The 72,089-nt window shown below is 37.3% G+C and overlaps 3 protein-coding genes and 1 long non-coding RNA gene across 7 annotated transcripts; 2 read left to right on the plus strand and 2 right to left on the minus strand.

Annotated features, from left to right (window-relative positions):
* The first annotated feature begins 33,945 nt into the window (after positions 1 to 33,945).
* Positions 33,946 to 35,478, plus strand: LOC122275073. Its single transcript, XR_006228483.1, has 3 exons — positions 33,946 to 34,360; positions 34,451 to 34,655; positions 35,446 to 35,478. It is a non-coding gene; the product is annotated as an uncharacterized LOC122275073 (long non-coding RNA).
* A 710-nt stretch (positions 35,479 to 36,188) lies between these two features.
* Positions 36,189 to 38,829, minus strand: LOC122277017 (probable serine/threonine-protein kinase PIX13). Its single transcript, XM_043086901.1, has 6 exons — positions 38,782 to 38,829; positions 38,531 to 38,584; positions 38,404 to 38,428; positions 37,788 to 37,933; positions 36,957 to 37,080; positions 36,189 to 36,755 (listed from the first exon to the last, which is right to left on the minus strand). Exons 1-6 carry the CDS (start codon positions 38,827 to 38,829, stop codon positions 36,352 to 36,354), a joined length of 801 nt encoding a protein of 266 aa, XP_042942835.1. The 3' UTR covers positions 36,189 to 36,351.
* Positions 38,830 to 39,650: 821 nt separating this feature from the next.
* LOC122275072 (transcription factor TCP11-like) lies at positions 39,651 to 40,683 on the plus strand. Its single transcript, XM_043084014.1, has one exon. The coding sequence runs from the start codon at positions 39,865 to 39,867 to the stop codon at positions 40,444 to 40,446; it is 582 nt and encodes a 193-aa protein (XP_042939948.1). The 5' UTR covers positions 39,651 to 39,864; the 3' UTR covers positions 40,447 to 40,683.
* A 791-nt stretch (positions 40,684 to 41,474) lies between these two features.
* LOC122276086 (OVARIAN TUMOR DOMAIN-containing deubiquitinating enzyme 12-like) lies at positions 41,475 to 53,515 on the minus strand. Of its 4 annotated transcripts, none has more exons than XM_043085544.1 (11): positions 53,208 to 53,514; positions 49,451 to 49,790; positions 49,202 to 49,362; positions 47,906 to 47,979; positions 43,883 to 43,937; positions 43,694 to 43,768; positions 43,524 to 43,597; positions 43,380 to 43,428; positions 42,972 to 43,056; positions 42,373 to 42,429; positions 41,475 to 42,027 (listed from the first exon to the last, which is right to left on the minus strand). In XM_043085544.1, exons 2-11 carry the CDS (start codon positions 49,767 to 49,769, stop codon positions 41,966 to 41,968), a joined length of 1,011 nt encoding a protein of 336 aa, XP_042941478.1. In that variant the 5' UTR covers positions 49,770 to 49,790; positions 53,208 to 53,514; the 3' UTR covers positions 41,475 to 41,965. The 4 variants fall into 4 exon arrangements, with proteins under 4 accessions (XP_042941478.1, XP_042941476.1, XP_042941475.1 ...); XM_043085542.1 differs by having other exon boundaries at positions 49,451 to 49,802; positions 53,208 to 53,513; XM_043085541.1 differs by having other exon boundaries at positions 49,451 to 49,787; positions 53,208 to 53,512.
* Positions 53,516 to 72,089: the final 18,574 nt, after the last annotated feature.

Below are 72,089 nucleotides of genomic sequence, written 5' to 3' on the forward strand. Positions count from 1 at the left end.
AAGAGAAAACAATTCTATTTTTGGACTAAGTGTGGAGCCGAGTACTTCAAGTCATGTTTTTTAATTTTTGGTGACTTTTGTGTGATGATTCAAAATATGTTAGTTCTTAGGAATGTGTTATGAATATGTTAGAAGAAAAATTTGAATTTTTTTGGAGTTCTTAGAGATGCTTTGAAAAAGGTCAAACCTTGAGATTCAAGGATTTACATTTTAAATTAAAAAGTTTGAATCTTTTTACTAAAAATCTTTGTGTTGATGATTAGTATATTTTTGTTTGATGTTTTAAATATGTTTTTAAACTTAGGATAGGAAGATATTTGTTGCAATGTTTTAGTTTGATCATGATTCTTGAAGTTGGAAGAATTGCAACAAAAATAAGAGTTTTGGCCTTGAGAAGTTTCAGCCCTTTAAGGTTTTCCATAATTGTGATTTGTTTTAGTTTTTTCTAAATTGATGTTTGAGTTTAGGATAAAATTTATATGAAATATGTAAATTTATGTAAATTTTGGAGTTAGGGCTAAAATAGGAATTTTACTCTAAGTTAGGGCTAAAATATGAATTTTACTCAGTTAGCATTTTTCCATATTTCTTATTGTTAGTGATAAAATTTCTAACTTTTAAAATCCCTACTTACAATTTCTTGTGTTTCGTGCTTGATTTCACGTAAATGTGACGATTGAGGTAAATTAGCTTTTAACTTACTATTAATTTATTATGAATGTGTGATGGATAAGGAAATTATAAATTATGTGTATATGCTATCATATATGTCATGATATACTATGTCATTACATTTTTATCTATTACACATGATTTATTTTATCATGAAATACTTATCTATTACACAATCATTCTGTCACATATTGCTATCTATTGCAAGTATGTCATATTACGTTACATCATCTGTTATACATATGTCATCACATAATATTTTCTATTACATATTATGCCATGTAACAAAATATTGTTTGTTACATATTATGCCATGTTATAAATTTTTTCCTAATACATGTTATGCTATGCTATAAAATATTTTCTATCTCAAAGTACATCATGTTTTTTGACTTACGTTCATATCATGTTACACTACATTAGAACTTTTGTTCTTTCGTTTCGCTTGGAGTATAGTTTGTGTATCTCTAAAACAATATTTTCTTAGTCAATCATGCCTAGGATACTCGTGATGTAATCACTATAATTGTTCAAATATCTCTCTTTGTAATTCACGCAAGGTATTTTCAGCTTAATCACTTTGATTGGTAGAATACATCTACTCATATACTCCTGGCGTAATCACTCTGATTGTTAGAGTATCTCATTTAATATAGTCATGAAAAAATCATTCTGATTGTCAAAATATTACTAGGTACTCATGGCGTAATCATTTTGATTGTTAGGGTATCTCATTTAAAATACATATGGTATAATCATTTTAATTGTCTGAATATCTCTAACAAAATATGTTGGGTGGGATCATTCTGATTATTCACTACTCATAAGAAAACCATTGGCGAAATCATTTTGATTGTCAGAATTCACTTCACATTCATTTTATATTGAAGTTTACGTTCATGCTATGTTCAAGTTCACATTCATGCTATATTCAAGTTCACGTTCATGCTATGTATCAAGTTCATGTTCATGTCATGTTTCAAGTTATGTTCATGCTATATTTCAAATTCATAGCCTCAATGCTCATAGCCTCAATGTCAAATGCCATAGGCAATTACAAAGTACATGGTACATAAAAAGGTTTTATCCAAACCTTGTCCCAATCATTGACATCCATACACGAGAATTTCAAAATATAGTAAAAGTTAGCATTTCCCAAAACATAGGACCAAAATTTTTTTTTTATAAGTAATCACATAGCATACCAAAGTTAACACAAGCATACAAGAGGTATATTATGCAATGCATGCATGGACATGTACTTAACTTATAACTGAGGCTGAGCTGAGACTCATGCTTTGACAATTCTTAACACATGTAACAGAGACTTAGCTTTTTCGAAAAAACATACTTTCATCATCATTCATATCTTAGTTAATCACGTGATTTGGAACATATCATATCCTATCGCATGATTCACCTCATGTGATTCATAACATATCATGTAGGCACGTGGCCTTGTTCTTATAACACTTGTAGACACATCATGGCTCCCCTATGCACCGCATGTTCCTGCTAGTTACCGCACCATCACCGGTCTGTGCACCATGATGTCTACCTCTTAACATAACTTAACTTATTAACTCGACAATACTTGTCGGGTTACATGCCTTATGCACCCACTAGCGTTAGGAGCTACCCAGCTCTGGAATTCTTTTAAAAGAATCCATCTGAGGCACATCGGCTGTTCTTTGTTGACCAGGGGTTACTACTCCATAATGGACAGAGGAGTTACACTAAGACATTCCCCCACCCTCGCATTTGGGGTCGTGATAAAAAATTTTAAAATATTACTTTATTTCCAAAAACCCTTTTTGTTCTTGAAAACGTTTCTCTTTAAAATCATTTATCTCAAATGCACGTGACATGAGACTTAAGGCATGTGTGCTAGTACTTCGCATATGCCATATGAGAGATACCATGCATGAAATAACCAAGCATAATATGTTCAATTCATGGCATGATAACATAGAACACATGAGATATCAAAATACATACATGGAACTATGAGCTTAAACCTTGGTCAAAACATACATGCACCAGAACATGGAAGATCATCATTTAAACATGCTTCAAACTTCATCCAAGGTACTTATAATTCATGGCATAATAAAACAAGACATGAAATCATGGTATTTGAACAAGATCCGAGTCACTCAAGGTATGGTAAAACCAAATCATCACAAATCTTAAAACATCAATATCCTTTTTGTCAAAACCGAAATATGTAAGGAATCTTACCACAATTTTTTATCACGATTCATATTAGTCATTTCATATTTATATTCCAAGTTCATGTAAGAGTGTTCCATCAAGCAAACAAGAATAGCAACAAAAGTCATAGAAACAAATCAAGGATTTACACACAAGTATACATGGATTAACAAGATGTAAGTTAAGTGTATACTTACAAAAATCCACGGAGATTAACAAATTGCAAGCTGTAAATCAAAGTGTAACTAGTTAGAATGAGGGTTCTAAAAACCCTAATCCATGATTCTTGAGTGTGTGTGATTTCTAGGGTTACCACTAGGGCTCAAACAAAACTAAACCATTCAGCCTCTAGGGTTTTGAGTCAAGAAATCCCTTGTTTCACTCATAGAATTGAACCAAACTTAAAATGAGACAAGAACATATGATGGGGATCAAAAATAGGAAGGATAGACACCTTTCATCAATCAGCTTCAAGGGTTTCGAAGAAACCCTAATTCGATTTTTTGAGAAAATGTGAGGGATACATGTGTGCTTCATCACTTTTGAACTCTCTTGAGATTTGGATCTCATCTTTGAGTTAGAATGATGAAGAGTGAGTGTAAAGAGCTAAGAAAAACTGAGTCTTACCTTGGTCTATCTTGAAGATATCGAAACCCTCTTCTCGAATGAACTTTCCTTGTTTGGTTGAAAAGAAAATGTAAGAAAGTGTAAGGATCTTCAAGTGGATGTGTGGATTTTGTTTGGAGAGGATGAGGATACATACAAGTTCTGAAAATGGAAAAAAGAAAATCCCTTAAGCGTGTTCTCATCCCCTCTTATATACTTGGTCCCTTGATCTCCTTTTTGTATACCTCCATTACTAAAATAGTCTCTTAGAATTCCCTCATAGGGGTGCATTGGGAATGGGCATGCATAGGTGGAGTGTTAGGGTTTCCTTACCTTAGCCGAAGATCCTCTTTTCCCTCTTTTGCCCTTCCTCCTTCATAAGTAGGTGAACTTCCTTCAAGTGTACTGATTGAGTTGAATTATTGCATTTTTAATGCTTTTGGAACCAATATATATTAATTCTTTCATTACTTTATCATTGGTTTTATATGGAAAAATGAATAAATCAAAATTGTGATTTTAATTGATTAAAAGCATGAATTTCTGCTCTAATTTTATCAACTGCCAATTAATATGGGTTATGGTACATTTCGCTCGAGCGGCGGCTTCTGGCCGCTCGAGCGAAGTCAGGCAGATTCAAACGCTCGACTTCCGCTCGACAGTGGGCTCGAGCGAGATGCGGGAAAAGAGATCGCTCTAGCGGAGGTATTTGGCTGCTCGAGCGAATTCAGGCAGAGTCGAACGCTCGATGTTCGCTCGACAGGCCGCTCGAGCGGGTTCCTGAAAAACAAAGATCGCTCGAGCGGAGACATTGGCCGCTCGAGCGAAATCAGGCAGAGTCGAACGCTCGACACCCCGCTCGAGCGAACATCGTATTTTGACAGATTTTAGGTTTTCCGCCGTGAGACCATATAAAAGTAATTTTTCACTCTAGAGCCACGACTCTTGGGCTGGAAAACTCGGTTTTTGAGTAGAGAAACACTTAGAATTCATTTTTCCTTTGATTTTCGTTCAGATTCGAAGAGGAAGATTCATTCAATCGATCATTCACGCAGCCACACAATTTCCACTGGATCATTCACTCACACTGCAGCAGATTGAAGAACTCCTTGAGGGGTCCAATTGCCATTGCAGCTCAGCCTCCTCCACCACTTCGAATCTTCATCTCCATTCAACTGGCTTGATCTTTTCAATTCCCTACTAGCTATTTCATTTCAGTTTTGAGTTTCTGAATGATTTTAGAGAACTTTGATTTAGACGTTTGAGAAATTTATTTGTTATTCATTCAATTCATGTTATTTATTTTTATCGTTTTGTTAAACTTTCATTTTAGTATTGATTACAATTACGGTGGTTAATTTGAGAATTTGTGATTTGAACATAATGATGAACCCTAGAACTTGATTTTGGGGCTTTTCAATTTCAGTGCATGGTTTGTCAATTACTTCATAATTTAGTTTAATTCTTAATTTAGTTTTATCAATTTCTGAGTTTAATCTATTAGTCCTTTACATTCCGATCCGACAATCAAAATCCAAAAATATGAATCTAGTCCAAGACTAGTGTCCTCTCCCATCCATTGCACATACCATCATTTTATTTTCTCTTTGTGAAGTTTTTCACATTTTTTCAACGAGTTTGATTTCTAAGTAACTTTCCCTGAGGAGACGATCTAGGAATTTATTCCTAATTATTACACGACATCCTCCTGCACTTGGGATAGCTTTAGTGCTACTCATTTTTGAGTGAGTCATGTACTTGGGTAAAATAGCTTATGCCTATTCCTTTTTCCAACAAGCAAATTATTGGCATGAATGACAAGTGGCTTAGGCATGTGCCTTGCCTATGGCTGTCCACCATCTTTTCTTTTCCCTCCATTTTGTTGCTCCATCTTCCCAATATGACATTTCATGTGCCATTGGTTCATTTTTGAAATAAAATTACAAGTGGCAAGCAAGGGACTTGGGCTATTGGTGGCTGAAAATTCAAGGGTAAATTAGTCCATTGTATTAATGTCCCTTCGTCAAATCTTCTAGAAACCCATGGCATGTTTGACACTTGACAAAATCTGAAAATATTTTGAGTGTAAGCCAAGAAATTCGTAATCCCCTTGTGTCCCTTTAGTTTCCCTATGTAAATCTCTTTGGAACTCTATTTTTATCTTCCTTAAGCTCCATTTTCTAGAAGCATCAATATGGGAAATTGGATTTGGTCCAAATGGGTGGTTCTAGACGTGTGGGGAAGGCAAATCCAAAAATCCCTTGGTCTTCCCTAGGTCATCTTGTTACTTAGTTCTTCTAGAAGCTCCATGCATGTAAGAAAAGCGTCAATCCCACTAAGGTAGGCGTGCAAGCCATCCCTTGGCTTTCCCTACACTTCTCTCCCCCCTTAGTCCACTATCGAGTCTAGATACATAGTGCCTTGCATGTACGACACATAGCACCATTGACAAAGGCTTGGGTCATGGGCTTGGATTTCTTGTAGGGGCCAAAATTCACTAAAGATTTTAGGGCTAGCTCTCTCTCTTGGGCTCAAGTTTCTTTACTAAACTTGTAAGGCTCATCTTTACCCAAAACACTATGGCTTTTAAAAATAAAGCTATGACCCATGCTCTACTAGGTTTGGGTTATCACATCCTCCCCCCCTTAGAAAAGATTTCATCCTCGAAATCAATACCGCAACAGTAATTATAACAGTTACAGTTAGATCTAGGGTTACTACCTCCTCTTGTTGCTGTCGTGGATTCTTTTGAAGATGAGGATGAGGGTGGTATTTGATCCGATTCTTCTGTTACTAAATCTTGAGAAAAATAGAACACCGCATCCAAGTCATAGTCAAAATACATGTTCACCCGCATTTCATTTAATTTGTGCTCTATCTCTAGCTTCATGTCCTTGATAGGTTGACCTTCTTCACAAAAATGAATGCGATCTATAGATGTGTCTGAGGTCTCATAGGGCATAGACCTAATCAAGCGTTCTTCCTCTATCAAACTAGTCATAACTATAAGATAAGCGACAGCTTTTTCCTTCATACTTTTCTTTACTTGTCTTGCTATTAATACTAACGGAATAGACCTAACTATTTCCCCCATATAATAGATGCTGTCCTTTGAGGGTAAATCAAAAATCACCTTCCTCCTTTGGCAATCTATCTATCTTAGCATAATGCCTTGATAGCTAATCCATTCCTAAGATCAAATCTATGGTTAGGAATAGTCCTGTGATTTCCAACGGATAATCCCTAACTATACGAGTGCATCCAATTGTCTTTCCAATCGGAATAGCTACTGAAACTTTAAGAGACAAGGATTCCACGTTCAACTTACACATTCTCACGCAATCATAAGACACACAAGATCTCGATGCTCCAGAGTTAAACAAAGTACAAGCCATATATTGCATCAATTTAAGCTTACATGAAAGGGTAACTAAGATTACTCAAGAATTCTTAACAAACACAAGCTACCAACTAAACTAGGGTTGGAATGTTACCATGTAACACCCCCTTCCCGTAGGCTACGAGTGTCACATAATTTCTATAAAAAATAGCCCAGCAAGAGATTTCATGTTTGAGAAAATTAACATTTACTTCATAAAAAGATTCATTTAATAAAATCATGTCTCCAACAATAATAAATAAAATAACTTAATAAAATTTCTAGTCATAAAAACAATTTATTCTAAAAGGTCTGGGATTTAATTGATTGCTCTATCTAATCCTGGCCGGTTGCTCATGGTCATCATCCTCACCTGGGTGATTAAGAACATGAGAAAAAACTAAAATGAGTCGAAAATTCAGTAAGAAATCTATCACAACATAAACATAATAAACATAGGATTTTTCCTAAACATGTTCATACAAAAGCTTAAATCATGACTATTCATGCTGGTGTTTATGCTATACATAATTGACTTATCTGAATTAACTGATTGACCTAATTAGCCAACACACTTAACATTGTGTACGAGATTTTGCACTAGCTCCATGTCCTACGGCTGCAAGGGGAGCTGCTAATAGTATTCTGACCTACAATGGTGGACCATGCTTGAGTCCATGGCTTGCACATCTATCCTGAAACTACATTGGTACCATACATTTGAATGGCCATCTGATCTAATCTTATCTTGCACTTAAACTTAAGATAGTTTACGTGTCTTATGCATATGAAATACATGACCATATGCTATGCTGGATGACATAGTTTAGGCCTTCCATTGTGGTGTTACATACTAGTAATTACTCTGGTATCCATGGCTTTCTCAGTTTCCAAATCTACTTCTCCTTGCATGATAGCGTAAACTTTATCCTAGAAAAGAAGGGTTTTCCCTTTGCTTCCTAGCATTGCTGCTCCTCCAAACGTATTGCGTGGACAATCTCGAATCATATGACCAATTTGACCACATTTAAAACAGGATCCCATAGCAAATCGACATTCACCACTATGTCTTTGTCCAAAACTTTAACAAGGTGGTGTTGTAATGGTTATCACATTTCTGACTACTTTCCCCTTTCCTTTGTCCATGGTGTAGGGAACCTTCTTCTTTCCCATTTTCCTTCCCGAAGAGCAAGGCATTCCCCTTTTTTGATCATTATGGACTTGAGAAATTAGACTTCGCTGCCTTACCTCTGCTATCGAAGTAATGTTAACTAACTCTTGGAAATTCTCGATCCACAAGCAAGTGACTTGGTTTTGGATCCTTGGTTGTAGTCCGTCTTGAGATTTTCTAGCTTGCATTTTCTCTGTGCCAATCAAGTGAGAGGAAAATATTCCTAATTCCATAAATCGAGTTGCATACTGCTCTACCGTCATGTTGCCTTGCATCAAGTTCACAAACTCTAATGCCTTCTATTGCTTGGCCATCTCTGGAAAGAAACGACTATCGAACTCTCTTTTAAATCATTCCCAAGTGAGAGTAGCTACGTCTCCCAACTCTCACACTAAAAAATGTCTTTTCATGTCCCACCATATGCCAGCCTCTTTTTGAAGTAGGTGCCCAGCATACTAGACCTTTTGTTCCTCTGTGCATCCAGTGATATCAAATGTTTTATCCAAGTCGATGAACCACTTCTTGGCTCTTAGTGCTCCCTCCATACCCATAAAATTTGGATATCTATACACCATAAATCGCTTAAATGGACACCCTTGATTCTCACCTCTAGGCGGCTCTTGCCTAGTTTTTTGTCCTTGTTCCATTTGATATCTTACTACCTCAGTCATCTAGCGGATAGCTTCTGCTATTACTTGTCCTCCTTCTAGTGGAGGCTTCCTAGCCTCCTTCCAATGTCTGTGCACCATTAGGTATTTTCCTCTGGGAATGCACAAAACCAATGCTTGTCAGCCTCTCCTCAATGAACGTGCCTCCTTAAGGATTCAAAACCAAAGTTTTGAATACCATTCATGTGACCGTTTTAGTTAAGGTACTAGAACGAAATATTTCAGGATTAATTATATATTATATATATGTATATATAAACTAACAACTAATAGAATAAACACACACACACACACACACACACACACACATATAAGTGTGTGTCATTTATATGTGTATATATATGGAAGAATTGAAGATTTATAAAATGAATATATGTTAAAAAAATCACAAACTTGAGTTAGGACATAAAAACAAATAAAAAAAATAAAAGAATAGATAAATTATTAAAAATAATGACAGTTGAAAAAAGAGAGAATGGGGGACATATTTAAAGTTACAAAAAAAAATAATATATAAAAATATTTTATATTCTAGAATTAATTAAAATAAAATTTACAAAAATGTCATCTAAGTACACCAGAATAGCTGAAATTTGGAGTGAAATGGAACAGGATGGTATAGTGAAGGGACACTACACTGAAACGGAAAATTCCAGCCATACCAACCAGTATGGAGCAAAATTTACAACATTGATTCAAGCCTATAACTACTAGATTCCAATACTAGCATCAGGTACCATGTATTCCTAGGACAACTTGTGGTTTACCTAGAGACGTAATTGCTCTTATACCAACGCTTTGTGATGCCCCCAGCCCCCGTTTGGGATTGGACGATGATTGAAGCGTTGGGACATGTAACACAAGGTTACATACTCTTCGTACATGAAAGTTAAGATGCAATGGACCTATTAATCTAGCAGTATACAGTAAATCGTAGCGAAAATTCTACTTAGGTTAAATGGTAAAATAAATATCATGGTACTAAAGCACAATATCCTAAAAGATCAAATTTCATAAAATCTTTCAAAGAGCATAATTGTTTCAAAAGAGACTCCCAAAACACGGGACCATCACTTTTAAGTCAGCAAAAAAAATTCTTCCTTTTATAAAGTCATGTGTACCAATACTAGGGTACCATCTTAGTTAAACTTAAAAGACTCCCTTTGTCCATCGAGGGTCTAGCTCCAATAGCCTTAACTTTGTAGCAACCTTTTTCACTTCAATGAAGGAATATCAGGCTTGCTTGAGATACCCTGTCACGAAATCCATATCATTCTTAAATTGCAAATCCTTCTAGGGATCAAGAAGTAAAGTCCCATCATTTGACTCATTGAGGGTCTCACAAATTTCCTTGAGTCACCGCACAGTAACCTTTAGCATGTCTACAGTAAAGTGGTAACGGGCCTTTATTGTGAACTTGTCCTCCACTGGCTCATTAATCCCATCTATAATCCTAAGAGCCTTGCATACCTATTACAATATTTACCATTTTATGTGGGGAATGGTAGTAGAAATTACCACAGTAAGATTTCAAGAAATCTCAGTAAGTAAATAAATAATGTACAATACATAAGCATACAAGAGCAAGCCATATGAATGCATGGACATGAATTTTTACTTATGCACTTTGACTTTTGAAAATGGGACATGTGACATAGAACTTTTACGACTTTTTAGAAAAAACATCTTTTATCTTTTCTTTCTTGAACATTAAACATAGCATAGCATAGCATGTCTTGGAGCTCAAGGCTTTATTCTTGACTTTAAACATATGATTGGATACCTCACTACTCCACTATGTACCGTGTGTTCCCCACTAGTTACCGCATCACCCATTGACCCACTTTGATCAAGATGACTATGACTTATTCTTAATCTTACTTAGTATGGTAGTTCACATTTTTGTCTTCATCGCACAGCAACCACTAGTTTTAAGTGCAACCCCACTTCAATATCCTTTCCTTCTATTAAGCATTCGAGGCTCATCGACTATACTTCGTTGACCCATGGGTTACCACTCTATTCTAATCACTCTTGAGTGGACAGAGGAGTTTTACTAGGACATTCTCTTGTCCTAGCATTTAGGTTGTGACAAATTTTAAACAACTTTTTTTCTTTTTAGACAATTTCACAAACCCAATGCAGATGACACGGACTATGAAACTGTGTTCTTATTCAATAATTCAAAGACATTTGAACAACAAATAAGGAACAAAGCACTTATATTTTCAAATTTACTATGCATGGCTAAAACATTCGAACCCTAATATACATGGATATTCATTTTATGCACTTAGAACTTCAAACATACATTTGATGATACATCACACATATATGCATGGCCGAAACATGTCCTCATTTAAAATGCATGATTATTCAATCCTTTCATAAACTTGGAGTTTTCTAATGCATTCGGTTAAACATCACTAATAAAATACATATAGCTGAATCATGCATGTAAATATACATGTGAGAAAGCAAGCATTTCATGAACTTAAACCTCTAATAGGTTCAGTTAGACATCAAATATCAATATGCACATCAAAATATGTGAATCCAAACACTAGATATGGAATCACAACTCCTTTTGATGGGGTCAATCATGTAACAACAACCAATGAAATAACATGGCAATCAAACACTTAAAGAACCAAATATAACACATGGTGAAATATCATCACTTTAAACACAAACATGCAAACAAATAACAAGTTTACATAACTTATACATAAAATATCCGAGAGTAAGCTAGAGGTCTACTTACAAAAATCCAACATCTAATAAAATAAGCAAGCTGTAAAATATAGAATAACCCTAGTTTTCAAATGAATGCTTTAGGCCACAACCTTCCTTCCTCTCAAAAGTATTCATCCTCAAAACTTAACCAAAAGATAGTTTGGATTTTCATTCTTTGGAGAAGAAAAACCTAAGTATTTGTGTGTGTGTGTGTGCGTGTGTGTGTGCTTGTGTGGAAACTCTTTATCAAAACTGAAAGCATTTCTCTTCTCTTTGTTGTGTGTGTGTCTTGATCATTTATTCATGAAGAACTTGTGGAAGCTAAAACATTCCCTCTCTTGGCCGTGTGTGAGAAATAAGAAAAGAAGTGTTTGATTTTCCTTACATCGTGGCTTCCCTTGGTGGATGATGACTCTAACTTGCAAGCACTTAGAATAATGTTTGAGTATATGGAGGGTGGCGTGAATGTTGTTTGGGTAAAGAGAAAATAGTAAAGAGTGGAGAGAAAGTGAGTGACCTGAAAATATCTAAGCTTTTTTTCAAAAATGCCAAAAAGACTTTTGATTTTTCACTCCCCTTTCTTATAGGCGTGATTTCCCTCTAAAAAATTTGAAACTTGGTGCATGGATGCCAATGGCATCACTACCATGTGTGTCTCTTCCCCTTTACCCATTATTAGATTGTGTTAGGAACCAAAAGCCAACTTTTAGACAAGTGGCATGTGTGACGCCCCCAAATCTCCACGCACGGACACGGGAAAATCGAGACGTCCGAATGATGACATCACAGGTCACCACCCTATCGACGAGTGCCAAGTGTGTGTATAAGCAACAAATGTGCACGAAGAAACACACAGCGGATAACAAAAGTCATAACTAAGTACCAGAATTTTTCTTATTTAATACAAAGCTGTTCAAAACTTATATATTAAAATATTACAAGATACAAATATTATTCAAAGCAACAACAAGATATTAACTTCAACTCAGAACTCCGATGGAGCTGCATCCTCAGGCTTAGCCTCCTCCTCCTCTTCGATCCCTGCACCAAAATCTATGGTACCAAAAATGGTGACGCAGGTAAGTAAAATTCAAACACCACTAGATAAAAACATAATAAACTCCACAATATGCATGAAAGAATGCAAATGCTCACATCCCATAAAATCACATTTTTTCTACGCACGCCAAAATCCCATTTGGCCCCAAAAACGTATTCCTCACCAACTCACGCTAAAAGTCTCATTTGGCCCAAAACATATTCTTTAAACATAACCTCGCCATTATCCCCGATAATAGCCCAAAAACCAGACCGTCAGACCACTGTAGGCGAGAATCACATGCGGGACTCTACCACCATTCCTGCTCACCACCGACCCTACGCTAGCACCGTAGGTGGGAATCACAAGCAGGATTCTACCACCGTCCCTGCTTACCATCCCTACGCGTGCACCGTAGGCGGGAATCACAGGCGGGATTCTACCACCGTCCCTGCTTACCACCATCCCTACACGTGCCTCTGACTCAAACTAGCCAGTCCAACTGTTCACATATACCATAGATCATTTCTCGCTTACAAGCCCAGCTTTTATTTTACAAACACATATACATGCATGCAATTACACGAAAACTCGATTTTTCCTTTTTTAAACATGAACATGCTTGCACTATACAATGCAATCATCAAGGCACAAACCAACCAACCAATCACAAATTAACAAACCAAGCAACTCCGTCCTTAATCCATCCGACCTCCGAACCCCTCGGACTCAGTCCGGAATCAACCAACCAATAGCAAATATTTATTGTAAGAGCAAAATATATTTAAATCTAAAAGTAGAGTTTAAAAAATACTTACAGCGCTATACGATATTTTTCAAAAGCTCGCGGCGTTGCAAACGGCAGAGGAAAAGCAACTTAACAGTGTAATTTACACTATGGTCGTGGGTAATAAATTACCCACTTTCGAACGGGGACAAACCAAGGCACGAAATTGATAGGGAAGGGTCTTGAGATGTTTATGAAACTAATGGGAGTGAGTTTTGGCCGTGGGTGGCAGTGCAAACAGCTGTGGAAGACCAAAAAGGGGCTAAACGGAGTTGAGCTCGTGGGAGCTGCTCCGGCAATGGATCGAGACTGAAATTGGATGGGTTAGGACGGCAAGAGATAGAGGAAGAAGCTGTGAAGAGATGGTGGCCGGAGGTGGTGCGATGGCGCCGGAAACGATGAAAAACCGTGTGGCTTGGAGGAGCTCGTGGTGGCTAACGGTGGCTCGGATGGAGGTGAAACTTGGTGGGGATGTTCACCGGTGAGAGAGAAAGAAAAATGGGTGGGTGGTGTAGGCCACGCTGCCGGTGAGCGACGGTTCTGGGCTGCGAAGCAACCAGCGACAGGGGAAAAAAATAGGGCTGGTGCCATGACTTCCAGCTATGCGTAGCGGCTAACGGCTGGTCGGATGGCCCTGAAAATTGGTGGGGATGATCTCTGGTGGGAGGAAGAGAATGGTGGAGGTGGTGCACTACACAGCGACCGGACGGCGAAGAACCGGGCGGTCAAAGGGGCGACGACGGAAAGGAAAGGGAGAAGAGAGCAGCTCGCAGGGAGAGAGGAACCGGGGAAAAAGAAGAAGAAAAAGAAAGAAAGGAAAGAAAAGAAGGAAAAGAAAAAAGAACAGGGAAAAAGAAAAAGAGAAAAGAGAAGAAATAAGGTCCAATCCTCACTCCGGAAACCAAAAATCGATCCGCCGAAAACGATATTAAAAACCATAAAACGACTAAAATAAATTAAACACAACATCAAATAAATTAAAAACCAATTTAAAATACAATAATTTAAAATAAAAGAACCAATATATTAATTAAATTAAAAACAACCCTTCAGTAAAAATACACGTAAAAACGGGTCATCACAGCGTGTGGGCTACCCAAACCAAAACCCTAATTCCTCTTAAGCCATTCTTCAAGTGTCTAGGTTTATTGTATCTACTAGCAAAAGGGTAATCTCCAAACCTTAGATCATTCTTGAAGCTCTACCCGTGTGTATGCTTGCCAAGTGGCAAGTGAAGAGTGTGTGTGTATGTGTGTGTGTGTGTGTGTGTGTGTGTGTGTGTGTGTGTGTGTGTGTGTGTGTGTGTGTGTGTAGGTGGCTGCTAAAACCCCTTCAACTCCCAAGATGATCTTTCATCTTCCAAAGTCTTAGAGAAATTGTGATTGGGCAATGTGGGTGGCATGCACCATTTCCTAGTGATGTCCACCTCATGAGCTTTGCACCAAGATTCTTCTAGAACCCTAAGGTGTGTGGCTCTCCATCTCCTTTGTAGATTTCGCCCATTCCCAATGCATTCTCTTCATCTTCTACCTTGCATGCAAGACACATGGAAACCTCCTAAAGAAACTAAAACCCTCTCTCTATGGTAGCCATGCCTTTTGTCCCTTCATCTTCCCTAGCACCACTTCCCATAGCCTCATAATTTCCCTTCTAGAAGCCCTTCTCTGCTAGTAACAAGTGCCACAATATCTCTTCTTACAAACAAGTCTCTTTTGATGCATGACACATGGTGAAAAGGTGGTAATCCTCTAGGGTAGGCCTGTAAGGCTCAAACCCTAAACTCCTTCTCACCTCTATTCCCTCAATTCAGTCTAAATTCATCAAGTGAGTAGGTTCCATTGGATGAGATATGGCGTCCAAAGAATTAGATTGGGCATGTGCCCTAGTTCCATTGGTGATATGAACTCATGGGATTGAAATCCCTTGAACCCACAATCAATTTAAAAACCAAACCAAGAAAACCAATAATCAAGTCAAGGAGATCTAGACCCATTGAAATCCTGTTTCAAGAACCTAGATCTGAATAATCTAGACCCATTGAAATCTTGTTTCAAAAATCTAGATTAAAGGATGAATGCTATAAAAGTTTGTACATTTGATAAGTTCAAAAGTTCATTTAAGAACAAGATGAGATAAACTCAATTCACTATGAAAATATTCATCAATAGTCTAACCCTTGCAACGTGCGGCTACAAGAAATTTAAATACCCAATCCCCAATTAAAATTTAAAACCCTAGGCTGAAATTAACATTCCCCAAATTCCCCTATGGCTGGCGCCCCCCTTAATGATGCATAAGATAATATTCCCTTAAAACCCTAGTTTATAAAAATAAAACATATGTGGGCCAAAACATCATCAAGCCCAAATATTCTAAACTAATAAAATAAGTCTTTCCAATAAATTAAACAGTCCAAAGCCTTCAAGTACATAAACATAACAATAGGCCCAAATAAGTAACCTTAAGTCATGTTCCCCTCTTCCATTGCTTGTATCACATGGATCAAAATTGGTTCTCATTCTTTCAAGCCCATTTTGAATGTTGGGGTCTTGCTAGTTTTACTCAAGTGGATTGCACCAATCTTTGCATTGCTTCCTTAATCTTCTTAGCTCTTGACCTTATAATTGACCCATTTGAAACTTGTAAATGATCTTTAAGACTCGGTCCACTTTGATGCCCATCATTCCCCCTCTCCTCAAAATGATTCGACCTCGAATCTTCACTTGCATCAAAATGAGAAAGTTTAGAAATATTGAAAGTAGCAGAAATATTATACTCACCTAGAAAATCTATTTTATAGGCATTATCATTAACTTTCTCAAGAATTTGGAAAGGTCCATCTTTCTTTACGCATGTAAACCCAAACTCAATCTCCTGATTCAAAGATGACACGCCTTCGCCTTTTATTGGCTTGGGAAGTTAACTTTTCATTCTTATAGACAATTTGAACAATGACTTACATAAACAATTTCAAATCAAAATGAGTAAGTGGATTAAAGCCATAGGCAATTTCAAAGGCAAAATAGGAAGCAGTAGAATGAACACTCCGATTATATGCAAACTCAGTTAATGGCAAACAATACTTCCAAAAATGTTCATGCCACACGTCTAAAATCTTCCTTACACCAGAATGACCTAACAAACCACCTCCATGTACTTCACACACAAACAACTCACGTATAGAACTATTAAGCACACAAAGTATATTCTCTCTAAACAAGTACCCATATAATCTATAGAACTTACTAAAGGATGCCTTCTCACAGCTCCATACACACCAACAAAGTCATCATCATTAGCATACAATTTCTTAATATATTCAAATCTCAATAACTTTGCATTTAAAATAAAGACAAGGGCATACCTTCTTAAGAATACATATACCATAATATTTTCCTTACCTTGTTTGTATTTGATCATGTGAGGAAAGGTCTCAATGAATTCCACCAACTTGGCATGCCTTCTATTCAACTTATCTTGTCCCTTCAAGTGCTTCAATGAATCATGTTCACTATGTATACAATTGCTTTTGGCCAAATGTAACGTTACCAAGTCTCCAATGTTGTCACAAAGTCAATTTGATACTCTATTCCTCTAATAGGTGGCAACCCACTAAACACATGGCTAGAAACACAACCTCATATCCCTGCAACAAAGAGACAACAACACTAGGTAAAGATTTGTCAAGTTCGTTAGTATTAAAACTCGCCTTAGCATAAAAACTCACTTTTGTCTTTCCTTTTCTATCTACAAGCTCTCTTTCTTTTTTGTCTCATGGCTTCACTCTCTTTTCTTTCCTCTCAGCCACCTCTCTAGTTTCTTTTGCACTCTCTCATTTTTTTGAGGTTTCAGCATCACTCTCATTTTTCTTTTCTCTCATTTTTCTCTCTTGTGTTTTGGCCTCACCCTTTCTTTTTTACTCAAGCTCACTTTCACTCTTTCTTTTTTGCTCAATCTCACTCAAGCTTGCTTTCACTCTTTCTTTTTTAGTCAATCTCATTTTTCAGCTTCAGTTAGTTCTCATGGACCTGTTTTGGGGTTAAAGGAGCAAGCCTGATTGTTTTGCCATTCTTTACAAACCTATACATGTTCCTGAACCTATTATGAATCACCCCCTATCATACTACCACGGCTCATCAACAAAATATAGCCAGTATGCATAGATACGATATCACAAAACACCTCATCACTATACCTCACAATGGTAAAAGCCACCAAAACCTACCTATTGACCTTGACCTCCTCGCATTCATTCAACTACTGTAGCTTGTAAGGTCTAGGGTGTTTCAATAAAGGTAAGCTCAACTTCTCAACTAGGGTGATACTAGCTACATTGGTGCAACTTCTCCCATCAATAATCATAATATAAACCTTGATGCTTATATAACATCTAGTATGAAATATGTTCTCTCTTTGCTGCTTCGTATCTTCTACCTTAATTTGTGTATTGAGAGTATGCTGGCAATAAGAGACTAACCTGTTCCGGAGTATTCCACTCCATCATCATCACTAGCATCAACCAACTCGGGCATCTCATTACTATCACCCTCACTCTCAGTCATCATCTCTCCATTACCAGGCGTAATCATTACCTACTTATTTGGACATTGAGATGCGATGTACCCTGAACCCAAACAATTAAAACATTTAATATCTTTATTCCTTGAAGGTTGGAATTCTACCTTGGGTTTGTTTGTGCTAGTTCTCTCATCTTTTCCCTTAGGTGGTTTAGTCTTTTGTGATGACCCGCTTTTGAGTGTATTTTCGCTGAAATAGTTGTTTTTATTTTAATTAATATTTTAGTTAATTATTTTAATTTAATTGCGTTTTAAAATTGTTTTTAATTTAATTGATGTTGTGTTTTATTTCTTTTAGTTGTTTTGTAGTTTTTAATATCTTCGCAGCGGTTTAATGTTGTTTTTCCCGGACTGAGGATTAGACCTCGTCTTTTCCCTACATCTCTTTCCCTTTTTCCTTTTCTTTTTCCTTTTTCTCTTTTCCCTTCTTCCTTTTTCCTTTCTTTTTCTTTTTTCTTTCTTTTCTTTTTTTCTTTCTTTCCCGCTCGAGCCCCCCCGGTCTCTCTCTCTCTTCTCTCTCTCTCTCACGCCGAAACCTTCAGCAGCTCGAACCGCCGCCGTCCGGCCACCGTGTGGCTCACCGCTGGTCCCATCCTCTTCGTCTCCCTCCGGCGCACCTCCCCACCGAATCTCACCCCCAACCAGCCGGCCGTTTGGCCGGAAATCCTCCTCAAAGCCCGCACAGCTTTGGCTCCGATCCGCCGCCGTCGCTCCACCTCCGGCCACCATTTCTTCACCACTTCATCACCGGTCCCTTGCCGTCCTAACCCACCTATTTCCGACCTCCAACGACCACCGGAACAGCTCTCACGAGCTAGCTTTCCTTTTTGGGAAATCCGGCCTCTTTCCGGCGATTCCGCCGCCACCCACGGCCAACCACCACTTCCAATAGCTTCACAACCATCCCTAGACCATTCCCTATCAATCCCAAGCCCTAGTTTGTCCCCGTTCAAAAGTGGGTTTTTCACAACCCACGGCCACAGTGAATTTTCACTGTGACGTTGCTTTTTCGCCGCCGTTTGCAACGCCTCGTGTTTTCTAAAATTGCCATATAGCGCTGTAAGTATTTTCCAAACCCTATTTTCAGATTTAAATATATACTGCTCTTTCAATTAATTAATCTGCTGGTTGGTTGATTCCGGACTGAGTCCGAGGAGTTCGGGGGTCGGATGGATGGAGGACGGAGTTGCCTGTTTTATTGTTTTATGTTGGTTGGTTATTTTTGTGCATTGTTATGGCATTACATGGTGCATGCACGTGTGTTTTTGTTTAAGTGTGAAAAGCCTGTGTATTGGCGTAAGTGGTCTTACGGGTGCGTGTGTATCACAACCCCAAGCCGGGATGGGGTATTATCCCGGTGGAGCTCCTCTGGCCACTCGGGAGTGGAATAAACTGAGTGATGTCCCCTGAGTTGTCGCTAGACGACGGGAGCGGGGGCTAGGGGTTGCTTGGCTACGAACGCGCCGGGCGCGGAACCGGGCATCGCTCTACGCACCGACTCCGTGGCCCTTCGCTGGTGAGGGCTAGAGGATGCTTGGCTACGAACGTGCGGGGCACGGAACTGGGCATCGCTCGTTAGGTGTCACATGCGTGGTGGTACTCTGCGGTGTGGCATTGGAGCCAGGGTGTGCAGATGACCCCTAGGGGAGGTCATGGTGCATACGGTTAATATGGATAATGGTTTGAGTCGGATAAAGGCCAAATGTGACTTTTGGCGTGTTTTTCGGAAAGGATGTGTTTTTGGGCCAAATGGGTTTTTGGTGTGTGTGGAAAATTATGTTTTTGGGTTTTGTGCATCGGGCATACTGCATGCATTTTTTTTGAGTTCTATATGTTTTTATCTGGTAGTGTTTGGGTTTTACTTACCTGCGGTACCATTTTTGGTTCCGTAGCTTTTGGTGCAGAGTTGGAGGACGAAGAGGAGGAGGCTGAGCCCGAGGATGCGACTCCGCCGGGTTGCTGATGCTATGCTTTATGTTTGGTTTAAAACTATATTTGTGTTTTTGTAATATTTTATTTATGTACGTTTTAAACAGCTTGTATTACGTTAAGAAAAATTCTGGTACTTAGTTATGACTTTCGTTATCCGCTGCGTGTTCTTCCGTGCACATTTGTTGCTTTTGCACACACTTGGCACCCGTCGATGGGATGGCGACCCGGGTTGTCACCATCCAGACGTCTCGATTTCCCCGTGTTCGGGCGTGGGGATTTGGGGGCGTCACAGGTGGTATCAGAGCAGTTTGGCTCTGGGTAAAACCACATGTCCCGTAGGCAGTACCAGAATGCTTTTTAAAGTTGTGTTTTAAAAAAAAAATTATGTTAAGTACAGTTATTTTATTTGTTTTATTTGTTTGAGCTTGTTTGTTTGTTTGTATTTATTTAGTTATGTTTTTGTAAGCTGGTTTCTTTTGTTTCTTGCTGTGTGGTGTTGGTTTTGTTTTTGTTGGTTTTATGATGGTTTTATTTGTTTTCTTAAAGGAGGGTCAAGAGTGGTGTTGTGGCAGGAAAATGGGGAGACCAAGGAAATCTACCCAGGAACCACGAGACAATACCTCCCGGGATGACTCCATAGCCGAAGCAATACGGCAGATGACGGAATTTATGCAGCAGAGTGCGAGGTCTCAACAGACAGGGCCTTGGCCACAACAAGGACCTTGGCCACAACAAGGGGGTCCCTGGCCACCATCAGGAGGGCCTTGTCCACCGTCAGGAGAGCCTTGTCCACAACAATGAGGGTTTTGGCCACAACCAGGAGGTCCTTGGCCATATCAGGGAGGGCCTTGGATGTATCCAGGAGGGTCCAGTAGCATGGTGCAAGCCGGATGCACCTATGAGCGCTTCCTGGCGCATAGGACTCCACACTTCACTGGAAATGAGGATCCACTTCAGGCTGGAAGATGGATCAAAGATCTGGAGAAAACCTTTGAGGTGTGTGGATGCACTGAGGCACAGCAAGTACTCTACGCCAGCTATCTCTTGCAAGATACCGCTTCTGATTGGTGGGATACCAAGAGGGTGTTGTTGGAATCTGAACTGGGATCTTTCGCTGCGGTGACCTGGCAGCGTTTCAAGAAGGAGTTCAACGACCGCTTCTTTCCCGCATCGGTAAGGAAGCAAAAGGCAAGAGAGTTCTCCAATCTGGTACAAGGGGGCGCGACAGTGGAACAATACGCCCGGAGGTTCATAGAACTTGAGCGATTTGCTCCTCACCTTGTCGCCACTGAGGAGATGCGAGCAGATCGTTTCCAGGAGGGGCTACGTCTTGACATACGCCGTATGGTGGTCAGCCATCGGATATCCACTTTTCAGGAATTAGTGGATGTGGCCACCCTTGTGGAGCGGGAAAATAATCTGAGTGTGGGCTCCCCTCCAGGGCATAAGAGGCGGAGTTTTTCTGGTGAAGGAAGCAGCTCGGGTTCGCCCCAGAAGTTTGTTCAGCAGACCGGAACTCAACCTCAAATGTCCTCAGGTGTTCGTATGGGAGGACGGGTGCCTATTTGTGGAGCTTGTAATAGAGCTCATGAGGGCGAGTGTCGGATGAGTAGCGGACCCCAGTGTTACCGATGCGGCCAAGTGGGACATATCGCTCGGGATTGCTCCGTCAGAGTTCAAGGAAGCCGTGGAGGTAGACACGGTGGAAGAACCAACCCGAGGCAGGCAGTGCAAGCCCGGGTTTATGCTGTCACACCCGGAGAGGTGGATGATGAGGCACCAGCGACCCATGATGCTGGAGTAATTACAGGTATGGTTTAATTTAATTTTAAGTTGGATTTAATTCTTGGTGTATGTGGTTTATTCTTTGCTTTTTGGATTTCATGGGTTGATGTGTTTGGTTTAGGAAGAGTCCGTTTGTATGAGTTTTATGCTTGTACTTTGTTTGATTCCGGTGCTTCACGGTCGTTTGTATCTTCCACGTTTGCTCGGGTGTGTAATTTGGTCACGGAACCGTTGCCGAAGTCTATGGTAGTGGCTCTACCCGATGGTGAGATGGTGTGGTGTTCCAAGGTTGCTTTGGGATGCCCGTTAAATTTTGAGGGAAGGTTCTTGGATGCGGATTTGGTGGTGTTCAAGCTGTTAGGCTTTGACATCATCCTCGGGATGGATTGGCTATATCGATATTCCGCGATTATTAATTGCAGAAGTCGGATAATTAGCTTTCAACTTCCAGATGGCGATTGTCTGAAATTTGTGGGGAGTAGATTAAAAGAAAAACCGATAATTATATCGGCGATTCAGGCAAGAAGAGAGATTGCATGGGGAGCGGATGCATTCTTGGTGCAGATGGTGTCCACGCCGTCTGAGAAGAAGTCTTTGGCAGACATTCCAGTTGTGGAAGAATTCCCTGATGTGTTTGTGGATGACTTGCCCGGACTACCCCCTATTCGGGAGATGGAGTTTGTTATAGACTTGGAACCTGGAGCGGCTCCTGTGCATAAAGCTCCTTATCGCATGGCACCGGCTGAATTGAAAGAGTTGAAGACTCAGTTGCAAGAACTGGTAGAGAAGGGATTTATTCAGCCTAGTACGTCGTCGTGGGGTGCACCAGTCTTATTTGTTAAGAAGAAAGATGGAACCCTCCGTATGTGCATTGATTATCGGGAATTGAACAAGGTGACCATCAAAAATAAATATCCTCTCCCGCGGATAGATGATTTGTTTGATCAGCTTCAAGGAGCAGCCGTGTTCTCTAAGATTGATCTGAGGTCGGGATACTACCAGCTGAGAATCAGAGACCAGGATGTGCCTAAAACTGCTTTCAGGTCGAGGTATAGGCATTATGAATTTAAGGTGATGCCGTTTAGGTTAGCTAATGCCCCTGTAGCTTTCATGGATTTGATGAATCGAGTGTTTCGACCTTATCTGGATTCCTTTGTGGTAGTATTTATTGATGATATATTGATTTATTCCCGAGATGTGGAAGAGCATGTGTATCATCTTAGTCTGGTGCTTGAGAGGTTGAGAGAACACCAGCTATACGCCAAGCTCAGCAAGTGTGAATTCTGGTTGGAAGAAGTTAAATTTCTTGGGCATGTAATTTCCCGGGGCGGAGTGGCTGTTGATCCTAGTAAGGTAGAAGCCATTTTGTCATGGCAGCGCCCGACAACAGTACGCTAGGTCAGGAGTTTCTTGGGGCTCGCCGGATACTACCGAAGATTTGTAGAGGGTTTTGCTCGCCTATCCGGACCTCTCACAGCTTTGACTCGGAAGAATACAGAATTTGTTTGGTCAGAGAAATGTGAGAGAAGCTTCCAGGAATTAAAGAATAGGTTGACGACGGCACCAGTGTTAGCGCTCCCAGAACCGCATAAGCCATTCGTAGTCTTCAGTGATGCGTCTAAGTTTGGTTTGGGTTGTGTCCTTATGCAGGAAGGACGGGTTGTAACCTATGCATCTCGTCAGCTAAAGGACCATGAGAAGAATTATCCGACGCACGATCTAGAATTGGCTGCGATTGTTTTTGCCCTCAAAATCTGGCGGCACTTCTTGTATGGGGAAGCTTGCGAGGTATTTACTGATCACAAGAGTTTGAAGCATTTGTTTTCCCAGAAAAATCTAAATATGAGGCAGAGGCGATGGCTGGAGCTAATCAGTGACTATCAGTGTGAGATCAAGTACCATCCGGGGAAGGCTAATATAGTTGCTGATGCTTTGAGCCGGAAGTCACACTTCGAAGATGAAGCCGAGCCGTCAGAATTGGATTCGTTGCTTTGTGGGATGAGAAGGCTCCTTATAAAGAGTTCGCAGCAAGTGGAGATTTTGTCTTCAGTTCTTCATATTCGGGTAACTGATTTTGAAGAATTGAAAACTCTCCAAAGAAAGGATCCGAAGCTGCTGAACATCAGGAAAAGAGTTAGAAAATCTCGAGGGCCGTTGCATTATAGCATGGATAATGATGGGATACTTCGGTTCCGAGATCGCAGAGAGGTCCCTAAGGACTCAGATTTCAAAGAACGGATCATGGCGGAAGCTCATGCGGCCCCTTATTCAGTTCATCCCGGCAGTACAAAGATGCATCGGGACTTGAAGAAAAATTATTGGTGGGATGGAATGAAGAAGGACGTTGCCTTATATGTGGAGAAATGCCACACATGCCGTCAGGTAAAGGCCGAGCATCAGAGACCTGCAGGTATGCTCCAACCCCTCCCTATTCCTGAGTGGAAGTGGGATGACATCACGATGGACTTCGTAGTGGGTTTGCCGAGAACGCCTAGTGGGAAGAATTCTGTTTGGGTGATTGTGGACCGGTTAACGAAGAGTGCTCATTTTCTGCCTGTTAATAACACCGACTCTTTGGGTAAGTTGACCCGTTTGTATGTCAAAGAGATAGTATGGCTACACGAAGTACCAAAGAGTATAGTGTCGGATCGAGACCCGAGGTTTACGTCGCAGTTCTGGAAGAGTTTGCAGGCAGCTTTGGGTACTAAGTTGAAGTTCAGTACTGCTTATCACCCGCAGACAGACGGCCAGTCAGAGCGCACCATTCAGACCCTGGAAGACATGTTGCAAGCATGTGTCATGGAATTCCAAGGAAGTTGGGAAAACCATTTGCCGCTCATCGAGTTTGCATACAATAACAGCTTCCATGCGACCATTCAGATGGCTCTCTATGAAGCTCTTTATGGGAGAAAGTGCAGGTCGCCCTTGTGTTGGGATGAAGTTGGGGAGAGTAGGATAATTGGACCCGAAATAATTCAAGAGATGCAAAGCCAAGTCCGGATCATCAGAGATAAAATGGCGGCAGCTCAGAGTCGCCAGAAGAGTTACGCTGATACCAGGAGGAGAGAGTTTTCTTTTGAAGTTGGTAATTGGGTTTACCTTAAAGTCTCTCCCATGAGAGGTGTTAAGCATTTTGGTAAGAAAAGGAAACTAGATCCGAGGTACGTCGACCCTTTTCAGATTCTAGAGAGAGTAGGGTCCGTCGCCTATAGAGTTGCTTTGCCAGATTAAATTGGGGATGTTCATGATGTCTTCCATGTATCATCCCTGAAGAAGAGCTTTGGACAGCAAGAACCACGCTTCGTCGACCCAGCGGGTATTCAGTTGCAACTGGATCTCACTCATGAAGTTGTTCCGTCGCAGATTTTGGATTGGAAGGAGCAACAGTTGAGGTCCAAGACGATACCTTTGGTTAAAGTGGCTTGGGGAGATCCGTTAGCTCAAGACTTCTCTTGGGAGCGAGCAGCGGACATGAGGGGGCAGTACCCGTATTTGTTCGAATAGAGAAGGTATGTGTCTTAATCTTGATCACAGTTGGTTTATGGGCTTTCTTGTGGCTTGCTTTAAGTTGGTGGTTGATCTGCAAATTTCGAGGACGAAATTTGTTTTTAAGGAGAGGAGGATGTGATGACCCGCTTTTGAGTGTATTTTCGCTCAAATAGTTGTTTTTATTTTAATTAATATTTTAGTTAATTATTTTAATTTAATTGCGTTTTAAAATTATTTTTAATTTAATTAATGTTGTGTTTTATTTCTTTTAGTTGTTTTGTGGTTTTTAATATCTTCGCAGCGGTTTAGTGTTGTTTTTCCCGGACTGAGGATTAGACCTCGTCTTTTCCCTACATCTCTTTCCCTTTTTCCTTTTCTTTTTCCTTTTTCTCTTTTTCCTTCTTCCTTTTTCCTTTCTTTTTCTTTTTTCTTTCTTTTCTTTTTTTCTTTCTTTCCCGCTCGAGCCCCCCCGGTCTCTCTCTCTCTCTCTCACGCCGGAACCTTCAGCAGCTTGAACCGCCGCCGTCCGGCCACCGTGTGGCTCACCGCCGGTCCCATCCTCTTCGTCTCCCTCCGGCACACCTCCCCACCGAATCTCACCCCCAATCGGCCGGCCGTTTGGCCGAAAATCCTCCTCAAAGCCCGCACGGCTTTGGCTCCGATCCGCCGCCGTCGCTCCACCTCCGGCCACCATTTCTTCACCACTTCATCACCGGTCCCTTGCCGTCCTAACCCACCTATTTCCGGCCTCCAACGACCACCGGAACAGCTCCCACAAGCTAGCTTTCCTTTTTGGGAAATCCGGCCTCTTTCCGGCGATTCCGCCGCCACCCACGGCCAACCACCACTTCTAATAGCTTCACAACCATCCCTAGACCATTCCCTATCAATCCCAAGCTCTAGTTTGTCCCCGTTCAAAAGTGGGTTTTTCACAACCCACGGCCACAGTGAATTTTCACTGTGACGTTGCTTTTTCGCCGCCGTTTGCAACGCCTCGTGTTTTCTAAAATTACCATATAGCGCTGTAAGTATTTTCCAAACCCTATTTTCAGATTTAAATATATACTGCTCTTTCAATTAATTAATCTACTGGTTGGTTGATTCCGGACTGAGTCCGAGGAGTTCGGGGGTCGAATGGATGGAGGACGGAGTTGCTTGTTTTATTGTTTTATGTTGGTTGGTTATTTTTGTGCATTGTTATGGCATTACATGGTGCATGCACGTGTGTTTTTGTTTAAGTGTGAAAAGCCTGTGTATTGGCGTAAGTGGTCTTACGGGTGCGTGTGTATCACGACCCCAAGCCGGGATGGGGTATTATCCCGGTGGAGCTCCTCTAGTCACTCGGGAGCGGAATAAACTGAGTGATGTCCCCTGAGTTGTCGCTAGACGACGGGAGCGGGGGCTAGGGGTTGCTTGGCTACGAACGCGCCGGGCGCGGAACCGGGCATCGCTCTACGCACCGACTCCGTGGCCCTTCGCTGGTGAGGGCTAGAGGATGCTTGGCTACGAACGTGCGGGGCACGGAACTGGGCATCGCTCGTTAGGTGTCACATGCGTGGTGGTACTCTGCGGTGTGGCACTGGAGCCAGGGTGTGCGGATGACCCCTAGGGGAGGTCATGGTGCATACGGTTAATATGGATAATGGTTTGAGTCGGATAAAGGCCAAATGTGACTTTTGGCGTGTTTTTCGGAAAGGATGTGTTTTTGGGCCAAATGGGTTTTTGGCGTGTGTGGAAAATTATGTTTTTGGGTTTTGTGCATCGGGCATACTGCATGCATTTTGTTTGAGTTCTATATGTTTTTATCTGGTAGTGTTTGGGTTTTACTTACCTGCGGTACCATTTTTGGTTCCGTAGCTTTTGGTGCAGAGTTGGAGGACGAAGAGGAGGAGGCTGAGCCCGAGAATGCGGCTCCGCCGGGTTGCTGATGCTATGCTTTATGTTTGGTTTAAAACTGTATTTGTGTTTTTGTAATATTTTATTTATGTACGTTTTAAACATCTTGTATTACGTTAAGAAAAATTCTGGTACTTAGTTATGACTTTTGTTATCCGCTGCGTGTTCTTCCGTGCACATTTGTTGCTTTTGCACACACTTGGCACCCGTCGATGGGATGGCAACCCGGGTTGTCACCATCCGGACGTCTCGATTTCCCCGTGTTCGGGCGTGGGGATTTGGGGGCGTCACATCTTTCCCTTTGCTACAGTTTGATCATATTTATCTCACTTTGGTTTTCAAAGAGTGCTATAAACTGAAGTATCTCTTATTGTCCCATTTCTCTTTAATTGCTTCTCTACCTTTATAGCCATGTGTACCATGTTCTCTATCTCCATATAATGCTGCAATTCAACTACATTGGCTACCTCCCTGTTCAAATCACATAAAAACCTGGCTATAGTGGCTTTCCGATCCTTCTCTACATTAGCCCAAATTATAGCCACCTCCACCTCCTTATGATAATCGTCTACACTCCTAGACCCATATGTAGGTTTTATAATTTTTGGTAGAGGTCTCTATAGTAGTGGCTAGGTATAAATCCCTGCCTTATTAGAGCTTTCAACTCACCCCATGTTTCTATAGGCCTCTCATGATTTCTCCTCCTATATTGGTCACTAACTAATTCCACCAAATAATTGCATAATCAGTTAACTCAATTACTGCCAACTTCACATTCTTCTCCTCTGAGTAATTGTGTCACTAAAAAATTAACCATATTTTCTTCTCCCACTCTAAATAAGTTTTAAGGTCAGTTCTACTTGGGAAATATGGTATTTTTATTTTGATGCTCCCGTCCCTATCTACCCCATCTCGACCCCTTGAATTTTCCCTAAGTCCTTTTCCACGCCTAACTTCTCTATGTCTGCCCATTCCACCCATCTTAACTTCAAATGTTATGTCTTGCTCATCTTTACCATCTTCTTCATTCTCATACTCATATTCAATACTAGGCTCACGTCTCCTTCTATCTCTCACATCTTGCAAATTTCTAATCACTTCATTTTGCTGATCTATCATACCCCTCACTTCCTCTAACACCAAATTCAACTATTCAAACTGTTGTTGTATGGCCTACAACCCAAAGAATGAGTTATCTACCTCCTCCTTCGGTGTGGAGTCACTCTTATGAGATATCGTAATGCGCTGTACAAAAAGAATATTAATGGTAAAAACCTCACACACTCCCTTACGTGTTTACACTCAAATATTGGCACTCCATTCATGTTTCACTCTTAAATTGACTTTTTTCTGATATCAATTTCACACTCTCTTACCTTTTACTTCAAGAATTTTCTCGCCCAAGTTCTTTAAGAACTAGTTGAATTAAATCAAGACGCAACCCTATATTGTTCCAACTAGCAATAGCTCCAAAAAACAAGAAAGGAATAAAATGACACGAGACTCAAGAATTTGTATTAGAAAAAGAGCAACTACAAGAAAAGATACAAGCTAGAATGATGTAATCGGCCCATTTGAATATAAGGCTCAATCAACAAATTTCTTTCTTTCTTTTTTGTTGTAACTATATATCAACCTTTGAATATGCTACATTCTTTCTTTTATTTTCTCTCTTTCTATTTTTATCGATTTTTTTTTCACCAACCGATCTGATCACAAGCAGTAACAAGAATTACAATTGCCGAAATTAATTTGATTTTAGCAACAAGAAATAGGAATGAACATAGGACAATTGAAAATGATATGGAATTCAAACATGGAATAAACACAAATCTGAATTCTTGAATAAAAAGCACGAGTATTCAATTGTGAAAATCAAGCAATTGAATTCAAACACACAAAAATTGACAAGGAATTTGAAGGGAATCAATAAAACAACACTCTAAGCAATTGAGAACCCAAACATCCAAGAAGCCCTAGATGATGCAATCTGCCCACCCTAACCAATTCGGCAACCCAAGACCAAAACAAAAAAACCCTAATGATCAAGAATTTTGGCTGCCCTAAGATGATGAAATACGATAGCCCCCTTTTTTTTTTTGCAACCCTAAGACAATGAAGCCCTAGAACAAATTTGAATATGCAAGAATTAAAGATAGGATCAAACCTGAATTGGAAACTGAGATCTGATACCAAATGATATGAACCCGTATGATTGAAATCTCTTGAACCAACAATTAATTTGAAAACTAACCCAAAAAAGCCAATAATCAAGTCAAGGAGATCTAGACTCTTTGAAATCCCATTTCAATAACCTAGATCCGAATCTAGACTCGTTAAAATCTTGTTTCAAGAATCTAAATTGAAGGGTGAATGCCACAAAAGTTTGTACCTTTGATAAGTTCAAAAGTTCATTCAAGAACAAGAGTAGATAAACTCAACTTATTATGAAAATATTCATCAATAGTCTAACCCTTGCAAGGTGCAGCTACAAGAAGTTTAAATACCCAACCCCAATTAAAGCCCTAGACCGAAATTAACATTCCCCAAATTACCCTTTGGCTGGAACCCCCCTTAATGATGACTAATTCTCATAACTCATAAAATAAGTCATTTCAATGAATCAAATAGTCCAAAGCCTTCAAGCACATAAACATAACAATAGGCCAAAATAAGAAACCCTAAGTACGGTTACCCTCTTCCATAACTTGTATCACATGGATCAAAATTGGTTCTGCTTCTTTCAAGTTCATCTTGAATGTTGGGGTCTTAGTAGTTTCATTCCAAGTGGATTGCACAAATCCTTGTATTGCTAGTTTCATTCCAAGTGGATTGCACAAATCCTTGTATTGCTTCCTTAATCTTCTTAACTCTTGACCTTGTAATTGGTCCATCTGAAACTTGTAAAAGATATTTAAGACTCGATCCACCTTGATGTCCATCAATTGGGCTTCAAACCCCAAATCTTTTATAGAGGCCGAATCTCACATGGGCTTGTGGGCCTTCCTCATGGCCTCAGATACCTAGTGCACCAAACCTAAGTTCAAATTGGGTTATTCCACCTTGCTTGTTCCAAAACAATACACCAAATAAACTAAGAGGTTTAGCTAAGTCCTGGTCATCATAAGCCTCACTTGATAAACAGGAAGGAGAATACCTTGGGCAAATCATGTGTGGTGTCCCTGAGTTGGCTGGCCAACTGATGTGTTCTCTGAAGCAACATATATTCTCTATGTGAGATCTGGTGAATTGATATTCTTTGTGTGAGATTTGATGATTTGAAATATCTCTATGAGAACTGATAATTTGAAACGTTTCTGTGTAAGATTGGATGATTTGAAATATCTCTATGTAAGATCGGATGATTGGAAATATTTGTGTGAGATTGGATGATATATGTGTTAAATTTCATGTGTTGAAATAAAATGAGTTTTACATGCTAGAGAAGAGGGTGATTCCTTGCCTTAGCGGATACAATTGAGTTTTACACGGAGGGAAATTCCCCAGAGGGTGATTCCTCATCATGCATATGTACTTGCATTTTACTTAGAGGGTGATTCCTCGCCATGAGTGCCCATGTTCTACTTAGATGATGATTCCTCATCATGCACAATACACGTGTTCATGATTCTCTTTACATGAACGTGTGCATTACATCATCACGTAATTGTCTCTCATTAACAGTTTTGTCATAACTGTTTAACCTATCTATGGTTTTGTTCATTGAAACCGTAGACTTTGATATAGAGGTAGATCCAAGAAAAGGTACATGAGGAAAAAGGACCAATTCCAACCGAGCAAGACACGGAACCATGTCTCCGTTAATAGAGATTTTGTTGTTCTATTGGATTTGTATTACTTAGTCTGGCAACAAACTATGTCTCCATTAATAGAGATTTTGTTGTTCTATTGGATTTGTATTACTTAGTTTGGCGACAAACTATGTTTGATTTGCCGTATTTGAATTTTTGTAACAAACAATTGGGTCTGTGTATTATTTAGGGAATGAAGTGACACATGGATATTTGGGTGTAATAAAATGATTCTATTTACAATTTAAACTCTAGTACAAATAGCACTAAACCTTTTACTTATTCCACTGCTGTTTAAATGACCATTCACTTATACGTGCACTTCCTTATAAACATTGCATGTCTAATCTTGACCTAAATCTTCTATGTTACCAACTGGCTAGCACCCTTGGCACCACGAATTCTCGCTAGGCCCTTTACTTAGGAATAACTTCAAAAATATTATAAAATTAAAAAAAAAAAATTGAATATAAATTTTTATTATTGTTTTGAAATTTGTAAAACTTGTATTGATTTTTATGTTTCGTTTTGAAGTTTGTAAAAGTTCTATTAGTTTTTATGTTTGGATAATTATTAGAAGAAAAAAGTGATGATTTAAAATTAAAAAGTGTTTTGTCTTTTAAGTTATATTTGAGAATGAAATTATGAGAAATTTTGATAATTTTGTTTCTCATCTCTATATCCAAATGAGCCCTTAAAACACCAACAACTGAAGAATTTTGCTAAACATAAACCAATTTGTTAATACATCACTTATATTATGATCCATTATAACTTTAAAAAATTTAAACGCCAATATTTTTAGCACAACTGTTGTGGAAAGCTTCCATATTAGCAATGTATTGAGTGTACATTATATATAGGAATAAATTTTGAATTAACGGGAAGTGTAACACCCCAATCCAGCAGGGGTTGGAGAGTTACTTCCTATCACTTAAACTTATATTTCATCAATATAATTACATACTCCAAATTTCCAATATCATATAGAAATTCTGATTCAAACTAATTTCCTCAATATAATTAATTTTCTAAAATGCTAAGTCATCAAAACAAAATAATTTTTTTTAATAAACTTCGCCAATACCCATGTAGAAACTCTCTATGTTTAATGCACCATTCTTAAAACATCTCACCTAATGCTTCATAATCTGACCCTCAGCTGAAACATCCAAATATCTGAAAAATATTATAGAGATAAGAGATAAGTTATCAATAACTCAGTAAGCAAAGCACATATACACTCAATAAACAAAACACATATACTAGTGTGTAAACATAAGCATTTTCAGAAAATTTAGTATGCAGAAAACAAAACATTTCATCTTCATATGCACTTCTCAAAATGTATTATCAGAAAATCAAAGCAACTTTTCAATCTTTTCATAATCAAAACCAACTATTCATATTCAAAACCCTTTCTTCATATTCAAGAACCAACTATGGAGGGTACCTATCAGAGCAATAGGCGGGACCCTACTACCATCCCTATAGCTCCTGGGCGCCAGAAATCATCAGGCAGGAATCACAAGCGAGAATCATAGGCAGGATTCTATTACCGTCCCTGTTTATCACCATCCATACTTTGCTCTAAGATCAACTGTTCATATCATATCAAAGACTTTTTAATCATATTCAAAACTGTACATCTTTCTTCATCTTATCATATCATATCATGTCAAACCATGTACTAAACATATTCATATCATTTCCATATGATCAAAACAGATCTAAAACATTTTCATATAACATTTACAAAATTCTCAAAAATTATATTCACTTTTTGACACAATTCATAAACATGTTAAATATTGCTCACGTCTATACCATTCATGTCAGAAAACATTTTTCTCTTTCATTTAGATTTCATGAGTAATGTAGAAATACATAACTGAGATTATTTTTCACATTTTTTTTTCAAAACATATCATGCACATTTTTGAAACCAACATCAGTTCACTTTTTTTTTTTAATGCAAAGTCTAGCATAGGAATCCTGTTTATCTAAAATTTTTAGCTTTTCAAAAAAATTCTCACAATAGTGCCGAATGAATCTTACTCGTCACCTATAAGATAATCAGGTAACTTCTGTAAATCTCAAATCAAACAAGTACTTCGTAATTCAACCCAAGATATTAAAAATCTCTATTTTTCCTAATGTTTAAAATCCTCGAAATCCTAAAATATCGAAACTCTATAAATAATACTTTGATTTTCATATGATTTCTCCAAATAACTTTCATGATTCATTCCTAAAATCATAAGAACTCCATAATATTGATATTAAGGTCATAAATCTAGAGTTCATGTGTCCCACTATAATCGCCTGAAAATTAGTCAATTTTTCTAAAATAGCCTAATGTTTCATAAATCCACACTCCTCGTTAATCCCATAACTATCTTCTGTAGTAATATTTATCCTTGAAACAAATCTTTAGAGTAAACTTAAAACCAAGACCAACATATAACCCACCTACTTACAAGTGTAATTTTGGAAATTAACCATAAATGTGTATGGGTTCTTTGGGAAAACTAGGGTCTAAAAGACAAGACTCAAGAGAACCACCCGAATCGGGTAATCGAGAAGAGGCTATACTCATCGAGAAGTAAAGAGGCGTGTAGCAGAGCAAGATGGCGGCAGTGCACTATGGGAGGGAGAGAGAGAGTGCTGAGAGAGAGAGCATACAGAGAGAGATAAGATAGAGAGAACACGGCATGAGGGAGAGAAACAGGGGAAGAGGTTAGGTGCTTACCGAGATGCGATAGTCGCGGCTATGGGTGGAGCATTGGCTATGTTCTTCTAGTGAGAAAGCACTGAGAGTGGTGGCCCATGGAGTTGGGTGGAAGTGAGCAGCTCACGGTGCAATTTGTGAAAGTTGGACGTGGGTTGCTCTGTTTTGGGCAACAAAAATAGAGGTGCATGTACGCTTGTTTCTACAAGCAAAATGGTTTCCGCAAGGAGCTGGGCAGTGGGCAATCACATGATGGCTGAGCAAAGGAGTGATACGGTGGGCTAGGGCAGAGTTTTTCATGGAGCTTGACTGGATGTTTTGTGCTTGCTGTTGGAAAAGATGGTACTATGCGAATGGGTGCACATGAGTTGGCCTTCTGATGGTGAGAACATGCAAGTGGATTTGGACGACGGAAGCAAGTGCTTGGGTAGTTTCTACTTGCATGGGATAAGGATGTGTGTGTATAAATGAAAAAGTCTATCCAGCCTCCGGTTTTCTTTTCCGCACGCCACACTCCTGACGTGGCCAACCGGTTCGGGGCACACGTCACGGTTTATTGAAATTGAGAAATTGAAACCCGAGCTTCATTCTCCCGCTTCAGTCTCCCTCCCTCTTCATACCTCTCCCTCTTCATACCTCTCACTCGAAGACTCTCGACTGGGTACCTTCATTCTCATTCTTCTCTCCCATGCCTCTCATTATTTCAACTCCTCCTCCCTCTCACTCGGAGCTTCTTTCTCACCCCGACACCAAAACGCCATTCTGCCTTGAACCCTAGAAATCAGCCCCTTCAATCTCGACACTCTTCTCCCTCAAACCTCTAACTTGAAGTCTAACCGAGCCACTGGACCGATTCGTCCTCAAAGGTAGGTTTTTTTTTTTTTTTTTTTTTTTCAATTCTGTGTATCTTGGAGTTTCTGCATTTTTTTTGCTCTCTCACCCCTTCTCTCCTTCAGCCCCGAGCCGCTGCAAGATTTGTCCTCAAAGGTACGCTTGTTTTAAGTCCCGAACCCTAGAAAAACTCAGCCCCTTTAGTCTCGACGCAGCACTCTCCCTCTTGTCCCTCTTGAACCTCTAACTCGAACCGGATCTCTCACTCCTTCTCTTCTCTCTCACCCCTTCTCTGCTTCAGCCCCGAGCCATTGGACCGATTCGTCAAAGGTATTTTTTTTTTTTTTCAGTTCGTTTTAAATGTCTACGTTTCAATTTCATGTCTCTATCTCTCAGAGTTTCTGTTTTTTTTTTTTGGAGCCACACTTTATCACTTCTCAATCGCACGTGTTTACTTGACATTAAATTCTGGAAAGTCCACAAAGTTACTGGTAAGTGCAAAGAATTTAGTTTAAAGAGAAATTAGTATACAAAGAGAGAAATTAGGTTAACTGGTAACTGCAAGCCCTTCTCAATCCCTAGTACTTTTTATACTCCAAAGAAAAAACCCTTTAGAAATTAGGTTACATCCCTTCTAAATTACATTTTGTTTTCGTAAAAGCATTGACGACTTATATCCTAATGGGAAAATCCTGGAAATGCCCAACTTGAAAGAATTCAGCCTTAAGGATTTAAAGACCCCGACCATGAATTTCAAGACAGATTCTTTGTTGGGAGAGGGAGGCTTTGGGAAAGTTTTCAAGGGTTGGATGGATGAGAAGGCACTCACACCCTGTAAGGTTGGCACCGGCATGGTGGTTGCTATCAAGAAATTGAGCTCAGAAAGTATGCAAGGTTTCCAAGAGTGGTTTGACCAGTTGGTTATATGGTTACATATTTTATACTTAATATGCTATATGAAATGACCTACTGAATATGGTTTACTACCCAAAATTAGTGGTAGAGTTTGGGCCTCTGGTTAGTTTGACCAGTTCCCTATATTTTTAGGACTTTCTAATATAAATATTTCTGCTACCACTAATACCTTTTTTTTTTATTCTGTTTCGATCTGATTGTGCAGTCAAAATTAAATTTTTTAGGAAGACTATCTCATCGCAACCTGGTCAAGCTACTGCGATACTGTTGGGAGGAAAAAGAGCTACTACTTGTGTATGAGTACACGCGGAGGGGAAGTTTGGGATTTATAAATAGATCTTTTATTCTTAGGATTTAGAATCTTGCATTGCATCCACTGTGCTTTCTATATTTGTGAAATTTTATTATGTGTAGGAATTTGGACGTGTTTATGTTTGCATTTACTATCTTCTTAATTATTTTTCAGAGGCAATGGGTGCGTTTTGATCCTGATCAACCATCTGGAATGTGTCTAAGTTTTGGATGTGGATGTTGGAGGTTATGGTAGAGCATACAAAGTGGGCATTAGCCTTTTGTGAACTGGTCATTACCCAGATTGTTATATATTAGAAGTTGAGAGGAATGTATAAGCACTTGATGAATTTTGATTGTTTGTAAAGAAATTTGTATAACCACTTGATGAATTTTGAAGTTACCATAGATACAATCCAGTTGAGAAGTTTGCAAATAAATTTGTATATGAAGTGGAGAAGATATATTTCAGTTGTAAATAAATTTGCATGCTAAGGAAGAAGTGAATCTAACGATGTTACACAGCTGTAAAAATTTCAGTTGCTGAGCTTGCAATTTTCTTGAACGTCAGTATCAATTCTATTAGAAGTCCTTGTCAGAAGTTTATATTGTCTGAAGGAATTTGTAACATTGAAAGTAATTATGGTTTGAAACTACTTCCACACAACTTGTTCGAGTCTGATATTCATTGTGACATTGTGTATGGGGATACAAGTCAACAACTCTAAGAAAATACATGCATAGCCGACACCTAGTTTTTACGGTTCTTTCATGTTAATCTTTCCAAGCATGTTGCTAATACACTCCCTAGTCTCAATAATTATATATACATCTCATGAAAGGGAGAATGACGATGACTGTGGTGTTGGCCTTGAGCTGCAGCATTAGAGTTGATTTTGTACTTCTTTGGCTTTCCCTTGATTGCTTCAATACATTCCAAAGCTGCCGCCACTTCTTTCATGGAAGGGCGGCCTTTTGGATCCGATGCTACGCATTTTAGAGTGGGTTCTGCTGCCTGTAACACTGCCTTTGATGAATATTGGCCCTCCATCCCTGTGTCCATAATGGTTTTCAACTTTCTTTCATTAGAAAGAGATGGCTTAAGCCATTTAACCAGATTTTGCTGCCCGCCAGGCCTTTTCGTATCAAGTGCCCGTAAACCTGTTAGAATTTCAAGCAGCACCACACTGAAGCCATACACATCACTCTTCACGTACAAATAACCTGTTGAATAATAGGCAATGGCAGGCGTATTAGCATGTTTCCTTGACCAAAAAATAAAAGATTGCACTTGATGTTCAAATTATGGCTTAATTGTCGAGTTAAATGGACATTGGAAATTCATTTGTGTATTGAATTTACAAGACTTGGTTATATAATTCTCCGTTTCCATAAATTTTCAAGATTTGTTAGAGATATCATTACCTGTTGCTATATATTCTGGAGCAGCATAACCATATGTGCCCATAATCCTAGTTGTCACATGGGAGTCACCACCAGAAGGCCCCAGTTTTGCCAAGCCAAAATCTGAGATTTTTGCATTGTAGTTCTGTAAGAGTAAAAATGTATATAAAAACACATATAGATAAATATGTATTATAACTGTCCTATATCCGATGATTTTAAAAAATCCATTTAATATAGGCGATGTGTAAATTTCTTTATCAAACCACTGACTTGGTGGAAGCAACATACACCACTAGCCACCATTATAATACATAGGAACACACCAATATTTTGCAACAGGCATGATTGGATCATATTGTGCGCATGGGTGATATTCAAGTGATAACCTTCAACGAGTTTTTAGGTTTAGTAATCGTAGTGCTCTATTTTATTCTTCAAAAGTCTCATGGATTAAAACGCATTGACAATTATATTACAACAACAAACTATTGCAAAAAGGTATCAGGTTTAGTAAACCTATTGCTCCATTTGATCTTCAAAAGTTTCATGGAGTAAACAGCAATTTCAATTATACTCCAACCACAAACTACCACTAAAATGACATGTTCATGTATCTTCTTCAGCAACTCTGCATAATCATCAATCAAAAAGGAGGATGCTACATTTTGTAGCCAAATCAATCAAAAGGAAACAAAAATGAATTTTGGAATAACAAGATGCTATCATTCATTTCAGAATAGCAGCTACCTTCCTATCTGGTTTAGAATTCTGATATTATTTGCAACAATTAGAGTATTGGATACTAACACTACAGTTCGAAAAGAAGACATGAATCATAGAAATACAAACCCCATCAAGCAGTATATTTGAGGCCTTAAAATCTCCGTATATGACTTTCTTTTCTGAAGTGTGTAGGAAAGCCAGGCCGCGAGCTGCTCCAATAGCTATTTTGAGTCGTATGTCCCAAGAAAGCGGTTCAATGTTAGGATTCTCGGCTGAACCAAAAAACACATTAACACACTAATCCAGCAAAAGCAGTTTTTGTTTTTAAAATTTTCTCCTCAAACTCTTACTTCTAAAAAGATGATTCTCCTAAAATCCTAATATCTACAAGTTTCTTAAGACATAAGCACAATTGACAAAATAGAGGAGCAAAACAGAGAGTTATTGAAGCCAAACATTGCAATACACAAACCCAAATTAGAGAAACAAAGAGCAAGAGAAATGTACCACACCCAAAATAACCATCCAGAAGAAGCACCAACAGATGGACACAATTCAAAAATCCAAACACTAAATCCTATTGCAAACGAGACTAAAAATTTGCATGTGCGGGTGTGGAACTCACCACTAAGCAATTAGTTTCCTCGTCGAAAGCATAGCAATAATATTGACTCACTGAACGGCAGCTGCAGAGAGATAAGAATAAAGAAAAAATCTTGAGTTTTAAAACCCTAATATTTACAAATTTCTCTAGACCCAAACACAACCTAGAAAATAGAGGAACAAACGAAAGAGAAATCCAAGGCAAACTTTGCAATACACGGATCCAAAACAGAGAAGCAAAAGAGAAAGAGAACTATACCACATACCCAAATAACCGATTGGAAAATGCATGAGCTGACGAACACAACTGGGAGATCAAACTGAACGATGCAAAATCAAAATAAAAAAAACAACAAAGAATCAACACACGATTCGAATCCAAAACAACCCCAACGAGTACTCTAAAATTAACTCCGCAACAGTAACTGAAGAAGAGACGACGACCACAACAGAAAAGCATGCTACAATTTCTTACCCTTGTAAGACAACAGACGGTGGGTTTCGGCAGCTACAATACCAGCGGAGGGCTGAAGTCGTGCGGAAATGGTGAAGCTAGAGAAGCCATACGGAAATGGTGAACCCAGAGGAAAACTTTTCTTACACGGTGTCGGAGTGATAGAGCCACACGGTTATGGAGTGATGGACCACACGGTGCGGGGGGAGTGGGAGAGAGAATGCAGGGGAACGAAGAAGTGAAGAAGAACGCGGGAGGGGAATTGAAAATTTTGAAATCAACCTTCTTGTACCAAAATGCACGTCTTCACTTTAAAAAATAAAATAAAATAAAATAAATCCACGTAGCGGAGTGCGGAGGCTGGGTGTACAGTAGGTAGTTGTATAGAATAACTCGTGTATAAATATATGTGAAGAAAAAACCCTAAGGGAAAACTGAGGGAAAGAAATGTGCATGGGATGGAAACAGGTGCAATGCATGCATGGCGTGGAGACTAAAGCCTATAGGATTCTCATGGCTTGCGTTTTGGACGGAGGCTTTTTCCTTAAATTTTGGGCTTTTGCTATAACTTCTAAAATAATCTACTTGTCCCACTAATATTTTACCTAATCTAAGATATATAAAGATTTTAACCTATTTAGAAAACCTAATAAAATTATTTGATATCCGCCAAATATAAAAAATTAAGCTCGTAATACTCGTAAATTTTAAGTGGGCTTTTTGTCCGAGGACTTGGTTCTAAGCCCAAGTGTTACAGGAAGAGCCTTGTTATTTTTTCATACAAGTTCCCAAGTGTATCCATCAAATGGATTTAGCCAAGCATTTGAATTATAATAAAACATGTTTTGCAAGAACATATGCCAAACATCTGAATGCTAATAATAATAATACTAGTAGTAGGGTGGGATCCACAGCGTTAGATCTACGATAATATATACATCGGCAGATAGTCGCTACGCACTCCCAAGTCCCAGTCCCTCGCATCGCGGCTCCACTTTGTGGGGTCAATAGAATCCCACTACCAAACAAACTATCCCCCCACTTCTCCGTTTCTGCAAACCCTAACCTCCCTCGCTCCTTCCCTTGCCCCTCTCTCTAGCCGGAAATCCCCTCGTATTTCCCAAACCCTCTAAAACCCTAACCCAAATGGGCTCAGACATGATCGTCCCGTTCTCGGACCAACACCCTAACTCACTCGCCACCACCCCCACCACTTCCAAAACCCAAGTAGCTACCCCTCGCACCAGAGACCGTCACACCAAGGTCAACGGGCGCGGCCGCCGCATCCGCATGCCAGCCCTCTGTGCTGCCCGGATATTCCAGCTCACTCGCGAGTTGGGTCACCGCTCCGACGGCGAGACCATCGAGTGGCTGCTCCGCCAGGCAGAACCCTCCATCATCGCCGCCACCGGATCCGGCACCGTCCCGGCAACCGTTTCCACCTCCTCCGCCACTATTCCCTCCACGGCTCACCCCGTCCCATGCCGGATACAGCCGCTCTCGGTAGTGAGCGACGGACAGGGGATGTTCACGATGGCGCCACCGCCGCCTCAACCGAGTTGTCGATTGGATTTATGTCAACCGTTGGGGATGGAGTACTCGGCCGCCACGGCTTCTGCGGTGGGCAATGGGTACCGACACATGCCATTCACAGCGTTGTTGTTACAGTCGACGGCGACGGAGGAAACCGAGGAGAGTCAGCAAGAGGAGTTACTCAGGGAGCAATAAACAGTGTAACATATATGGGTTTGTCTTTGATAGATATATCTATATGTATGGGGTGGGGACATACAGAACTGGACATATGTATCAGTGCATTTTGGACTTTAGGAGTTTTATGCTTAATGGTTGAAGTCTAATTGCTACATCCTCTTTTGGGCATGTCAAAATTCTCAAAACGAGGGACTTTTGAGAGGGTGAAGATGTAAATTACTAGAGATGAAATGGAAAAACATGTTTCAGCCATTTATTTTGGCATTTGGAAGCATTTTTGTGGTGCAGTGGACCATCCTACAGTGACAAAGGGGATTCAGGATTGGACCCACTCTGTTGGTGAATTGCCATTAATGAAAAAGAAAAGAATATCCACTTTTTTCCCTAAAGATATTAAAGATTTTTCTTTTTTTAATATAATAAAATTGGTACATACTTCTGAAATAAATACGAGTAATTAATATATCCTTATCATCATTGTTCAGGATGTTCAAGTTTTGCAGATGTTAAGCCAATGTCCAGACCAGATCACCTCACTGCAGTTCATAATTCAAATGCAGAGAGTAATTATACGGCAATCATCTTTTTGGATTCTCTTCCATCCAAACTTGAGAGTTTTGTATTTCCAGAATTAAGCAACTCATGGAGTCTTCTTCATCTCACTGTATCTGGGCATATAAATTTCCCCACTTATTCGACTCCATTCAAATTATTTACACTAATTTTCTCACTTATTTCAGGCAGGCATGATACCCTCTTTATTATAGCAAGATATTCATTTTCTTTTCCTATTCATGTTAGAAAAATAATACTTGCAATTATGAGTATACAAATGTTACACAAATATTTTTAAAAAAATAAATAAATATAAAATCCACATAAAAAGAAAATTAATTTTTTAATAATAGACTCACTCTTTTTTAAAACAACTGCGTGACGCTTCACACTTTCCAATTATATATATTATTACAGATGAATTATCTTAAAGCTATCCATGCTGGCATGGCACATTTGCGATTTTATATGTCAACTTTCAATGAAAATTGCTTAAAATATAATAAGTATGATTGAGAATAATCTGGATATTGCAAATCCTTACACCTGCACTTCAGGATTTGATCCATCTTTGAAATATTTCTATACAGTCTCTCAACAATCCAAACAATTTGTCAAGAAATTGAAGCTAATTTGAACTCCATTCCATTCTTTGTTGCAGGAATTATTCTTTGCTACGGCGGAAAGCATAGGAAATTAAAGTAAATGACACAAAGGTATCGATTCCCTCCTGCATTGCTCCTTGCCAACACTTCAGGGATGCCGTGAAAAATAGCAAGCGACGAGGCACGATTGTGGAAACATTCAGAAGAAGAAAATGTAATATGTTCATAGCAACACTAAGGGCAACAGACGATTATTGAGAGAGTAGGACAGTTTGGAGCAAGTCTTGCACCAAGTACTACGTGTGTATACGTTAACTAGCAACAGTAAGGACAACAAATTGGGTGATTTGTGCCCCATGACAGCCACACATCTCCTAATTTCTGGTGCCGAACTTCCACCACCTTCTCCTCTTCCTGGACTCATTTGATGGCACATCTGAATTACAAATCATGATAAAGAAGGCATGCATTATCTTCCGGGGCATAATGAAAAAACCTGAGAAGACTAAAGCCTGAAAACATTCAAACCTAAATTTCTCAAACAAATTCAATCTTAGGTAGCCAAATAAAAGAAAAAAGAAGGGTATGCTTCCAATTGTCCATTTTTCATGTTTTCACCCAAAAGCAAGAATTCAACACCCACGCCAAATATGGAGTAAAAGCAGCCTAGCTTGATGCAACACTCGGTTGGGTATATCCAATCTCAATTTGTCATTGGGCTAGCAATCTTAAAACTTCTGAACCTTTTTACCCAGAACAGACAAGCATAAAAGGAAATTACCTCCTTGAAGATAGATCGAGTTGTAATGCACCTCAGCCCAAAAGCTCAAGAAAATTACTACACAACACAAGCATTGAATAAAAATTTTAAAGGTAACAAATTATAAAATTTAAACAACCAAACTTGACATGATTAATTGAGAATAAAAATCAGAAAGATTGGTAAGACAACAACAAAAGATAAATTCTTATATCTTACTGATTATATAAATGACACACCGATTTGGCAAAGTTTCCACCATTAACTTTCCATAGTTCCTCTATCCATGGTACAGCCAATAAATTCATTATATGGTGCCAGTTTTAAGACCCAAAAAGCAACTTTTAAAAGTGGTACGAGTGTAGATCAGGCACAAATAGAAATTTAGGCCAAGGTTCAGCAGTATTACTTGAGACAGCATGATGCGAGGAAAAAATAAGAGGGAAATGCAAAACAAATTTTTTTTTTTTTTTAAATATTAAAGAAAGTTAGAAACTCAGAATTAAAGACAATTTGCTGCAAGTAGAATAAGCAGAGAAGTTTAGCCAACCTACCACAAGCCAGAAAGACCAAAAATTAATCTACTCTCGCAATAAAACTGAATAAGCTCAGAATTTTACCTCGTTCTGGCTTCCTGGAAGTAGGAAGAATTTCTATGGAACAAGTATCCTTAAAAGAGGTAATAAGAAAAATCTTCACTCCATACTGCAACAAAACATTTACAAGTATTAGTCATGGATGAACTGCACTTATATCCTGACCATTAACTTGGCAATTGTGATTCCTAGAAGATCACAGTCGAGAAGTAAAATCACTGGGTTGAAACGGAGGTTAGAGAAAGAGTGGCCCATCAGTTCAGAAAGAGATTAGATACAGAGAAAACTCAATATACCTAGGATGTAGGACACACAAATATAAAGCTTTAATACAACACAGAATAATGACAGGACCTCCCTTCCATAAACTGACAAAGAAAAACAAATCTGGCAGAGTTCAAAAAGAGGGAAAATGAAAACCAGAAACCATACCGAATCTGCAGCTGCTTGCAATGTGACATGATCGCCCCACTCCCCGCTTCTAGTAACATTAAATTGAAGTTTACATTGGGAGATCCTTAGTCTATAAACAAAACTTATAAGAGAGAAAGAAAAGGCAATGAGTTTGATCAGTACTTGGACATCTTCTCACAGTAGTCATCATATTCCATGGGAACATATCCCTCATAAATCTCTGGGTGAGACCTAAGCTGATAAGAACAAACATAAAAGTAAATAAAGATACCATCAGCTTCGAGAAATTCAAGTTGGCACCATAAAAAAGTAGCTACTTCATATTAACCTACCTGACTCACTACTTGTTGCCTTACATCTTTGTGGTTGTCAGGTGTGCAATATAATTGATCTGATAAAGCATGAAACTGGAGAAAGAAATCATTGAAGTATGTAAAAGAATTAAGGCATAGCATATAAATAACAACCTAAATAGATCCTGATGATAATTGCAAGGATGCTGAAAGATAAGGATAACTAACCTGACAATTACCATCCCCTTGCACCTTGCACTCTTCAAAGTTATATATCTGCAATCTGAGTATACAGCACGAAGTAGCATCAACAATAAAACCGCGAGGCAAAAAAAAAAATGAAGCCTATATCTCAAACCTACATTGCAATAGACAGCACAACCCCTTGGAAAGAGGGGAGGGAGGGAAAAAGGGAAAAAAAGGGGGGGGGGGGGGGGGGGGGGGGGGGGGGGGGGGTGGGGTTGGGGCTCGGTGCTCCCGAAGCTTCATATAACTCAAGCCACATTTGGACCCATACTCCAAAACGAGTGGTCAAAGATTACAATCATAGCTCAGTGAAATTATCTCTCTCCCAGGCAATGTGGCATTTCATTCGCCATCTTCTATGATTGATCTGGGGTACTACACTCTCTCACCCATAAATCCTGATGTTCTCGTCAACTATTCTGTTATAGGTGACATAGCTCAAGTCTTACATTTATGGCTGGTGAGTGGCTTTGATACCATTTGAAACAATATAAGCAAAGGCCAAACCACATCAAAGCCTATACTTTTAAAGGACTAGTCAAGGGTTACAATTGAAGCACCTTTGACTCGTTATAAAGGGTAAAAACTTCTCCCTCCCAAGCAGGTGCTGGTCTGCCCTGTTTGTCCATTAACCCTAGGATTCTTATTGCAAAATATAACAGTTTTAGGAGACACAAGAGAACCCTGGTTGCTGCAACTCGTAGAGCTGCCAGCAGTTAAATCCAAAATGACTCTTTTATATAAATTCACTCCCTTGCCACCTATAAATTAAATACACGTCTCTGTAAGATTTATAGATCTGGTAAAACCTAAATTCTGGAGCCTAAGCACTACCCCAAGCCATCCCAAGCCAAGAAAAGAGGATCAGCACCTGTGTGAGTTCTAGATCAACTAAAATCAAACCCTAGTAGCCTTCAAACACCACAGACACCATCTGCCAACTCCCTACCCTCAACATAAGTCAGAAATCCAAGAAAATGTAATTATAAATTACTGTCAGAGTTGCCACACCATTGAGGTATGGATATCCAGCAATTTTTCTGTCAAGAGTTCAGCAGAAACAGATCTGAGCGCCTTTCAAAAATTCTGTCCAGGCTTGGAGACCCTAATTCAAAGTCTTAAATTTCAATCTTTCACCTCTCTTGCTGCCGCCATCTATTGAAAATATAATTCTAGGTTTTTTTCATCAATTTTCAACCGGAACAATCTCTAAATGGCTCCTGTCATTGATTCAGCTTGATATTATACTTTTTCCATTGTTTAAATGCTATTCTAGCCCTTCTGAGACCCAAAAGTGTTTCTAGAGGCTGTAAATCCTAGCTGCAACCTCTAAACCTCTTCAAGATTCTTTCAATAATTGAAATCCCTATCTTTTTGAAAAATCTCAATGGTTCTTAATTGTTTCTGGGATGGAACACTAAAATTTAAGGCCAGCAAGTACAGGAAACTGGTTCGCGTATAAGAAATTGAAGTAGGCCAGGCCTCTCGAGGCAGTAAGCTCCCTTACATTCCTGTGTTGTGCCTATGATAGAGAGAATAAAACATGGCCATATTCTAAGTATAAAGTTGAACTTTCCATCGTACAAGGCAAAGTGGTTAATAGTTATTGCATGTGCTGGAAACAGGGCATTAAAATGGTTAATCATTGTTGCATGTACAGGAAAAGTGGGAAAACGGTGGACAACCTCCCTTTACATTGTGAGGTTGCTAGCATCCTATGTAACATGATCTTTTCCTCCTCTAAAAATAAAAAATAAAAAACGTACCAGGATCTTTGATCTCTTTGGAGTTGCAGTTAAATTCTTTCAATCTAAACACTGTGTCATTGAATAACAACCCAACATAGAGTTGCTCTTTCTATTGCTAATTTTCAGGGTTTTCTAGCACTTTTTCCTTTTGATTGTTAAATTCATTCATGTATACTTCCTTTGTACTGGGGTAACATCCTCTTTCATGTGTTTGATATGTTTTTTTAAAAAGAATGATCTCATCATACTTGTATGGTTGATGAGTAGAGCCTAAATTGTGAAAAGAGTTCAAATATGCATGTTGCAGAGTCTGCAGCATATCAAGAGCCTTAAAATCTGCTGCTAGGCATTCCCAGTGAATTGCCATGGGCCTTTAAGGTCATGGTTCGTAACATCACAATGGAAAGCCCAAACCATGTGGCCCATACTCCAAAAGGACTAGTCAATGATACAATTAGAGCCCCATTGGAACATCATAAAGAGCAAGAACTTCTCCTTCGCAAGCAACATGGGATCCAATACACCACCTACATTTATCCTTATCATATGGGGTATCACAGTCTCTCTCTCTCTCTCCCCCCCCTTCTAAAATTCCCAACATCCTCGTTGGGATAGTCCATCGTAGGTGGCACGGCTCATGGCTCAAGACCCACATTTCTAGTTGAACCTAGCTCTGATACCATTGTAACATTCCAAAAGAAGGCCCAAACCACGACCTGTACTCCAAAAGGACTAGTCAATGATACAATTAAAGCCCTATTGGAACATGATAAAGAATAAGAACTTCTCCTTCCCAAGCAATATGGGATCCCATAAACCACTTACACTTATCCTTATCATATGGGGTATCACATGGTTTAAGTCCCCGATGAGTAATCTTTCCAATGACTGAAGTTGCATATATTTTTAATAGACCTAGGAGACTGAGTAAGTATTTGTTTTTTAATAAATAAGATAAATTTCAATAATGGTCAAATGACACTATCCAAGTACAACTGACGTATACATCAAATGCACCTAACTACATAAAAGTAAATAGATCAAGAAAGTTATGGAGGCTAGGGGAAACCATCTAATTGTAAAGTTTATCTTGCCACAAGTTTACCATGGATCTATTGTGCACCTCATATCTGGTATGTTGTGAAACTCACTTCAACCCATTCTAATATTTTTCCTTAGGCAATCCCATTCGTCCTACTCACCTCATTAGAACACCACTCACCCCAAGCACTACCATACTTAATTTAAATTGGTAAGCACTACCATACTCTATATCAATCATTGCTCCCCATAGGTTATCCCTTTCATTGGCATACCGCCAAAACCACTTCCCCAAGAGGGCTCGGTTAAATGTGATCACTTTGCTTATACCCAAACCACCCGCAGAAATTGGGGGGAGCATACCTTGGGCCAAATTACTGTATGAAATTTCAGTTCCTCTTCTATTCTGCCCTGTAGGGTATGTGATGAACAAGTTTACAAATATTTTAATGTCATTCTTGTGCCATAGGGTATGTACTAAACATGCTTATGTTATGAAAGTTATCGGAATGCTCATGAAAGTTATGAAAGAAAAGGTGAGATGATGAATGATTATATGGTTTTATAAACGTTTTCTTTTGTTCATATGAGTAAACACGAAATGGTACCAAAGCTACAAGTTGGATGCGCAAGCCACACTGAAGGGAGCACACCAAACAATGTTGAGAAGGTGTGGTCCACCTGGATGTTTTCATCCCATGAGCAGCTCCCCTTGTAGTGCTTAATGTGTATGCACTATTTATTTGACTCAATTTTGTTCTTACGTTTTATAATGTCCCAACTGATGATGAGAACAAGTCTGCTGGTAAGAGTCAATAGAGGAAACATTGACCTAGTGAAGAGGTGAATGTCCCAACTGATGATGAGAACAACTCTGCTGGTAAGAGTCAATAGAGGAAACATTGACCTAGTGAAGAGGTGAATGAGTGTTCATCTTAAACGCTCATAGGATTTCTTTTAGAATTTTTCATAACATTGTAATTTTCCTTAGTTTGGATGCTTCGGATTTGTTATGTTTACCATTTGACAATTAATAAAGTGCTTGGTAGTTGGTAGTATCTGAAGTTTATAAAATTCTTATTACCTAGTATAAGGAAATTTAGTGGGGTAGCATTCCTAATCTCTTTGGAAAGGGAATGTTGCAAAGAGAGGAGTTCATATGCAAAGAAATATAATAAATTTAACAACCAGAAAAGAAAAATATTAAGAACAATACCTGTCCAGAAGCCTTTGATGATCTGAAGTTACTTCATCAATTGAAGGAATTTCTCCATTAATTCTAGGAACATGCTGTAATATACAAAAACTAAATTAAGTGTGGCAAATACCACAGCCATAAATGAATTAATAAGTTAAAAGCTTTTAGCGATCCAAGTACATAAAAACTGAGCCAAGTGGAAAAAAATTCACAAGAGAACTCAAAATCTCTCTGTTATTTTATTTTTTTTTTCTTTTTTTCTTTTGGGATAAGTAAGAGAACTCATAATCTCTTGATGCATCTAAATCTCTAGGCTTAGCAGGTAAGTAATGGAATGGAGATGTAGTGTGTATCTTAGAATCTAAGCTTGCTTAACAAAAAGACAATGAAAAATGAAACCCAAAATGGGTAGCTACGTCTAAAGTGATCTGAAATCTGATACATGGAAACCATTTATGGCGTCCAGTCTTCAGACCTTTATTCGAGATCTACTGTATCCACAAAAATATATACACATAGAAAACCTACATCCATGCAACAATCCAATGAAGGCTAAGCACCTTCAGCCACATTTGAACTCATGCTCCAAGAGGACTAGTCAATATTACTATTGGATCCCCTTGGAATCATTATAATGGGCTTGAAATTTTCTGTCCCAGTCAATGTGGGATCCCCCATTCATCACCTTCTCATACATAATCACACAATCTAGGGTATTACAATCTCCCTCCATCCCAGGCGCCATAAGTTTCCAACATCCTTGTTTGGCCAATTCCTTCATAGGTATCATGAATGACTCAAGTCCCACACTTCTAGTTGTGATTGGCTCTAATAATATTTGTAATGGCCTAAGAAAGGCCTAGCCACAATTAGGCCCATACTCCAAAAGGACTAATCAAGGTTACCATTGGAGTCCCTTGGAACCATTATAAGGGCTTAATCTTCTCCCTCCCAAGCAATTTGGGATTCCATTCATCACCTTCCCATACACAATCTAACATCAATTTATTAATTTGTGTATTGATAAAATCAACAAAGATATTGCTAACCAGTTAAAAATAAGTACTATGGAAATTTCTTGAAAAAAAAAAAAAAAAAAAAAAAAACCTATCACGACAAGCTTGTATATATAATAATCAGAGATACTCGTCAAATTGAACTAATATCAAACATGCAGGGATAAGTCAAAGGAAAGGTTAAATAACTTCAGTACATTTCTTTAGTGACACATAAAAAAAAAAAAAAAAAAACTTTTCTTTAGTGACTATATGGGAAGAATCTTAGTCGCTGAAACGTTATCTAAGTTAAACTTACAGGAATGGAGATCATTTGATCCAGTCTCCTGCCTACTTCACCATCGAGTTCAAATTCATTGGTTATCTCCAAAGAATAAGGATTCCCCTCTCTATCGCCAGGGCTTGAACAGGAAGTGGAAGGCTCTGCACCATCAGATTCTTCCTGGCCAAAGTTATGGGCTGCACATTGTAATAAAGACTATTAAGATAACTGATATAAGTAGGCTGATGACTGTGAGAAAATCCATAAAGGAACTTAACTGAATACCTGAACAATTGTAGTTCACTGAAGGACCATGCCAATCATGTTCAAGATTTGATGCTTGAAACTGCTCTCCTCCTGCATGTGAGTATCTGGATGCTTCTGAAACTGCCAGTTGCGAAAATTCTTCTTGAAGTGTACGCGCAATAACTTCGTCATTCTCTAAATGACTACAATTAGTGTCATAATTCTCTTGATAGATTCCATTATAAGCATCATCGGCACTATGATGTATTATTTCACCACAATATCCAGAATTGTTGGGATCACCATCAAGAAGTTGCAGGCCCCACTGCATGACATCCGAATGTTCGTGTATGATCATCTTTCCATCCCAAAGAGACTGCTTTTAGGATCACTGAACCAATTAGTTTAATATGTGCAAATAGCTCTCAATTATGTAAGAGAGATTAATATTCAACTAGATCACCAATAAACATCCAGCACCTTAATGTAGAAATAAAACATAACATGCAATATATCTTGTCAGACTAGGTGTTGCGCTTCATCTTGAAGACTGCAGCCAAAGGGATAAATATATGCCTAAAATAGGGTAAATGATTTCCCACAAAATACTAAGGAGAAAATGTCCAATTTATAATATGCAACATTTTTATGACAATGATCAACATTTATGGCAATGATGAATAATCGGCACTTCAATTAGTTCTTTGAATAAGATTGTTCAGAGTTTAAAGATGTTTCATTTTACTGTGAAAAATACAATAAAGAAAAAAGGAGCTGCTAGTACAGCATGAAATGGCAAGGAGTAGAAGGTTGATTATCCTTACAAACATTAAAAACATAATAGGCAAGCCAATAAAGACATGACCCCAGTTCACATTCCCCAAATCAAACTCTAACCAGACATGATCATATTAAGTACTCCAAAAAAAAGGAGAGTTCATGAAATCTGTGCGCGCGCGCGCGCGCGAGAGAGAGAGAGAGAGAGAGAGAGAGAGAGAGAGAGAGAGAGTAAATCATCGGTAAAATATGATTGACTAGTTCATTTTAAATATATTCTGCAACAGGATACATAACCTGAACCATGTAAAGTAAGAGTGGACGATATATTTAATTCATACTTGTTATAATTTCTTTCACATTCCTTTCCGAAGTGTGCAACAGTCCTCAGCATCAATCAGTGTAGGTAACATCTCATTTAAGTGCCAAAGCCAAAGCACTTGACTTACCAAAAACAAAGCACATTTACAAGAGCTCATTTTTTGGTGCTGTTTGTGTGAACCTCAAGAGCAAAAAAAAAAAAAAAAAAAAAAAAAAAAAAGAAAGATGCTCTTCTTATTGAACAAAATATAAAATATCTATTCAAGATCCTAAAAACGATGTGAAAAATATAAAATATCTATTCAAGATCCCGAAAATGATGTGAATGAATATTTTTAAGTATTTAGTCGATATTGAAGACCATTTGAGTGCCATGGTGCCAAATGTCACATGTAATGTACATGCTTTGAACCCAAAAGGACTATTGGCTCACTAGTTAGATTGATATTTGATTGCTTATGTTGACATAGAAGTCAATACCTACAACTATTGGGCTTGTTTGGACACTAAGTACTGTTTAGCCATTTGAATTTTTCATCTCAAACACAAAATTCTCATCTCATCATTACAACTTTTTCAAATCCCCATACAAAATATAATAAACAATTCAACTTTTTCTTAACTTTTTCAAATCCCAAAATAATAATAATATTAAAATATAATATTTTAATATTTAATCTCAAAACTCAAAATTCTCATCTGAGAATTCTCAGTGGCCAAGCAGAACCTAATCTATCTCAGAATTCTATGAATAGTAGTGGAATAGTTTGAGTTAAGATATTTTATTGGGTTTTGGGAAATGAGAAAGAAAAAGTTAAATAAAAATCTTATAAAGTTAAAAAATTGTTTAATATTATTTTTGTTTTGAAACTTGAAAAAGTTGTTTGATTTTTGTGTTTTGTTTGGAAGTATGGAAAATTTGTATCGTTTTTTGTGTTTGGATAATGATTAGGTAATAATTAGACGAAAAAGTTAAAGATTTGAAAATTGACAAGTGTTTTCTGTTTGAGTGATGTTGGGAAGGCAAATAGGAGAAGTTTTGAGAATTTCTCATCTCATCTCATTATCCAAGCATGCCCTTAGTCAAGACCCTTTTATTATATTCAGCCATGTACTTTAATTTGTGTATAGCTATCAAATCAAATGGGAAAAGTAATATTCACTATTCAGCAAAGCACAAGAGAATTATATAAAATTTAATGTTTTAAATCTTAGGTAATTAATTGATTACTTGATTTTCTTGCTGCATAATACTTTAGTAAATTAAGCTAATAGGCTAAATATAATACCATCTTATATTTTAAAGCTTTTATTTTTATTGTATTTGTGGATTTTTTGTTATTGTATACCATCTTTAAAAATGTGTGCTTTACTTCAATCAAGAGCAAGCTTGGGCTTTGCACCTAGGCTCTAGACAGCGTTTGCACTTAAGTTCGCCAAGCACTTTCACCCATACCGGCATTTACACCTTGGAAACTTATTTAAGTACTATATGAAATAAAAACAAGTGAAATATTAAGTAAACTATGGTTTTACCAATATAATTAAAAAAAAAAAAAAAAACCAATAATCCGTAGGGGTTGGCTCAAGTGGTAAAAGCCTTGGTTTTGGTGGTATGCTCCCTCTAGGTCTAAGATTCGAATCCTCTTAGGTGAAAACAATTTCCATTGGCCATAAGACTGGGGGAACTTCCCTTTGAATTACTTGAGGTGCACTTGCGGGAAACTCATTCTCAAACACCCAATGCCAATTAAAAAAAAAAAAAGTAATATGAGGTTAGAGGATATTTTATATTTATTGAGAGATATATATCACATTGAACTATTTACTTTGGGAATAACATATAGACCCTCCTATAAGTAGCCCAAGTGGTAAGGGCGTGTGCATGTGCCCCATGTCATAGGTTCAATTCCCCTTGGGATCAAACTACAATTTAAGTGGGAGGTCATGGCAGTGGGTTGCTACGCTAGTCTCCCCCAAGGGCATTAACAAAACCTGAAAATTGTGCATTGGTTCTTTCAATCAAAGGCTGCATAACTTGTACTTCTTTATTATAATTGCCAGAAAATATAATATGCATCCACGTATTACATTTCATGGCTATTACACCTTTCCTACCATATAAGAAACCATTATAGACATATCCTTTATTAAATCTCTATACACCATGTCTTTCTTCGTCACCTTGACCCCAACTCTCTTTGCTTTAATAAAGTGAACAATAAAATAGTGAACCAGCAACCCCCGCCCCCCAACTCTCTCTCCTAAAACAATTCCTTAAGTCAGCCTTTTAAAAAAACCAAAGTTTGGTGGAGATATACACACGCATGAACCACGCCACTATAGCTCAATTATTACTATAGAAATTATCCAATGACAAAAAAAATATACAACGACAAAACAAACGCCAGTGCGAAAGAATAGCAACAACAACAACACAAATAGAAAATAGATAACCCCAAATGAACAACCAAAGCTTCAAAACAACAAATCATCTCCGATCAAATACAAAGATTGAGTAAGCCCGAACTCAAGGTAAAACAAATTCCCACATCCACCCATCACAAGTTTCAACCATACAAATCCTCAACCCAGAAAAATGTTAAACAAGAACCAAACAAATTCCAGTACCAAACCGTTCACGGTAAAATAATTCGATATCGAAGCATACCAAAACTGTGAAGAAACAGAGTAATACCTCACTCAATCAATTCAACTTCGGTTCGGGCACAGCTACAGTCTAAAGAAGCCTAAGCTTTGATCAGAAAATAAGTTTCAAAATGAGGGTTACAGCACACGGCACTGCTCTATTATGGAAAGGTATGAATGCAATCGATGGCGACGCAGCACCGAGACGAGAAAATGAGGATGAAATTTTGGAAATACCGCACTCTCACGCCTCTTTATATACAGTTTCAGCGGCATGACACGTCGAGTAACTTTTCGGTAGGGGGAATGTGCGAGATGCCTTTGCAGGGTTCAGATTTTCTCGGAATGAACGAACAACGTGGACTTCCTTCTCTCTCTTTTTAGCTCGACTTCATGATTTAAGAGTAATAAATCCAGTGTACTGTTCGTTAATTGATGCATAATATATCACATCAATATAATAAAATAAAAATATTTAAATTATATTTTTAGAAATATAAAAAAAATTATATTTGCTTTCTATTTTATAAAAATATTTAATTTACTTTTATAAATATTTTAAAAAATATACATTAATTAAAAATTATTTTAATAAATAATTTAATTGTCATTGATAACTGATGATATTGATAATGTGATTTGGATGTGACAACCAAAAGAGAGACCAGAAGGCAGAACTAAATAATAAAAATAATATTTTATATTGCATTATTATTGTATTTATATTTTATTTTATATATTAATGTGACATTATTTATTAACTATTTAATTTGTCATTTTAAATAATAATAAAAATAATGTTATGTACAATCATATAATATGTAAATATTATGTAATCGTTTTAAAATAGAATAGTCTATAATTAAAAAAATAATTTTTTTTTAGATAGGTCATGCATTTATTAATTTTTTTAAAAAAATTATACGACGCTTGCACATTTATAACTGTAATTATTATTTTTTTAATAATAATAATAACTAATCTAATTAATTAGACAACATCCACATCGGCTGACTGTACATACTGAAAATATAATGAAATTAATGAAATCAGAGTGGTCTAAAATAGAATATTTGTAGAATTTATGTTAAATGACAAGATAGCACGAGAAATTGCAGTACAGGTAATGGTAATTGAATTTGACATATTCCTATTTTCTATGCCTTGTCAAGTCAGCAAAATTGACTCCCACTCACATGGCCTTATCGGACCCTAAGATTTCAACTTTGATTGCTCTCTTTTCTAATTCTGGGCTCAATTTCACCTAAAATCAGTACCAAGTAATCTATGGCGTGGGGGATGAGGATTTATCTTGTCGTTAGAAGACCATGAAAATCTCATCTGAAAAATCTTGTCTACAAAGAAGATTGCAATATAATAATTTATAAATTTACTTAATTAGATATATCAGTAAAAATAATTTTTTAATTTTATATAAATCTTTTTAATAACAAAAAGATTTTTTGTATGCTAGAGATATTTAGGTATGCTGGAGATATTTAGGTATTGTTTGGAGATATTTAGGCATGCTGGTAGCCTGGAGATATTTAGATATAGTTTGGAGATATTTAGGTATAGTTTGGATATTGAGATGAGATGATATGGTTTTAGATGAAAGTTAAAAGTTAAAATTAATATTATTAAAATATTATTTTTTAAATATTATTATTATTTTAAAATTTAAAAAAATTAAATTATTTATTAAATTTTATGTAAAAATTTAAAAAAAATTATAATGATCAAGTAAAATAAGATGAGATAAAATCATTATTATATCCAAAGTAAGTCTTAATATTTTTGGATATAAAATTAAGTTAGGTACCAACCCATTTTATTTTTTTATATGTCTAAAAATTTAAGGTCTTTAATATCAAACAAGGGGCCTAAGGAAAGAAAAGCTCAGATAGAATTATATTAATTTAATAATCACATGAAAAGAGGCTTTTTTGAGAGTCAAAAAAAAAGGCCAAACAAGTACTGTTTAGGGCGGCAAGTGTTCCCAGCCAAGTTTATCTTCGTTTTATTTTGGGAGAACTTTTCTTGCGAAGTATGATCAGTTAGTTGATCCCTTTCCGGGATCGGCACACCTTTTCGCGTTGTTAGTACAAGTCAATAATGTTTCGCAAAAGCAGTCCTTGAAATGAAAGGCTTAAATATTAAAGATATACTTCGCCTCTAAGCGAGGGCTTTGATTGCTAGATGTGTCATTAGAATAAATTTTCAGAAAAATTTAATTATAAATATAACTATACGTTAATTTGTATATCAATTTCATATAATTAGTTAAAAAATAGATTTTATTAAAAATAATATTAATTTAAATTTTGAATATAAAAGAATCAATATTAATATACAGATTAGTACGTGATTTTATATTTTATTTATTTATTTATTTATATTTTTTAACATATTTAAATATTTAAAAAAAATAAAAAATATAACAATATACTAAAAGTCATTTTCTTAATTATTAAGTAAAGAAAAAAATTAAAAAAAATTAAATATATAATCGATCAAAATAAAGAGATAAACTCAGACAATATACTAATACTTTTTCAGAATAATAAAAATGATCTTGCAAATTAATACACTGAACTAAATAGAAAACAAAAATCCGTCGATTAAGATCGGTAAAACTTTGGATTCCCTTCATTTAAATACATCCAATCATATAGCGGTGGAGCCATGTTTGGGATAGGGGCATGGCCCCCAAGAAATTTGACAAAAAAAAATGTATATGTTAATTTTTTTGATTTGATAAAATAATATTAATTTATAATATATTGGCCCCTCATCTAAAAATTATTTTAGCTCCTCTATAAAATTTAATCTGATATAAAAATAAAATAAATAAAACACATCTCATATAAAATAAAATAAATATTTTTATTATAATTAAAATTTAAAAAAGATTCTAACCATAACCGGTAATATTTCTAACCTCTTTCCATTTTTCAAATGCAAGAGCTTGACAATAGGCTTGGTGAATGAACGACAAAACTTTTAACCCTTAGCTCAGTTTTGGATCCAAAAGATGGGTATAAATCCTTTAATATTGATTATATATGTTGTCTTGCGGAAAAGTATTATCCTCTTATTTTTTTGAGAATTAGAAAATCAATTTAAGGTTTTAATTGAAGCATTTTGTAGTTGATGTCCTTAGCAATCCGAATTTTCAATATTTGAGATCCATTGCATATTTATGTTAAAGATTGGTACAGACAGATAAATCAAATATATATTATCTTATTGATAGATTGATTCATCTAATTTTGACTCTTTCAATGTCTACAACAACCAGTGAACAATCATTTTTAGTTATAAAGATTGTTAAAATAAGGTTTCGTAACAAGATTGAATATGAATTCTTAGCAATAAATTAGTTGTCTATATTGAAAGAGAAATAGCTAAGAATTTTGATTTAAATTTAATATTTGATACTTTTGTTCGTTTAAAAGAACAAAAGTCACAATTTTAGACATTTCTTTTGTTTAATATATTTGTATGCATGTCTTTATATTATTTCAATAATATATTGTTCTTGACATATCAAATATTTTTTTAATATATAAGTTGTATTAAACGTATTTTATTTTTATTCTAAATATTCCTATCAGATTATTATATATCGTAAAAAAATTGTATAAAAGTATAACAAAAAATATTTTATGTATCTTGTTCTAGTTTTGTTTGGCCCCTAGAGTAAATTCTTGACTCCGCCACTGCAAACAAAATAATATTCTAGAATGCATGGGATTCCAAAAAGATTACTCTCATCCAAAAGTCTCCTGATATAGTGTGATATAATTTCAAAGCCAGAGCACGAGAAAGCATTAAAGATGCCTGAATTCTTTTTCAATCGAGTTGAGTTTTTTTACTGAAACTTAGCTCTAGGTACAAGGATCTTGTGCACTCTTGATCAAACCCTAATAAGCAAACACATCTCACCTCTCCAAGCATTATGTGCCAGGGTCTAATTAAGACATTTAGGGAATTTAGTTCAAATGTGGCATGCATAACCAATAGGAAAATTCTATTCAGCAACCTATACCACATACTAGTTGAGGGAAAAAATAAAAAGATAAAAAATAAATAAAAACACATATTAGAAGGTGTGTGTTGTACAGGTTGATGAGTCGAAAAGCTATGATACCCCAAGACTCTGCATATGATTTGGCGGACTTTGAAGCGTCAAACATGCAATAAAAGGTTATATACCCTCATTCATAACAAATAAAGATATAATGCATATAGCATGCATATAATAATATATGATATTCATAGTAGATAATTTTCTTTGAACAATACAATTTACCAAAAGTAACATATACCAAAAACCTAAACATATTTCATAAAATCCACATAACATATGTTCAAATGTTACAGTGTATGTCCAAAGATCTATAACATCACAAGTACTGGAGACAATGCCCCTTAAGTACATATAAATACTACTAATATAAACTAGGCTAGTCATTCGAGTAACTAGTGCAACTTGTCCAAGGAAGCCAACATATTATCGATGAAACAGAGCATTGAGGTATAAGCTTCGCATCGTTGTGTTGACGGCTAATCGACCTCCTCCAGTTAACCGTCGGTCAAATCTCTCGATCTGGCACATAATCTACTATCGATAGTTGAGACTATTAAGTGAGATTTGATTATAAAGTTCAGCAAGTTAACAAATAACTTTAACTAACAATCTATAGATGCATGCATGATAGTAAAAACATGAATGCTGACATAAACATAAATAAATGTAACGTGACTTGAAAAATAGCGTGACATGAACTGACATAAACTAGAACTGATATGAACTGAACTGACATGACATGAACTTGAACTGTATGTGAAATAACATGACATGGAAATTGAATATGACGTAAATTGAAACTGAACTAAACTTAAAACTAAACATGAACTTAGAATTTTGTTCCCATAATAATTGTTTGGTTAAACACAAATCGTAGATGCTACACAGGTCCATTTGAGATGTGTGCCCTTGCCAATACCACATCACATCACATCACAGGTATCTGTATCAATTGTGAGTGCGTTAACATATACTTCACACCACGAGTATCTGCGCCTGTTGCAAGTATGTAATGTATGCATTTTGTGACAGGTATCTGCACTTACATGAGTGCATATAACATGAACATGAACTGTGATTGGCACGATTGGTGTGTTCATTTGACTTTGCTCCACCAACTAGTTACTTAGGCCCCATTTGAAACCTATTGACGGTACTATGTCAACCTATAAAATTTCACACTAGTTTAAACATTCTAGGATATTGTCACATTCTAATACTTGAGGTTGCGATAAATGATAAATACTCAACTGACTTGAAAATATTATTTTTTGTGACAAACTCTAAACTCGTGATATGACTTGATGTGAAATGAATTGACATATGTCATAACTAGATAAGATGGACATGCACATAAGACTTGTAATATGACATAATAATGATGCATAACTGGTAAACATAGCATATTTGTGACGCGCAATAGTTAAGCATGGCATAAGGTGTCATGACATGCAACATGTATATGTATATATGCATAAATAATATAAATGATGGTTTCTCATACACACATAAATACCTTGAAAGTAAGTTAGAGACTAACCTACTTATACATAAATATATACTTGAAATAATCATAGCATGGCATAATATAACATTTATAATAAACATAATAAACATGGATGATGGTTTCTTACCATGATACAAATACAAGTATCCTAAAAGTAAGTTAGAGATTAACTTAGAACAATGGAAGCATGATGAAAGTAAGCGTGAAATAATGGAAACTATAGGGAGACATTTCTAAAGGTTAGAAATCCCTTACTAATATACTTAAAAAAATAAAATTATTGACTTAGAGTAAAATGACCATTTTACCCCTACTTGTAGAAAAATGATCATTTTACCCTAACTTTAGGATTTACATCTTAACTCTAGAATTCACAAAAATTTACAATTCGTATATAAATTTTATCCTAAATCTAAATATATAATTAGAAAACTTTATATCACAACATAATAACAAAAACCAAGCTTGGGCCGAAACACACGCTGATTTGGATTCAGAGATGAGATGATATGATTTTAGATGAAAGTTAAAAGTTAAATAAAATATTATTTATTTTAATATTATTATTATTTTGAGATTTCAAAAGGTTGAATTGTTTATTATATTTTATATAAAATTTTGAAAAAGTGGTAATGATGTGATAAGATAAGATGAGGTGAAACACTTTATGAATCCAAACGGGGCCTAAGACTAAAATCCTTGATTTTTGTTGCAACTCTTTTAAACTCAAACTTTCGTGCTAAAATTGAATCATGTAACATACAAAACCAAATCCTATACTTTAATATCATGCTAGGACATTAACAAAACACAAATTATAAAAATCATAATTCCTTCATGTCAAAATATTAGTCTTTTGACTATAATGAACCACCTTTGATGTTCTTGATTTATCCTTCTTCAAATAAATTCCAAGAAATCCAAGATTTTAAAACATATTCTTAAAATAACCATATATAAATTTTAAGAAATAGCATGCTTGAAAAAACAAATAAAAAATGCCAAAATGTCAACCAACACAATCAACTTGCACATTTTCTCCAAAATTGAGTATCACATATTTTGGTCTTTGATCAAACTACTAAATCTGAATTTTTCATAAAGTATACCATCAATAAACAACATCATATGCCTCATATTAATATTCTAAGATTTATCTAAGCACTGAACTCAAGGTCACATGGAAAAAAATTGCATAGAAACACAACACAAGCCATGAGCCTCAAGTTTGTGTTTCAACCGAACCTCAATATGCATAAAAATTCATTCCCTCAAGATCACAACTATAAATCTTTCAAATAACTTCTTAACACATATAAAAAAATCCTAAGAACAACATATGTGAATATCAAAAAATGGGAGCATGCTTTCATAACAAAAGATCTAAGCTTACTCAAAATAGAAATCACATAATATCTAGATTATCGCCTAATATGACCTTTGTATACTTAAACAGATTTTTCTCTAATTGAAACTCCATGAAGAATAGCATAAAATATATCAACAGAAACTAAACTCAATGAGAAACAACTTATGTGAAGAGAGTGATATGAACCCGCAAAATTGGAATCCCTTGAACCCACAATCAATCTGAAAACTTATCTAAGAAAGTCAAAATCAAGTCAAATGATGGAAGAATCAAGACCCGTTGAGAAATTCATTTTAAGAACTTAGATTATATTAAAATCTAAACTCATTGATTAACATGTCTCAAGAACTCAAATTACAAATGATGAATATCACAAAAGTTATGATTTACTTTTGATAAGTTCAAAAGTTCATTAAAACATAAGAGAAGATAAAACTCAACTCACAATAAATAAAATTCATCAAATTTCATAATGTTTCATAAACTGTTTAAAATGAGGTAACAAGAAGTATTTAAATGAAACACTCACAAAACTCTAGCTGAAAATTAAGTCTCTCTTTTTCAAAATTACCCTTGGGTGAATAGTTCAGTAGCTACAGTAACTTAACCTCTTGAAACCCAAATTCAACAAAATAAAATATATGTGAGCCAAGCATTCTTAAGCCCGATTATTCTAGACTAATTCCTATAGATAATAAAATAAGTCATTTTAATTAAATAAATAAGTTCAAGGCCTTCAATCACATAAACATAATAATAGGCTATAATTCATGTTGCACTCTTCTATTGCTTGTATCATGTGGATGAGAACTGGATCTCTTTCTCTCAAGCTCATCTTGAATATTGAGTTCTTGCTAGACTCGTCCCAAGTGGATTGCACCAACCCTTGCATTGTTCCCTTGCTCTTCTTAGCTCTCGATCTTGTAATTGCCACATTTGAAACTTGCAAAAAATCTTTAAGACTTGATCCATCTTGTTGCCCATCATTAGATACCAAATGATGTGAACCCATGGGAATGGAATCCTTTAAACCCACAATCAATTTGAAAACTCACACAAGAAAGTCAAAATCAAGTCATTGGATGAAAGAATATAGACTTGTTGATGAACTCGTTTCAATAACCTAAAATATATTAAAATCTAAACTCGTTGAAGAACCTATCTCAAGAACTTAGATTATAAATGAGAAACGCCACAAAGGTTGTAATTTACCTTTTATAAGTTCAAAAGTTCAATCAAGAATAAGAGGAGATAAACTTAACTCAGAATTAATAAAATTCATCAAATTTCATAATGTTTCATAAACTATTTAAAATGAGGCAACAAGAAGTATTTAACCCAAACCCTCACAAAAATCTAGCTGAAAATTAAAAGTCTCTCTTTTTCAAAATTACCTTTAGGTGAATAGTACCGCTGCTACATTATTGCTACAGTAACTTAACCTTTTGAAACGCTAATTCAATAAAATAAAACATATATAGGCCAAGTGTGATACCTTGTATTTGGGTCTATTTTTAATGAATGATTATTCAAATTATTATAATTAATGGCCCTCTTTTTTTAAATTTAATGTGTTAATTGTTATATTTATTTTATAATTTTTAAGTTGAGAAATTTATTTTAAAGTACTTTCTTAATTTTAATTGCTTTTCATTATTTAAATTTCTCTTTGTTCTAAATTATTTTATTATTTTATTTTTGAGTTTTATTACCTTATTTTATTTAGTCACTTGGTTTCAGTTATTTTATTTAAATTACCGTTTTGAAATCCTTTCTCATTGGATTAGTTTTGAGACCTCGAGTTGAAAAGATTGGATCTCATTTCTTTCCCTTCTTTTTTCTTTTTCTCTTTTTCGTTTTCCTTCTCTTTTTTCTTCTTTCTTTTTCTTTTTCTTTTCTTTCTCCCCTGCTTTCTCTCTCGTACGACCCAACTCCCCCTCTCATTCTCTACGTGCATCTCTCTCCTGCCAGCCCAACCATCGTGGGCCGCCGGTTGTCACTGCCCAACTCAACCACTCCCCCTCACACCGGTGACCTCACCCACCCCAACCAGTACCCCCCACGCTCTCTTTCTTCCCGTTGGCTATGTGTAACCCAATTTGGTCGCACATTTTCTACGACGCCCAACGGTGCCACTACCACCACAGTAGTTTCCTCTTGCTCCCATGAAGCCCACAACCCCACACGGTTTTCTCCTCTTTCCACAGTCGTCCACCGTCGCCTGGCCATCACACCACCACCAATGGCTCCCCTATCTAATCTCATGCCCCACCGTGACCTATAGCCACCACACTCTCCCACGGCCTCTTTTCCTCAAAGTTGGCTGATCTCTTCTGTGCACTACCACCCATGGCCACCAACCACCACTATTAACTCCACTGACCTCCATGAGCCCCTCCATGTTCAACCCAAGCCTCCCGTAGCTCTCCTTCAAAATTACCACTTTGAGACCCACGACCATAATGCATTTTGCACTATTACGTTGCTGTGCCACCACCTTTTGCAACTCATTGATCCTCAAAAATTATATTATAGCTTTGTAAGTATTTTTAAAATAACATTTAAGATTTAAATATATTTTTGCATTAACAATACTTGTGAATTTGGTTGGTTGTGTCGAACTGAATTCGAGGAGTTTGGGGGTCAGTTGGATTGGAGGACAGAGTTGTTTGTGTGATTAAATGATGTTGGGATTTGTTGGGTATTTTTGTGGCTTGTTGTATGCAGTGCATGGTGCACCCGTGTTCATGTCTGTAAAATGAAAACTGGGTTTTTGCATATTGCATGCATGTTCATGTGTTGGAAATAAAGACTAGGTTTTCATGTGGTAAATAGATTTTTGGATGCGTGTGTATCACGACGCAAGTCGAGATGGGGTATTATCTCGATGGAGCTCCTCTGGTCACTCGGGAGCACAATATACTGAATGATGTCCCCTAAATTGTCACTGGACGACAACTGGATCAGATGGGATGGTAACACTCTCGTGCCGACTCCGTGGCCCCTCTGCTGGTGGGGGCTAAATGATGCTTACCTACGAACATGCTAGGCGTGGAATTGGGCATCTCTCGTTACGAAATTACACGTATGGTCATTACCCATGGTGTGGCGAAGGGAGCCAAGGTCTGCGGATGATCCCTAGGGGAGAACATGGTGCATACGGTAAAATGGATAACGAGCCATTTTCTAGGAAAATGACAATTGTTTTAATGGATTGGACTTTTGGGCCAAATGAGATTTTTGGCGTGAGTGGAAAATTACTTATTGGTAATGGAAAATCCCTAGGTGTGTGGATGAGTTCTCTCCAAGGAACTGCCTCAAAAGTAACAAAAGACTAAGGGAATAGTCATGGACGATACTAATACTACTGTAGAGGTTGAGAGGAGATGTGAGGGCAACTTTTTGGTATTGGGTTGTCAGCCAAAATGATGCCCAAAACTAGCGTCTATAACACAAGATTTTGTGCCCAGCTGCTGTCATGTGATGGGAAGATGGTGAGAAAATGGTGAGGTGGCTTTTTGCCTTCCCATCAACTACTATTTGGGCTGACATAGGCAGTGGAAGTACACTCATGGCAGTGGAAAAACTTCTCCAAGAATCCATGCATAGGTGGTGAAATTAGTTGGGCCTTAATGGGCCTAGACCAATTGGGCCTCATTTGAGGTTTCAATAGGGTTTGGTTTGGGGTTTTGGTTTCTATGAAATACAAATTCAATTTTTCATAGCTTGAAAATATTATGGCTTATGGCATAAAAAATGGAAAGGGTGTCATGACATGGACTTGAATGGTTAATAGAATGTGGAAATAATTTAATTAAGTAATTAAACACTAAGCTAAAATCAGCTTCATTTGGGGTTTGGGAAACCACTTAAGGTCTCGGTTTTCACAAGGTATTTGAGGTTTCAATTGGATTTCAAGTATTTAGAGTCTTACTAGGGTTGAAACCCTATTTGACTTGTCACAAAAATGGATGGTTAGATGGAAGAGTGTTTGGCATAGGTGGCATGATCACAAGGTTTGATTTTTCCTTCATTTTCTTTACATTTCTCTCTCATGGTTCCTCTTGGTGCCAAGTGTTCTATACTATTCACCAAGTATGACTATGATCTTGTGAAATATCGAAATGAAACTTCTCTAGACTAATTTGAATATTTAACATTGTGATATGAAAACAATTGGATTGTGTGCATATGGCTCTAACATAGAAGTTACTATTCACTCCAAAACTTGTGAAATAAATTTGACCATAAAATCATAAATAATGCTACAAAATTAGGAGTGTACTTTGTTTTGTGAATTTTAAGTAAGTGCCTCAAACAAATCAAAACACGTTTTTGAATTGCCATTGTCTGGGAAATGAAAATCATTTTATTATATCATAAAATCTTAAATATTCATCTAAGACTAATGTGTAGATTGTTTCTCATTCTTACATTCTTAAGTGCCTCAAATAAATAAAAATGGGCTAGAAACTGACTATGTTGACAAATTCAATCCTATACACCTAAGTGGGCTAGAAACTGACTATGTTGACAAATTCAATCCTATACAATTGCTCGATTTGTGAGACTTTTCCAAGGTTTTCACGATGCTCTCTTAAATCCTAAAAAAATTCATCCACTAAATTTTTGGCAGGCTGTTACAAGAACTCTAACCAATGTTGATTGATATATGCACTTAATTTCATCCTTGTCTCCATTGAAGAATGTGAAGCACTTCATATCTCCAAATGGGTAAAAACAATGATACCCTAATTCAATGCGGACCATATGAGAAGAGCTTCAATATTATTAATGTACACTTTGAATCAAGGAAAGCAAGTCATAAATTTTCTTTTATGATCATGCAAGTTTGAAACAAACATATACAAACACATTATGATTCAAAATTGGATAAAGTCCAAACAGAGAACTAAAATTTGTAAAGACTATTTATTCCCCTCCATGAATCCCTGAGCACCAAATTTAAGGAATTAGATAAAGTCAGCTAAAGATTGAGGCTATTCTTTTTTAGGGAGCCAAAGTCGCCCCCTCTTTCCTAACTGAACCCTCCATTTGGAGATCTTCATCAACATGTTATAAGGCTCTAGTCTTAGCGGTTGCTTGGATATTGAGATGGTTTCATCTTATCTCATCTCATCCCACAATATCTCAACATCCAAATACTAATCAAACATATACTTTTCATTTTTTAACTTTTTCATCTAATCTTTACAACTTTCCTAAACTTCCAAACAAAATACAAAACAATTCAACTTTTTAAATCCCAAAAGAAAAATAATATTAAAAAGCTTTATTATAAAAATATTTTAATTTTATAATATTTTTATTCAATTTTTCCTATTTTCTTTCCAAAACCCCATAAAATATCATAACTCAACCATTTTACTACTAATCACAATTCATTTCACAAGTTGTATTTAGAGAGTTTTCATCCTATCTCATTTCCCAAGCATCTCCTTAGTCTTGTCTGACAACTGTTGGCTGTCGATGAGGAGGAATCAACTAGTGATGCCAGCTTATAAAAGATTATGACTTGAATTAAGATTCCATTCAAGGTCAAATCTTCAGGCTCTGAAATTTTATTGCATAAATGAATCCAGCCATAAATATTTACACCTACTAACCTTCCTAGGCATGTTTGGATACTACAAAAATCTTTGGAAATATTTGAGAGTTGTGAGAATTTTTTTTATTTTTTCCTTTTGAGATTAGGTTTTAAGAAATGAAAGAGAAAAAGTTGAATAAAAATATTTTTTAAATTAAGTATTGTATTGGAGTTTGTGAAAGTTAATACATAAAGTTAAAAAAATGTTTAAATATAATTTTTGTTTTTAAATTTTTAAAAGTTGTATTAATTTTTGTGTTTGAGTACTAATGATAAACTAATTAAGTAAAAATCAAATGAAAAGTTTAAAATTTGAGTTTGAGTGATGGTATCTTTTGTGTTTGAGTACTAATGATAAAAGTTTGGTGATGGTATCTTTTGTGTTTGAGTGATATTTAGAAATAAAGTTATAAGAAATTTGAAAAATTTTGGTGTTACCCAAACATACCATCACCAAACATTTTGCATCCAATTAAGCCCTAACTAGAAACTAGTTTCCTCCAACAACATGATTTTGAGTAGGATAATAAGTAAAGATGCATAACAAAGAATCTCACATTGTTTCTAAGGTTCTTATCCATTAGTTAACTTATCTTTAACAACTCTCAAAGACCAAGTTTCCAAATACTATAATCCAAGAAAATTAAAATCACAAAAATGTATTCAACATTTGTTCATGTACACGCAACTTGAAACCATGATAAGGCAATTTAAGTTGGACAAGGCAATGACTGAAAGTAGATATGTGAACGAAATGATATCTGAGAGAAATCACCTTTAATAATCCTTGTGAATGTAGGCCTTTGTGCCAAATCATGCTAAATCTTTTTACCTTATTTTTTCTTTGCACTTTTATTTATTTTATCAAGTCATGGATGTGAATCTCAATCAACATTACTGTCTAAGGTCATCAAATTAACTGTTGTTCATTTGATTGAAACTGACATAAACAATTCACATTGTTTGTGGGAATTGAATTGTTGCTTCTAGATAAAGGAAACATGACTCATTGGAAGCTTTATTTGTGCAACAAGAAAAGTGAAGCGAGGTATTGAAGCAATTTCCGGTATGCCTGTTGCTACTGATCTTATCCTATGATTTGAAACTGAGGCTTGGAGAACAAAAATAGGATACTTCCAATGCAAAAGAAAAAGTCGAAGAGAAGGGGAAAATAGAGAGTCCTTAGGGTTCACCTCTCTCCTTGTTTATATATCATTGAAAGTATGGCATAGTATTTCTTTCCCTCGCCATTTGAATCTTATGATCTGACATGGTAATGCCCCCTAACTGACTATTTTGGGATACTAAATGCAGTAACCTCTCTGGGCCTTATTTGACCGCCAACAATGTAGATTTTGTGTGCCCTGATTTGATTGCCAACAATGTAGATTTTGTGTGCCCATTTTGCTCGGATAAATCATTATTGGACCATACCTTAAGGAGGCATGGCCAGCCAGGTAGATATGTCTTTAGAATTGGTGGGCTAGTCCAAACTCTAGGAGGACAAGGTCAATAGACCCAATCCATAAACCCAAAGGGAGTGTCCACATCCAACACATGATTCTCACATGGTTGTGGCCTTTAGTTGACCTTGGTTCTTTGTCCGCATGCTAGGTACATTTATCCCCAATAGTTACCCCTTAGATTATTGTCACACGTATGTTACTAGGAATTCTATCTTTTCCCTCCATGTCATCCATTTCTTGTGACGTATGTAAACGATGCGCCCTTCCTTCTGATAGTTCTCCTTGTATTCGATGATTCATTGCATCATGTTGACGGAACCTGTCCACACCTCTTTGTGTCAATGCAAAAGGGAGGATTTATTTGGTGTGCTTTCCCAACTCTTGACACGTGGCATTTCCCCATTTGGCCTTAGTTGCTATGTCCATTCTTGTTTATTTTTCCCATAACTGTCATCTCTTCCTTCACTTTGAATACCTTTCGTATTCTGCTCCTATGCTCTGTGGGAACCTTTCTCTCCTCTCACTTCTCTACGCCCTTTGTCTTAGCCTAGACCATTCCCTCTTCCTTTGAACAGACTCATTCTTTTGATTGAATGGCTCTAAAAATTTCTTCTCACTTCATGTCCCGACCTTCTCAACCACATTAGCACCCCGATGAGTCTCATGGTGGCGGCTCTTTGCAGTCTAAAATTATCGAGGGCTACCTTCAAACTTCCACTACAACCTAAGCAAAGTTAGATCCCAGAATGGACTGCTACAAAATTCTTGATTTTATTGAGTTGAATCTCCAATGCGTGCGATGGTATCTTTAATCCTAAAGGGGCTGCCTAACACACTAGGCCATACATAAGCATGTTTTAGATAGGGTTGTGGATTCCCTTCTGCCACCCAATCTGCAAAGTCTTAGATTTTTTGGGATGGCCCCCAACTATTGCCTAACACTAGGGGAATTATGCTATCCTACTACATTGCATAGAGATAGGGCTAGGAAGCTACATGCAAGGAGAACCCTGACCTTACTATTTGTGAGTTTTTTCACACTCACGGTGTCAAGCGGCACAACAGGAACTGATGTAACTTTCATTCATGAATGGGCAAGAGGGTTTTCTATCTGGAGTCTCGATATTCTCATGTTAAGAACTAGGAACAAAAGCTCTTCTTTGTCTTTGAGATTGGATGGGAGTTCCTTATCGGTGAGGTTGATCATTATCGAATCCCAGTGAAGGCCTTATAGAGCCGGGTTCCTAATAGTAGTGACATCGAGGTTACTCCCACTAGGAGGGAGCAAAAGTGCATGACTTTGATTTACATATGGGTTAAGGATAACCCAAATGTCGTTAGTTTTTATGCAATTCTCACTAAAGAGAAAAGTGACCATTTCCTGGTGTCATTGGATCTGTCGCAAGTCATTAGGTGCCTGGTTCAAAGGGCCTGAGACCATCCTATGGATAAAAGGGAAATAGAAGCCAATTAGATCATGATCCTCAATTGCCCATCAGATCAGAAGGCTCACATAAAGCATGCCAACGGTCATGATACCGTTGGGATAATGTTGGGGCACGAGTTTACCATGATTCTGTTAGTCCAAAGAGGGGATCTCAGCATCCTTAATTGCCCGATGTCCCTCCACTCCATAGCCAAATGGAAGCTCAACCATCCTTCTCGTCGGCACACTGCGAGCACCTAACTAAGATCCTCAATTAGAGGGGAAGATATGGACTTGGTGTTGGATGCTTCATTCTTCAATGTGACTCCAAATTGTTGGCCCCTTCCTCAACCACAAATGAGTCCATAAAAGTACTGAAAGTTGATGGGCGCAAAGTATGTTCCTGTCATCCTGTATGATGTGACCAGTCTGCCCTTCCAACTTGGAGGAGCCTGTGTGATCCTGATATTCTTTCATGGAAAGTGTTTGCCAAGTTGTTTTGGAGATGACCAAGTGATGGGCCCCAAGGCAGATCAAGTCTTAAGGATCAATTACAAGATTAAGAGCCACGAAGATTAAGGGAGCAATGCAAGAATTGGTGCAATCCAATTGGGACGAAACTAGCAAGAGCCCAACACACATGATGGGCTTAAAAGAATAAGAACCAGTTTTGATCCACTTGATCCAAGTTATGAAAGACACGACTTGAGCCGATTGTTATTAAAGACCATGGACTTATTTATTTCATTGAAATGACTTATTTCATTAGTAAAAGGAATTATTCTAGAATAATTGGGCTTGGGAGATGTCTAGCCCATATGTCTTATTTCTAATGAACTAGGGTTTTTGGGAAGGCCTTGTATTTTGGCTAAGGGCATATTTGGAAAGTTATTAATTTATGTGAACTAGGGTTTTAGAAGTTACTGTAGCGCGGCACTGTTCACGCTACAGTACCCGCGGCACTATTCCTTTAGGGTTTTGGGAATTGTTTATTTAAGGCACTTGTAGCCTCATTTGAGAGGGAAGACATTTTTTATTGAATTTTCATTGTGAGTGAGTTTTCTCCTCGTGTTCTTAATTGAACTCTTGAACTTATCAAAGGTAAATCACAACCTTTGTGGCGTTCCTCCTTGTAATTTGGGTTCTTGAGATGGGATTTCATTGGGTCTAGATTTTAATATAATCTAGGTTCTTGGAACGAGATTTCAACGGGTCTAAATTCTCCATCCATAGACTTGAGTTTGGCGTTCTTGGGTTTGTTTTCCAATATTGTTGTTGGGTCTCAAAGCGAGTCGATTGAGGTTCACATCATTTGGTATTCAGAGCAAGGTTTCCAATCAGGTCTGATTCTATCTTTTTATTTATTGTATTGTTAATTCTAGGGCTTCAATGTTCTAGAATTGCCCAAAAAAAAAAAAAAAAAAAGCACAAAAATTCGTTTTTCCTAGGGCTGCCAAAATTTGCACCATCTAGGGTTTCATTGATTTCCTTCTATTTCCTTGCCAATTTGTATGTGTTTGAATTCAATTGCTTGATTATCACAATTGAATATTCCTGTTTGTGGTTGAATTTTTGAGAAAAGAAAAGAAAAAGAAAAGAAAGGAAAAGAAAAGAAAGGAATAGAAAAGAAAAGAAAAGAAAGGAAAGGAAAAGAAAAGAAAAGAAAGGAAAAGAAAAAAAAATTCGAAAAAAAAAAAATTTCAAAAAAAAAAGGGAGAGAGAAGGAAAGTAGAGGTAGCATATTCAGTGGTTGCTATATAGTTACAATAAAAGAGAAAGAAAGAAATTTGTTGATTGGGTCTTGTCTTTAAAGGGGCTGAATTACCTCTTGTTACCTCTTTCTAGTTGGTATCTTGTGTTACAGTCACTCTTCCATTCGTATAATTTCCTTGATTCCCTTGTCATTTTATTCATTCCGTGTTTCTCTTGTTCTTGTTTCTTGGATCTAATTATTAGTTGGGATAAAACAAGGTTGTATTGCCTTGATTTAGTTCAATTAGTTTTGAAAGAACTTGAGTGGGAAAACTCTTGAGGTAAAAGGCAAGAGAGTGTGAGATCATTATCGGGAAAAAGCCAATTAAGAGTGAAACACGAGTGGAGTGCCATTATTTGAGTGTAAACACGTGAGGGAGAGCGTGTGAGGTCTTTTTCCACTAACATTCTTTTTTGTGCAGCACATACAATGTCGCATTAAAGTGACTCATAACCAAAGGAGATGTCAGACAATTCATTCTTTTTGTTGCAGTCCATGCAACAAAAGTTTGAAAGGTTAAATTTGAAGTTGGGGGAAGTGATGGATAAGATGGAACAACAAGGTGCATTGATTACAAATTTGCAAAGTGGGAGAGATAGGAGGAGATGTGAGCCTAGTATTGAGAATAGGTACAATAAGAATGAAGAGTATGGCGAGTCTCTAGTTAGGCGTGCTCCCAATACAGAATTTAAGATGGATGGTATAGAGCAGCAAAGAGAGAACATTTTTCGTACTAGATGCCACATCAACAATAAGGTATGTAGTATGATTATTGATGGAGGGAGTTGTACTAATGTTGCTAGCACTACTTCAGTTGAGAAATTGAATCTACCTACTTTGAAACACCCTAGACCATACAAGTTGCAGTGGTTGAATGATTGTGGGGAGGTTAGGATAAATAAGCAAGTGCTAGTTTCTTTTTCAATTGGGAGGTACAAGGATGATGTACTTTGTGATGTTGTGCCTATGCATGCTGGCCATATTTTGTTGGGGAGGCCGTGGCAGTGTGATAGGAGAGTGATCTATGATGGGTTTAGAAACATGTACAGTTTTGAAAAGGATGGAAAAAGAATCAAACTTGCTCCTTTAACTCCAACACAGGTCCTTGAGGACCAACTGAAGTTGAAAAGTGAGGTTGATCAAAAAAGAAATAGTGAGGCCAAAACCTCAAGAGAAGGAGAGAGTGAAAAGAACAAAGAGAGTGAAGAAAAAATAGAGAGTGAAAGAATAAAGAGACTGGAGCAAAGAGAGAGAGTGAAAAGAAAAAAGAGAGTGAAAAGGAAAAAGAGAGTGAAAGAAAAAAAGAGAGTGAAAAGAAAAATGAGAGTGAAAAGAAAAGCTGGAGTGAAGAAAGTGAGAGAAAAACAAAGAGAGAAGTGAGTTTTTATGCTAAGGCGAATTTTACTACTAACGGATTTAATGAATCTTTGCCTAGTATTGTTATCTCTTTGTTGCAGGGATATAAGGTCGTAATTCCTAGCGGAGTGTTTAGTGAATTGTCATCTATTAGAGAGATAGAGCATTACATTGATTTTATGCCAAGTGCGACAATCCCTACTCGACCTTTATTTGAAGAACATGAGTCCTTGACGCACTTGAAAGGACACTGTAAGTTGAATAGAATGCATGACAAGTGGGTGCAACTCATTGAGACATTTCCTTATGTAACTAAGTACACACAAGGTAAAGAAAATTTTGTGGTTGATGCT

The sequence above is a fragment of the Carya illinoinensis genome, chromosome 9, assembly GCF_018687715.1.
Source record: "Carya illinoinensis cultivar Pawnee chromosome 9, C.illinoinensisPawnee_v1, whole genome shotgun sequence".
In the NCBI taxonomy this organism is placed as follows: domain Eukaryota; kingdom Viridiplantae; phylum Streptophyta; class Magnoliopsida; order Fagales; family Juglandaceae; genus Carya; species Carya illinoinensis.

Excerpts from the sequence above, each read along its gene's own strand:
- LOC122276086 (XM_043085544.1), bottom strand. The coding sequence starts at position 49,769 with ATGATCATACACGAACATTCGGATGTCATGCAGTGGGGCCTGCAACTT. Across the intron at positions 43,769-43,882 it reads AAGGGGATGGTAATTGTCAG|TTTCATGCTTTATCAGATCA; the intron begins GTTAGTTATCCT and ends TTCTTTCTCCAG. Across the intron at positions 42,430-42,971 it reads TTCCAGGAAGCCAGAACGAG|TAATTTTCTTGAGCTTTTGG; the intron begins GTAAAATTCTGA and ends TGTGTTGTGTAG.
- LOC122275072 (XM_043084014.1), top strand. The coding sequence starts at position 39,865 with ATGGGCTCAGACATGATCGTCCCGTTCTCGGACCAACACCCTAACTCA.
- LOC122277017 (XM_043086901.1), bottom strand. The coding sequence starts at position 38,829 with ATGGCTTCTCTAGCTTCACCATTTCCGCACGACTTCAGCCCTCCGCTG. Across the intron at positions 37,081-37,787 it reads CAAATATACTGCTTGATGGG|AACTACAATGCAAAAATCTC; the intron begins GTTTGTATTTCT and ends TTACTCTTACAG. Across the intron at positions 36,756-36,956 it reads TCCAGAATATATAGCAACAG|GTTATTTGTACGTGAAGAGT; the intron begins GTAATGATATCT and ends ATTATTCAACAG.